The sequence below is a fragment of the Pollicipes pollicipes genome, unplaced genomic scaffold, assembly GCF_011947565.3.
Source record: "Pollicipes pollicipes isolate AB1234 unplaced genomic scaffold, Ppol_2.1 Scaffold_7261;HRSCAF=8764_pilon_pilon_pilon, whole genome shotgun sequence".
Taxonomy (NCBI): domain Eukaryota; kingdom Metazoa; phylum Arthropoda; class Thecostraca; order Pollicipedomorpha; family Pollicipedidae; genus Pollicipes; species Pollicipes pollicipes.
This window is the reverse complement of record NW_023597054.1, coordinates 57,641,609-57,712,061: the sequence shown is the minus strand read 5'-3', so window position 1 is coordinate 57,712,061 and position 70,453 is coordinate 57,641,609. Positions and strand designations below refer to the sequence as shown.

General features: G+C 54.6%; 3 protein-coding genes across 3 annotated transcripts in view; 2 read left to right on the top strand and 1 right to left on the bottom strand.

The window, feature by feature from the left end:
* Positions 1-710, top strand: part of LOC119111663 (dedicator of cytokinesis protein 4-like) — a gene marked incomplete at its 5' end in the record, with an annotated part of 63,709 nt that extends 62,999 nt beyond the window's left edge. Inside the window, 1 exon segment of the mRNA XM_037235472.1 lies at positions 432-710. Coding sequence (XP_037091367.1) covers positions 432-710 — 279 coding nt within the window.
* A 10,703-nt stretch (positions 711-11,413) lies between these two features.
* LOC119113068 (uncharacterized) lies at positions 11,414-50,523 on the top strand. Its single transcript, XM_037237390.1, has 6 exons — positions 11,414-11,486; positions 28,735-28,792; positions 47,636-47,825; positions 49,018-49,174; positions 49,965-50,039; positions 50,365-50,523. Exons 2-6 carry the CDS (start codon positions 28,744-28,746, stop codon positions 50,368-50,370), a joined length of 477 nt encoding a protein of 158 aa, XP_037093285.1. The 5' UTR covers positions 11,414-11,486; positions 28,735-28,743; the 3' UTR covers positions 50,371-50,523.
* A 980-nt stretch (positions 50,524-51,503) lies between these two features.
* Positions 51,504-63,669, bottom strand: LOC119113070 (solute carrier family 35 member E3). The gene is made up of 6 exons (XM_037237391.1): positions 63,621-63,669; positions 58,121-58,535; positions 57,572-57,682; positions 56,263-56,415; positions 52,424-52,645; positions 51,504-52,030 (listed from the first exon to the last, which is right to left on the bottom strand). The coding sequence occupies exons 2-6, from the start codon at positions 58,526-58,528 to the stop codon at positions 51,965-51,967; spliced, it is 960 nt and encodes a 319-aa protein (XP_037093286.1). The 5' UTR covers positions 58,529-58,535; positions 63,621-63,669; the 3' UTR covers positions 51,504-51,964.
* Positions 63,670-70,453: the final 6,784 nt, after the last annotated feature.

Genomic DNA, 70,453 nt, shown 5'->3' with positions numbered 1-70,453 from the left:
CGCCAGACGTCGCTGTTGACTGTGAGTTCTCTCTTTTCTGTCTGCATTTCATTAACGCCGCTCATCGTCTTCTACTGTATCCCATATTCCCGTCCGCCAGTTTGACCCTACCTCTGTTTTGCATCTGCCCTCCGTCTGTCTGACCGGCGTTTTTCCCGTGTGCTGGGTTTCACGTCTCTGTCTGCCTCTCTACCTGCCGGGCGGAGGGCCTCTCATCTGTTTCTGCGTCCACCTGACTGGCTTCCTCCCTCTGTCTGCTGTGCCCTTCTCTCTCCCTTTCCGTCCGGCTGGCGCTGTGCCTGACGCTGGGCCACTCGCCGCAGATGTCGTCGCCGGCGCTGGGTCACTGGGCGTCGGCGGAGCGCGGCGCGGCCGGCACGCCGCCGCCGCTGCCGCCCAAGGTGCCCGCCTCGCCGGCCGCCTCGGTCAAGACGCGCACGCCCTCGCCGGCCACGCTCTCGCTGCCGAGCGACCGCGGCAGCCTGCCCGACTGCGACAGCCCGCCCAACTTCGAGCCGCCGCCGCCGCCGACGCAGGGCGCTGTCACGCGTGTGGAGCTCAACGGTGACGACGACATGGACACATACAAGGTGCTGGACTCGGCCGAGCTGCGTGGCTACCGCGAGGAGGCCAACTACAAGTTCTTCGTGTCGCCGGGTCGCATCTGCACCGATATAGTCGGCCTCGGCGAGAAGAGGCCCGAGTCGTGAGCGCGCGCGCAGCGTCCGAGTGTGCTTGTGCGAGTGCTACGTTATGTATACCAAAGAGGTGCGCGCTCGCACGTCGGCGTGTGCCGCGCTACCCGGCCGCCGGAGGCCGCGCCACCGTGGTCCGGACCCGAACTAGTCATCGAGTCGCCGAGCGGGCCGCGGCGGCTGACCGCGAGTGACCTAGCAATAGAGCGGCGGCGCCCCCTGTGATACGGCCGGCGTCGGACCGCGCCGCGCGCCGCCCGGGCGCCGCCGCTGCCTCATACCCCGCCGCCCTCATATCTCCCTCATTCGTGTGCCGGCGCGCGCCGCTGCCCGCCTTCGTTGTGCGTCTTCCCGCTGAGTGGGCGTGGGGAGGGATGGTGCTAGTCGAGAGCGGTGGGGCGCGCGCGCTCGAATGCCAGCGCTATGCTTAAAACGTGTGTTATATCGAAGCCAATAACATGGAGATTTGTAAACGGGGTTTTGCTGGTGATGGCCGGTGGCAGCAGAAACGGATCGGGAGATGGCGAGGAAGGGATTGGACGGTAATCTCAACTCAGATGAAATATTTCTCGATTTTAGAAGTTAGTACCACACAATTATTGGTACTTGGGTGTCAGGCTTACCTTGCCCACCTTTACCAGCTAAAGGCTTTTTACTTTGGTGGCAGTTGTTTCATTTTCACAGCAGAATGCTTCAACAGTTTCCATGCGGTGAAAAAGATGTCCATGTGTCAGCCTGCGTCAGGTTTAGAAGTGTTGACAAGTGAACGGACTATTTTTCTGACGAAGGGCGTCATGGCGAATGGTAAAAGTGCCGGACTTCCACGGGGGCCCGGGTTCGAATCCCTGATGCGCCATGGCCTCCCGGCGCTAACATGGACAATGCAGTCGCTGACCTTACATGAAAAGGTGTGGCGACGTGCGTCGCGCGCCCCTAAAAAAGTTTATGACGCGTATTGATGATAATATTGTTGAAGAATTGCGCTAACCATGGGAAATTTGTTGACTTGAAGAGTGTGGAGTGAAGATGTGGTATAAAGGAGACTCCGAGAAAGAAGGTTGAGTAATATGCTATGAACAAAACAACTTCAAGGAGTAAATCAAAACGTAACTTACCTTCAACGTAAAACCAAAATATAGTGTACAAAATGTGTTAACATGCGCCCGGGCGGCCGGTTGCTTCCTTCGATTGGGCGAGTGGTCAATTTGACCCCCTCCCCCCTTGAGATCTCAGGAACTAAGTAAGCTAGAAACACCAAATTAACAGGGTGCATTGGGCTGTGTGGTTCCTAGGCCTTGACTTTTAGACCAAATAAGGTTAAACAAGGCCAAACTCTAAGTTGGTCTCCAAAGTGCCCCCAGAACCTAAATGCGTTTTCTAAGCAAAAGGTGACATGCTCACTTAAAGTCAGTTACCTTGGTTGATCTTTTGAACGTCATGGCGACCAAAATGGTGCAAAACTGGTTTGTGTTTTGCATTCAAATAAGCGACAAAGATTGCGCTGGGCAGTATGCTCCTAAGAACAAAATGTTGACCTGGGTCCTTTGAGGTCAGTCACCTATTCTGACCTTTAAGAAGAGCATGGAAGATGCATAATACGGTTTCTGTTACCAATAAATTCGACATAACCATTAGAAACTATCCCATACAGCAAGCTCTCGAGTAATAAAACAGATTGGTTTTGACCTTGGTCTGACCTTCATGCTCGACCCCAGGTCAATTAAATCTGTTTATTCAGTTGTGTTGTCTAAGAGAGTATATCAGAGATGCATGGCTTCATTTAAATATCCGCTGTTGCATCAGACTGAACTATTCCCCTAGAAATTGACCTCGCTGAATCTATGGCCTGACTTTGACCTGCCGTGGGTCAGCGACCTTACAAGGCGCGCTTAAATTTGCGAAAGCAAGCGATTCACTATTTAATTGCATACAGTCATGCAAAATTTTGCGAGGCTTCGCCGCGCCGTTCCGAAATTATTCCGAAAAAAACCTTCGGAGGAGGTTAATTTGATCCCTCACCCGAGCGCGTGTTTAAGAAGTGTGCTAGTAATGGGCCGTCTCGCAATGAATGCACATGCGCCGATTATTACTTTTACATAATAATCGACGCGTGAAGGAAGCTATGAGTTTGTTCGCCGTAGCTCATACTTGTGGCGTAGAATGCTCTGGCATTAGTTGAAAGCTGAAAATAAAGTTAGTGGAAGTTCTGTGGAAAATAATACCACAAGTCTTACTGGCAGCATGTGATAAGTAGTTCTGGCCGAAGTTCAGATGTTCAGCGTGTTTATCAGTGTTCATTGTGAACAATACGGAGCCCCGGCAGGCTACCTCCTGACCGCGGCGCTCATTCGGGAAACAAAAGATTTGGCCACGCTTAAGCCGTTTCCCAAGAATGTAGCAGGAAAATACAGCGTGTAGTCTTAGGAGATTTGGTCTGCGGACACGTATTCCACGCAAACTATCGGGTATGGTGGAAATGACGCGTAGAAAATCTGAGGCCGAATGGAACTCAACCTTATTATAATGACAGCATGATTCCCTGCACATCAGAAAACCCTGATTATTTTAATCTGAGTGATTCCGTCCAGACTACAAATGTGGTCGGCTCATTCTGGCACTGATCGTCGTCGTCACCTCCGGGTCAACTTGGAAGTACTGAGGCACCTGGCTGAGGCTGGGGCGCTTTTGAGCATGTTTGGTGTCGGACCGGAAGTCACGGGTGGATCATCTGTCCGGAGCATGCCTTTGTCTAGTGTGTTAGTATGTGGTGTTATATGGGTGTGCATGCTAACATATCAGACGAAGGCGATATTTCAAACAATTATTTCATCCGTGTCACCTCCAAAGCGTTCTAATCCTTCCTTATAGAGAATGCTTCACACCTGAAGGTTCCGAAGCAGGCACCAAATATGATGGAAGAGACTCGTTTATAACTATTGGTGTACTTCTGATTTGAAAAGACTCCTCAAAACGCCACAATTTCTCTGTTTAGCAAATAAGCTCCTCGATACGTCACTGTTTTATTGTGTCATTGTACCTTGTACGAAAAAGACTGAGAGCCAATTGACGGCGGTTTTATTTGGGAATAATGCTCACAAATGCCAGATATGAACGATTCAACCATTATATTTTCCTCAGCCTTGATCGCGCATGGTATATGAAATGGTTATTATGACGTCATGAATGCCAAGGTGACCTTGAAATACTCCCTACTTTCGCAGGCGTGTAGCTTAGGAACTAAAGGGGCTTAGATCTTAAGAAGGTTAGGACTGTGAACTACACTGAACGATCTTCAAAATGTGTTTTTCAGTTCAAAACCCCATATAAATGCGGAACACTACCTTTAAACCTTCGGCCAGAAGATGGCCACTAACGAAAGACAATGGCATAACCCACCTGCATGGTTGCATTCGTCACTGAGACAATGTTCACCATAGCGAAGGCCTGGTTATGCAACACACAGCTCGGCCCACACGGCGGACAAGCTTTCCCATCAGACGCAGCACTCCGAAGTTACAAAACGACCAATGATAATGCAGGTGGCATGCAAGCGTTTGTCAGCGAGTCGCATCGTCAAGCGTCAAGCGCTTCTTATCACGTGTTCAGTTCGGCGAGTGAGTTTCAAGAGGACTTCATTGAATTGATTGAGTGGGACGACGGACGGATGGACGAAAGTATGATGCATATATTTCTGAGCGGATGCATCGATGAAATGAGACGGATATGGAATCGACAGAAGCGGAGTAAACTGATGCGTTTTGGACGGTTTGCACGACAAAGCCTTCTTCAGAAAAGTCCATTTAGAAGCCAAATGCTCGCTTTCATAATGTGAAAGGAGTACACTTAACTGATGCATAACTATGCACGCTGGCAAAAAAGGGTGCGAAAATTTCAAGGCGTGACTCCACCAAAGCCCAAAAACGGTCTCGGAACTAGGAATCCGAAATATGACAGATGTACCGGCTGTAGGAGCAACGTATTACGAACAAGTGGACCGCTCTCCCTCTGTACCCACATCAGTGAACCTATTGGTTTTAACATGAAACATGCCTGTCACAGTCTAAACTGCCATCTTTTCACTGTTGATACCTCACCGTAGGCGCTTTGTGGTTAGCGGCTGTCAGTAGCACCCACCTGCACCCGATATTTTGGTGCCTTCTTGCGAGACAGTCTCCCGCGCTCCTGCCTATTGACGGGATGCCCATCGTTGAACGTAGCTCGCGACGGTTCTTTCCCGATATATGGGACTCGGTGAACAGATGACTGCTCCAGTGGCACAGAGCGAGGCCGCGCCACCATGGTGGGTCACCGGACCGAAGAATCTACTTACAGACACACCATGACCACAGCCAGACTGCCGCGTCTGCGCTGGTCGGCGCAGAGCTTCCCTGTGACGTAGCGATCCCCAGCAACCGCTGTCATGCTCTGGGTGGGAAGGAGCCAGTCGAGGGAAGATCCTCCAGGGTCAGGCTCGGACCAAACACATTCCACCTACGTTTGTACGCACATTGACCATCTGCGCCACCAATGTGTCAACTAACCACGACGGACAGTACATAGGATCCGCGCCGACCACTGGCGCTGACCGCACTGTACGTGATCTCTTCATAGGATCCGCGCCAGCCACTGGCGCTGACCGCACTGCACGTGACTTCTCGGCGCCGGCTATCCACCGCTCGGGGCAGCGTCGGCTGGCGACGACACGGGATGCACACCTGGCTGGCCGCACACAGCAGGGTGACGGGCCTTCTGGAGCCAGGTGTCGGCGCCTCCTCACGGCCGCCGCCGTGCCCACGCCCACGCCGCCTCCCCGCACTCTGAAGCCTGGCACCGGAGCTGTGAACACGAATGCCGACGCCGCGGTGGAGCCGGCGAAACCATTCGGTCATGTGTAGAAGCACGCGGCGTCTGTGACTCATCCATATTGGCGTTTTACCGTTATTTGTGCGTGACTCGAAATTGCTCATAGCTGTGCGAGAACGGCTGGATCTTATCCTACGATACCTCGCTGCAAGTCATAGTAACGACGGACGCAGAACCCGAGTTTGAATCAGCGCAGACGCATTAGAGCTCCGGCCCCTGCTGCGGGCCACACCCGGTTGGGGTTCGGGCTGGACGGCGACGCGACAGCTGCGCCCTATGACGCTGGCGAAACGAGGCTACCATTGGGACTGACCACGAACGGTTAGCTCTGGGTTAGCTGTCACTCAAAAAGAGAGGTGGAAACGGCCTCGTCGCGGAGCAGCCGAAGGCATGGCGTGGAGCGGTAGCATGCAGTCCCTCTGCTGTTGCGGTGTGGGACCGCAGCCCAGGGAATGGCACTACCTCGACACGAGTAAGTGGCCCTGGAGCGCTCGTTTCTTCAAGTGGTGTCATCGCTCGTTTCTGTAAGCAGCGTACGGGTATTATACACAAAGACGCTGCCTCATGCTGCGAGCTATTGTGGTTATTCGGCGAGGCGCGATGATGACCCGCGTCGTGGACGGCCGGCGCCGACGCTCTGGTTTCGTTTCTGATCTCGCGGTGACCGTTCAGCGCCGGCCGTGGCGTTCCGGAGTGAGATAAGGACCAGATAGCGACGCGTAATTGGACCGAGCCGGCCGCCGGGCGCTGCGGCGACGGACGCGCGTCGATACAGAGCAGCTCACAATGGACGGCGCGACCACACGACCGACTTCGCGGCGGTGGCGGCGCTCGCAGCCCCGGTGGCGTCGTCTGTCACGTTCGCACGATGACGCGGCCCCGTCGACAGCCGCGGGGTTCGGGCCGGGGCCGGTGACGCGGCCCCGTCGACAGCCGCGGGGTTCGGGCCGGGGCCAGTGACGAGGCCCTGCCGACAGCCGCGGGGTTCGGGCCGGGGCCAGTGACGCGGCCCTGTCGACAACCGCGGGGTTCGGGAGCGGGGGCCGGTGACGCGGTTCTGTCGACAGCCGCGGGGTTCGGTCCGGGGCCAGTGACGCGCGTGTGGCGACAGTAACCGCGGCGGCCCCGAGACCGCCCGGCTGCTGGCCGGCAGACCAGACTGACCAAGGGTGGGGCCGGAGGCCATCGCGAAGGTGCTAATCATCAGGCAAACCAAGGCACATCGACGACTTTACCTCGCGACAATGTAAAGGGGTCCTAATTGCTCAAATTCGGGTAACCGGGCCTCCCCATTACAGTTTTGATGGCTTTCATTTTCCTGGTCAACTTTACATGGGAAGACGCTGATTTTTGTTTGTGTCTGCATTTTAAGTGGTCTTTGAACCCTGGCAGGATTTTTTGTTGACCCATTTCAGGGTTCCGGATGCGACGATCACCGGGCGAAGAACAGTGCACGTGCGTCACAGACCCGGTCTTCCTTACCTGTATTACTTGAAACAACCGGTGAATAAAAGAAAGGAGGCATGTCAGTCACAGTGTTTACTCGTGATCTAGTGCTGGAGGGCCTCTTGGTACGTCGTAAAGAAGGTGCACGATTATTTTGGTCTCAAGTGAGTGCAGCAAAGGCTCTGCAAAGGATTGCACGAGACGTCAGTAAGCGGCATTAGGTTTTAAAGTGCTATTGCTCTAACCTATGTTAACGAGGTGCCTGTTGAAAAGGAACGCTGCCTTCCAAGCACCAGGACGAAAGTGGGCTCTAAATATTCGCGCCTACTTGGATCTCAAAGTGACCATCTCCATACTTTGCGAGTGAGAGACGCAGTCGATATGTTTACCAGCCTGACGCGAGGACACGACTTTTAGTATATATGGGAAGAGTTGGCTGTGCGGTGTCATGTTAATAAGCATCAGTGCCATTTACCCTAAATCTTTGCGACGCATAACAGCCTGGCTTTACTCAGCTGGCGCAAAGCAGCGCCCTCTGCATTTTGGTACACTTCTGGCAGTGTACGTGAACGGGTGTTGGTGTGAACGTCGTAAATATGTTTCCGCATCTCGTTTAAAGCGATAGAGACCTGTGGAAACGTATGTTTAAGGCTTCACGTTATAACGAAACTAATTTAAATGTCATGCCGATCGTTGGGAAAGAACATGCGCCGCATATGGTGAAAAAGTTGGCGTTTGCGAACCAAGGATTGCGGGGTGGCGCGAACATTTTTCCAAGATGTCGGGTGGTACAAATTGTATTGGCTATGCATGGGGCATGTTGCATTGGTGCTGCAATTTGCCGATAGTTATGTAATTAACTGATTGGCTCTCACTGTTTGACCGACATAATTGTTGTACATGGCTCATTGTCATCGAGACAATAAGTCGACATTTACACTGCGTATATATGCTCATAATTCCTACCGGAGCAGCTAGCACCGAGCTGACAACAGTTGTGAAACAAACGCTGACTGATTAAAACGGGCAGAAATTGTTCCATGCCGCAATCACAATGAATAAATTGCGGAAAATTATGTACAAGCGTATTTTGTGTACAAATCGAAATGTAATCAGTATACCTACGGTGAAGTCTACTTCACGTAACAAAAAAAAAACTCTTTCCACCCCGTAATACAATTTGCCCTAGGGCAGGGCAAATTGCGTCATTTGAAAAGGGTTCATTCAGAAGTCCTTGACGTAAAAACAAACGTGCTCTTCAAACCTTTACCATTGCATACCTATGTGGCTAAAGGTTATAGCTGTATGCAGATATAAGAATATTAACACTATCTTCCGTAGTTCATACAAACAACCTCACAAAATTTTAAGCAGAGTCCTGCTTACGGCACCTATTTTACCTAATCTATGTTGAACCAGTGACATTCACGCACAAAGTGAGTTTAACTCCCGCGGGTTCCGTGGACATCCCGTGGGTTTAGTGTCCGCAGGTTCCGTGGTCATCCCGTGGGTTTAGTACCCACGGCCGCCAAATCGTGCCATCTGCGAAAAGCAGCCGGCGAGTGGGCAGCCGTCTAATGGGCTAGGCTAATTGACATTCTGGGCACCAGGTGGCGGGATATGTGGCCGCGAGGAGCACAGACGAGAGGTCGCGCGGGCAGCCTGTCGGTAGGGCGACTGCTGTCGGCCGATTTGGGCGTGGTGAAGCGATTTGAGGAGAGGTGGGGCGGCGGTGGGGGTGAGAGAGGGAGGGGAGTCGGCTGAGACGTGTTGCCACCCTTGCTGTGGTTGGATAATTGCTGATAGCGATACTTTTGAGATGAACGAAAAAATGACAAGCATAGGTTTAAATGATGTTTCTTGACATCCAATTGCAATTTACGCTCTAATTTGTCCATTGGTCACTGCCTTTCACCCGAATGTGACTTCCTCCTTTAGGAACGCCATACCGTAGTATCAATCACATCTGAGAACTGTTCGTTAACGCAGGGTCCAGCCCCCATATCGTGCGTCGCAAGAAACGTCAACGGAAAAATGTCGGATTAATGTGCAGAAGTTTCGCACACGGCTGTCCCCTCAAATTCCCCACAGAACTTTGCCAGCTTGCTTCCGGATCAAGGAAACGAACACAACGCTGATATTCAATCTCGGATGTTTTAGTTTTGTTTGGAAGAGCAATTGCAGCCAGTAATGACCATATCATAGTTTTGGGATGAATGAGAGTGATGAACGATGGGAAAAACCGCTTGCACCTGGGGATGCATCCGCTGTGACTTGCTGTTCTGCTTCTTGCAATTTTACGTGATGCTCTATGCCTTCAATAAAGGCAACGTCCGTCACAGCCAGCAATTTAGACCTCGTTCCTGTCAGCCAAATGCATCTTACTCGCTTTCCTCACCTTCCCGCAGTCAAGCAATAAATAACTCCAACTCGGCACAAGTATTTGACTTCCACACTGGTGAGGAGACTGCACTGACGGTGCACACTTTTCAACATGGGATGCGCTAACGGGATGCTGGTTACCTGTTGTTTTATTAGGTGAAAAGGACAAAGTTAAGGTTTTACTTGGTGTAATGAAACACATAGTACCCGGAGAATACTGCCCGCTGAATCTTTAAAAGCCTTGTAGTTATCGAAAGGAGGCTGGGTTTGAATCAGCTGGGCGCAAAATCCTTACCTCTACTGTCACCTGCCACTGCTTGGTCTTTCCTTGGGCGAGCAAAAACAAATCCAAAGTCATCTTTGCGTAACAAGGCCCAAGCACACCTCAACTTGTGTCTGCTTATGTCGAGTCCACCATGTGTCTACTCGGTTTTATACAAGCATGCCACGGACGCGAGAATGACAAGTTTGGATTTGTAAAACAAATCCTAACCACGTCATGCACTTGATATAAAAATGGACTCGGATTCTTCCAGACTGAAACCGACCTAAACCCAGCCAGGTTCAACCGCGGCCAGACCACCTTGCTGGCTGGGACGGTCACAGCACGAGAACGAGCAGTCCTTGACGAAGTCTGAAGTTTTCCTTGTTCGCCTCTCGGTCACGGTTGTCCCAGCCCACGTCGTCACTGTTTGCAGCTGTTCGCGAGTCGACTTCACGTTCCTCGTGCCCTGCTATCTGTCCCCCTTCCTCGTGCCACGCCAGCTGTGCTGTACCTCATGACATTCTCTCCTTAGCTGCTCTCTGTGCTCCACCCCCGGTCGCTGTTCTTCGTGCGCCGCTCCACCTCCGCTTCTCGCGCACATCTCCCTGTCGCGGTTCTTCGAGCCCCGCTCCACCTCCGCTTCTCGCGCACATCTCCCTGTCGCGGTTCTTCGAGCCCCTCTCCACCTCCGCTTCTCGCGCACATCTCTCTGTCGCGGTTCTTCGAGCCCCGCTCCACCTCCGCTTCTCGCGCACATCTCCCTGTCGCGGTTCTTCGAGCCCGCTCCCCTTTCTCGTGCATCCTGTCCGGTTCTGTCCTGTTTGTAGTACCCGGCCCCCTGTCTCTGTTCCTTGTTCCTCGCTTTCAATTTTCGGTCTGTATGTCGCACTCTTCGTATCCGTTCCTTGTCATCCTCCTATCCGTCTCTTTGTACTTCGTGTCTAGCTCTGTCCCTTTCTGCGTGCCCCTTTCTGCCTTCCTTTCTCCTGTACCGCTCTCTTGTACCCCTCTGTCCTCTCTGTTCCTTGTGTCCCGTTCTCTGTCCCTGTTCCTCGTATCCCGCTCTCTGTCCCCGTTCCCCGTGTCCGGCTCTCTGTCCCTGTTCCCCGTGCCCCGCTCTCTTTCCTTGTTCCTCGTGCCCGGCTCTCTGTCCCTGTTGCTTGTGCCCGGCTATCTGTCCCTGTTCCTCGTGCCCGGCCCCCTGTCCCTGTTCCTCGTGCCCAGCTCTCTGTCCCCGTTCCCCGTGTCCGGCTCTCTGTCCCTGTTCCCCGTGCCCCGCTCTCTTTCCTTGTTCTTCGTGCCTGGTTCCCTGTCCCTGTTCCTCATGCCCGTCTCTCTGTCCCTGTTCCTCGTGTCCGGCTCTCTGCCCCTGTTCCTCGTGCCCGGCTCTCTTTCCCTGTTCCTCGTGCCCGACTCTCTGTCCCTGTTCCCCGTGCCCGGCTCTCTGTCCCTGTTCCTCGCACCCGGCTCTCTGTCCCTGTTGCTTGTGCCCGGCTCTCTATCCCTGTTGCTTGTGCCGGGCTCTCTGTCCCTGTTCCTCGTGCCCGGCTATCTGTCCCTGTTCCCCGTGCCCGGTTCTCTGTCCCTGTTCCTCATGCCTGGCTCTCTGTCCCTGTTCCCCGTGCCCGGCTCTCTTTCCCTGTTCCTCGTGCCCGGCTCTCTGTCCCTGTTCCCCGTGCCCCGCTGTCGGCTCGGTCACGCCTCAGCGCGCCGGCCCCGGCCGCGCCGCGCGCCGCCAGCTCTCCTGCCATTCGCTGTCTGGCGCTGCCCGCGAGTGTGCGCCGGCTGCGCGGCTCATCGGACCGGATACCCTGCACTCGATCGGACAGAGAGAGGTGAGTCGGCTGACACCTGCCGGGGACACGGCTCAAAGGCCGCCAGTCCGGCCCTCTCCCCGGAAACGAGCAGTGGGTCACAGGCTAACCGCCACTTCCTTCTTCCCGTGTTCCGCCAGGACGACTGTTTAAGGTGACGACGCTCAGTGTTGCGCGTTACAAATCTTTGGATGTCAGTGCCTACTGCGTGACTTGGAGAAGGTGGACAAAGGACATACGCGGTTCGGTCGCGATTTCTGCGTCACGCCGCGCCGGGTGGTGGACGTTCCACTTGCGTGCGGTGCGATTGGGGTCACTCGTGACCTTATTGGTGCAGCCGCCGTGCAGCTGCGAAACAGCGTGTGACGGCCCAGTCTGCTGGTTTGTGTACGTCTGAGCTCCGCTTGCTTGGAGAAATCGCCGAGGTTGACACGTCGAGCGCCCTGTGCCAGTTGCTTCCGACGTGCGAATGAGAAATGCAATCTGCAGGACAGCAGGCTGCCGATGAGATACCTTACAATACATGCAGGTTTGATGTTGCATCTGATGCACCCACGCACTCATTCGCACGGTTTACGGACATTAACGAGACTTCGTTGCATTACAGTGTGAATGACATTGTCCGTGCACGTTCCACATCGGTGATCAAGTGAAAACATCGAGCATAGAAAAGTACAATATAGTACAAAACGCTTTACAGGATTGTCCATTCTGAAAGAGTGGCAGAGCTACAAAATACCAGGTGGAGCACCATCCATGCGTGAAATTTTCCCAGCCCGTCCCAACTGCGCACAAATGGCCGCACGCCTCTGGCGATAAGCCGATAGTGCTTCGATCGCTTCCGCCTCAAAGAGCGCCCCGTTTTCACAGTGCGGCAACGTTCCCCCCCCCCCCCCCCCCACCGACCACGCGACCTTAACACAATGAAACGGGGCGCCGCGCACATTACCGCGCCGCCCTGCCGGCCGTCGGCGCTGACAGCAGTCCCCGAACAGGCGGCGGTGGCCGCGCCCAGCTCGTTCGGCGGGTCTCGGCGCCTCCCGCCAACCCGCACCGTTAGCAAGATGCCTGGCGGCCGATCAACACGTCGCAGGCGGCGCCGGCCAGGCGTTGACCCGCGCGGAGCGTGAGGAGCCGCGGCGCGTTCCCAGGGGTGCCGTGAGAGCCGCCGGCCGCAGCCGGGCGGCTCCCACCCCAGCCGGCAGCCGCAGCCGCGGCAGACGCGGCTCAGACGGCGGCCGGCCGTGCTGCGAGGGCGGAGGCCGGAGCTGGGCTGAGGCTGGGGCGGCGGCCGGCGCTGGGCTGAGGCTGGGGCGGCGGCCGGCGCTGGGCTCAGGTCGGGGCGGAGGCCGGCGCTGGGCTCAGGTTGGGATGGCGACCGACGCTGGGCCGACGGGGCGGCGGGGTGGAGGCGGCGAGGAACGCGTGTCATGCGGAAGAAGTTATCTGAATGGTGCATAGCTGGCGTGATAAGCGTATTTGCAGCATCTGTCATGATCATAGGCAGGGTTGAAGGCTTTGTTTTGTGCTATAATCGTTACCGTTCTTGTATCACTTCCATGTACATCGCGTTAGACGGATTCTGGCGGCGTCCACCCGCAAACGCGCAAAGACGTTGTCTTCGCCGCTCAAGCCGTGATCTCGAGCGCGAACAGCTGCAATCTCCCTGGCTCTATTTCTGTATGCGTTGGTTTAAGTGCTGAAAAACTGGTCTGACGGGAATGATTCCTGGTTCCCTGTTGTCCATGCTTGGATGCCGATAGGTGTGACATGGACTGCTAAAGCTTGACTACTCCCGCGTTAACACAGGATTACGGCTGCTTTCGTAACAGTGACAGGCTTGATAATTCTGCGAAGTAAATCCCCTTCGACTGTTTTACGACGCACGGGTCTGCTATGGTCATAAATGTTACGATGTCTTGCGTGGATTGTAACAGTAATCCAAAAGGGCCTGAAGTGTACGCCTCGAGCACTGTTTGATTTTCACCGGTTCATGCTTCTTCCATGACCTGCCGTAGTTGTAGCTGCTTGCCTACCAGTCACCTCATTGCAGATGCCTACTTTCTTAATTGCACTACTCATGCCATCATTCACATTATGGTTCAACGTTCGTGCCATGACACCGAGGATGTTGGTTTGACGTTCATTGTATTGTCGACTTTTGGACTCCCATTGAACTTCTGCAGAAATAGACGAATCTTCAGCTCGGCACTATCCACGATCGTAACACCTGTGTCGCCGGACAGGCGACGGAGTGGCATTGTTGAAAGCCATCGCCATGTAACCACGTCAGTCTTTTTAATTTCGGCGTCATATAGGGCAGACTCACGTCCCCAGACGATACTTTCGAGCTCGGCGGCTCACAGCACCACGCTGTCCTCGCACCACTGCACGACCTCGCCCTGGTCCGTAAACCGACAGTCATCAGAAGCCCAGCCCAGCCGGTGGCACCCGTCACGTTCAGCGTCGGCACCGCCCAGCTCGTGGCTCCACCGACAGCCGGCGAGTGTCGTTCTCCGCCGCATCCCGCCCGCTTCGGCCGGGCCGGGACGGCCACGGTGCGAATTTCTCCCGGAAGCGTGCTGTTTGCTCGTGTGTGGGGCGGGGTCGTGCCGCTCTGTGGCTGGCGATGGGCCCGCTGTTGGGTGCGGCCGCCCGCCCGCCATGGGCCACTGCCGCCCAGCGCGCCGGCACAGCCCCGTCGCTGGTCACTTTCTCTGTGGGGACGCCATGGTATGCTCAGAGATCATGGGAAAGCTCCGCCCGGATTCCCAAGGGGCCCGTGACGGGACGTATGAGTGTTTGGCTTTCTCGGTAAATCAAGAGAAATCCGTTCCACCAACAGAGTTTAGTAACTGCCCGACGGATCGCCCGCCCCTCTGTGTACCGTTGGCGTCAGCAATTCTGACGACAATGTCCATGGCGGCTGGCTGCATCGTCAGTTAACGCAAGTATAATTATTTCATTTCATTGAACATATCGTCGTCAATAACAGGATATGACGCTGAGCGTTCGACGGCTCCAGGTCCCAAGCGTTTCGATAGCTTTTGTTTAGCTCTCGTCCAGACCAGACCGTTCCGACCTTACCTCTCAAGACCAACAGCCTCTGTGCAGCTCCAGTTCAGGCCGTTCGGACAATACATCTTAAGACAAAGCCTGAAATGAATCGCTCTTGAAGATCGCTGCCTGGCTCGTAAGCTTCACATCCTTTGCGCAGCAGCGTTGATGCTCACGAAACGAAATGAAGGAAATATTTCGTAGACAGCAGACGCATTGCTGTGTTATATATATATATATATATATATATATATATCCATATGTCCGATTCGTTGTACCAATGGTATCGGTCCATCCTTTCCGTTGTGAATGCACAACAGTCCAAAGACACACTTAATCGCAGGACGCTGCACTTAGTCCCAAAAATATGCGGCTGTTTGCTCGTTCACGGCCGGTGAGTCGTTTGTGACTCGCCATATAAATGTGATAGAAGACGGGTGAGAAAGAAAAAATCCTGTTATTTCTGCGGACCAGAAATAAAAAAGTGGTGACATTGCATACTGCCCTCCTTCTGATAGTTGTAGCGTTAACAACATGTTTCTGAGCGCACTGCATGGCGCGGAGGCGTTCGGCTATTTCCACCATGTACCACTTGTAAATTAAATGTGTCCCCGAATTGCCTTAAGCCCACCATAATTGTCCCGCACAATTGGACCAAGGAACAATGGTAGCTTTAAAAAATTAATAACGGCCAGGCTATGCAGATTTTTTTATATGGGTATGTTCACACTTATAACGTGCACACCCTCCCATCCAGAATGACACGTGCCGTACATTCTGATTGGTGCGTGACGTGTGTGACCAGACCCAGGGTCAAGCGGATAGTTTCTTTTGATGACGTAAAGCTCGCCTGCTTTTCCCTATGGTCTTCGGTTGAATCATTCGTCGTGAGCGCTCCTTGTAATACACTGCGCAAGGGATTGCTCACTCTCACCTCCTTTCACCAGCGCTTTTTCTCATCTCGGAAGCGTTGGTCCTCTTGATTACGCGTACGCAGCGTCTCGCTTGGGTAGATGGCGGCTGTACCTTTCCTTTTCTGTGCCGACTTAATCGCCGATGAAACCCAAATTGTGGTGGGTGTGCTCTTCTGAATAATCGATGCGTTCGAAACCCTCAAATGATGGTAATTGGAACTCCAACACAGAATAAATGTTGTACGGGAGCTTTCCATAGGGAGTTCAATTGAAGTCGCTGAAGGCAGACACGGTCGGTAAGCAGATCAGTGGCGTTGAATTCTCCATGACGATGCTTCGACAAACAAGGACGGGCGCACACAGTAGCCCCCGGGTGCACGTGTCCCCCCCCCCCCCTCCTCTTCCAAATGTGCGGCACGTGTTATACGTAGGCGCTTAGTGTTGGCGGTTCAATATTCCAAAACACATAAAATAAGAGGCTCGAGGACATGCGACCTTGCCTTACGACACTCAAAAAATTTGTGCGTGCCTGAAGCACGCTAAACTCGGCTTTTAGCGAGTTTTGTTTACTTTGTGCCTTCTCCTTCCCTTCCCCTCCCGTTGTGGAATTTTGCATACGCCTCTGTTTTTGAAATAATCAAATTCATTTGGTAAGCAATGTATCATGTTACAAAAGTGATAAAGCGCCCGAAAGGAGTCGGTGAAAAAAAATGTTATACGTAGAAATGCGTAGTCGTTACGTATACGTAGTTATACGTAGAAAATTGCGGCTTGCGCTCATCACTGATTCGGCACTTCTCGGTTCGTCTGCTATTCATCTCCCATGCGACAATATGCCTGGAGCTGGAATTGAAGGTAGGTTCTGAAGGGAGAGCAGTGCACCGAGGTGGCACCAACAGCACGGGACTACTCCAGGTTATACGTTACAGTGTTATAAATCGAAGAAATTTGTAACCACCGATGCCGGAAACAAATTCAATGTCACTCTTTTGGAGAATGGCAGTGCTTTCACTGTCCCGAGTTTACTGGTACTGAGCAGCTGTTCTTTTTTTTAGATTTTAACAGCGGTACTGTGCCGGTCATTGTCGCCAGCATCAGCTGCACCACTATCAGCTGATTCGACACGCTGCCAGACCACGCTTGCAACCGGCCGATGCAGTATCCGGTCACTGCTGTTCCCACGACATCTGGGAGCTGGCCTCAGCTGTGCTGACGCGCCCCGGTCCGCGGTCGGTCCGCTCCACTGTCGGCACCGTCCCCGACGCCCGGCCGTCCCCGGCCGTCAGGAGCAGCCAGGTCAGCGGCGCCCAGCCTGACCCACCGTCGACTGAAGGAGGCCAGCGCCGGCGCTCGTGACGCGCCGGGCTCCGGCGCGCCATAGTTGTGACGCTGCACGTCTCCAGCGCGCCACAGTTGTGACGCCGGACGTGTCGGCGTGACCGGTGGGGCGCGCAGTCGGCGGGCTCCGCCGCCGCGCTTTGTCTCGGGGCCGCGCGGCCGGGCTGCAGGCAGCGAGGACAGGGAAGGGTACGGCCGGGCTGCAGGCAGCGAGGACAGGGAGGTGTGCGGCCGGGCTGCAGGCAGCGAGGACAGGACGGTGTACGGCCGGGCTGCAGACAGCGAGGACAGACAGGTATCGGTGACTTCCTCACCCCACCGGTCGCTAACAGCCGCTGCGCCTCCTCTGTCAACGGCTTGTGGTTTGGAGCTTAGGCACGGGATGTGGATCCCTTTGCTTGACCTGCCACAAATTGGACGGCATGTTTAGGTGACCGCCTGGTCGTTTCCGACACCAGGCAGCCGCATGCTCGAAACGTGGTACCAACGCATGGAAAACAGCGCTGCCATTGGAGCTCCTTTCAATAATAACTCCTGGAGACGCCGCCAACACGTCGACGATTTTGAGCATAGATAAGGAATATAGAAATGTGGAGAGAGAGACGTGGGTGCCAATTTCAGATGCTTATCATGGGAAAATAACAGCGTTGTGCTGACCTAAATGGGTCTGATGTGAACGCCGATATATCGGCCACATATTCCGTAATCTTCGCCCACAACTGTATCTGGTCCTGGCCGATGCTCGGTTCATCACACCTCGTTGTTATGTCAGCTGGCCGCCAAGGGCGGATCCAGGGGTAGCCAAAGGGGCGATGCCCCTCCCCAGGGGTCGTAAAACCATGATTCCCTCCCTCTCCAAAAAATGCGGTCGGGCGTATGCTGTTGCTCTGTCATGCACCGTCATGTCTACAACCATGAATTATGTGGGTTTCCCGTTTTGATACTGTTGAGGCGGTCAGTTGTGTCAACAGTCAATGGATACCCGCAGCTTAACTAGCGAGTCTAACATGAATAGTTCATTGCTGGTGGATGGTTAACCAGTTATCACTCATCTCGACATTTCGAGAAGTTGCTAATCCCGCTATTCTGTTGACTGGGTCCCTAGTGACCCGTTAACTTCATCACCACACCCAGCCTACCGGTCACAGATTGTTCTGCCCTCCGTACACAGCCGTTCCACGTGCGACACAGTGACCTGGGCCCAAGCCACCACCACGGGGTCGTGTCTTATGGAGAGAGAGAGAGAGAGAGAGAGAGAGAGAGAGAGAGAGAGAGAGAGGGTGGAGAGAGAGAGATAGAGAGAGAGAGAGAGAGAGGGAGAGAGAGAGGAGAGAGAGAGAGAGTGAGAGATAGAGAGAGTGAGTGAGTGAGTGATTAGTGAGTCATTCAGTCAGTCTCGTCAGTCAGAGTCAGTGATAGGAGAGAGAGAGAGAGAGAGAGGAGAGAGAGCGGGAGAGAGAGGAGAGAGAGGGAGAAGAGAGAGAGAGAGAGGAGAGAGAGAGAGAGAGAGAGAGGGAGGAGAGAGAAGAGAGGGAGGAGAGAGAGCAGCGTGGTGAGTGCGTCAGTGAGTGAAGTGAGTGAGTCAGTGAGTCAGTCAGTCAGTCAGTCAGTCAGTCAGTCAGTCAGTCAGTCAGGTCAGGTCAGAGAGGGAGAGAGAGAGAGAGAGAGGGAGAGAGAGCGGGGGGGGAGAGAGAGAGGAGAGAGAGAGAGGGAGAGAGAGAGAGGAGAAGAGAGAGAGAGGAGAAGAGAGAAGAGGAGAGAGAGAGAGAGAGAGAGAGAGATATATATATATATATATATATATATATATATGTATGTATATATATATGTATATATGTATATATATATATATATATATATATATATATACGGCCCTATATTTCTGCATAAATACAAAATAGCATGTCTGTCTGTGTGTGTGTGACAGAGAGTCACTTAAATAACACTCTACCAGAGCGGTTTGTCCATTCCCCCAAACCCAAAGTCTAGATCCGCCTCTGCTGGCCGCGAGCCGGTGCGGTTGTGCAGGCGGAGAGGCAGCTGCGTCTCGCTCTGGCTGACCGTTTCCGGCTGCGGCCGGTTTCACCCGCTCAGTGAGAGATCAGGACGAGGCTAATGGGCACCTGCCCGCACATTGTACGCCGTGTGATATCCGACCGCGTCCGTCGGCTGGAAGAGGAACAAAGCCACGAAATCGTCCTCACGGGACACGCCTCGCCTTATGGTGGGAAGCGGTTTGTTCGCCCACGCCGAGGCTTATTATCGCGATTTCCTGGCGAGCCGTTGGCCAGGCAGTCGGGATGCGCAACACTCCTGGTCCGTCTATAGAGTGTTTGTGAGTGAGAATGGGAAATTAGCCCCATTGCATGTCCATCAATGTGGATTTTTTGTCCCATTTAACTCCGGCTGGAAGGCTGGAGAGTTGCCGGAGTGCAAGAGTCTTGCATTCGTCTGGAGCCGTTTTGAATCTCGATGAATGCAGCCAGAGTCATGTGTCTTCCGTTTCTGGCATGTCCAACACTCCAGAGACATAAGCTCTGATTTTAGGGACCGCCTTTCGCCGGCAAATTTGTGAGGGCAGCGAGACACCATTTCGTCCTATTGCATCGCCATTCAGCAGTTCCAGGACCTGTCCTTACCGCCGCCCGCCCCTCGCATCCTTCGGGTCACTCTGCTGGTCATGTGTTGGCATCGCTCGTGGCGGTGGTGTTTCGCCTCGCCGCGGCGGTGGTGTGTCGCCTCGCCGCAGCGGTGGTGTGTCGCCTCACCGCGGCGGTGGTGTGTCGCCTCGCCGCGGCGGTGGAGGTGTGTCGCCTCGACGCGGCGTTGGGTGTCGTCTCGCCCCAGCGGTGGGGTGTCGTCTCGCCGTAGCGGTGGTGTGTCGCCTCGCCGCGGCGGTGGTGTGTCGCCTCGCCGCGGCGGTGGTGTGTCGCCTCGCCGCGGCGGCGGGGTGTCGCCTCGCCGCGGCGGTGGTGTGTCGCCTCGCCGCGGCGGTGGTGAGCCGCCTCGCCGCGACGGTGGGGTGTCGTCTTACCGCGGCGCTGGGACGACCGCGAGCGGTCGGTTGCGCCGCCGAGCGCTGAGCGTGCTGGTGGCCGGCACTGCCTCCTCCTGCCGGGAGACGGCAGGTGGCCAGCTGCAGCACCTGCCCGCCGTCGCCCGCTAGCCCAGTTCCCGGCCCACCTCCCCTGAAATGGGTCAGGTCGCATCATCCCGGCCGCTGCAGATGGCAGCACTGCGCGGCGGCCAGGGGTCGCACTGGTTTCGTCAGTCACCGGGGCTAGGTTAATTGGGCCGGCCGGTCGGTCCAATAACGCGGACGAGGTGTGAACAGGTGCTCCGGTCTGCTGGGCGGCGAGGCGGCGTCGCGGCCGCGCTACTTTTCTCACCTGGGCCCGGGCGCGTCCCGTCCCCACCGGAGGTGCGGACTGGAGAGGTGACCGGAGTTGGCGGTGCTGGCGGGACCTGCCGGCAACGCTCGCACTGGAGACCTCGCGCAGTCAGTCGTCTTGAGGATTGGACCCGCTATAGCGTCAGCTATTTAATCTGCGCTCAACTTTGTTTTCATGTGTGACATCGATGTCAGCTTTATTTCCGATCATCGTCGATCCAGATAGCTGTGACATCTCACCGCGAAGAAAGCGAGCAACTCTTGCGTCGGGTGAATTTGGTAGGCGGCATAACGATTCGCGGAGGCATGCGCTACAGCCAGTCATGCTGACTCGAGCAATCTGGGCGTTTGCATAAGCTGCGGAACACCACTGGCTCCGTCGCATATCACTTGTCCCTTTCACTGGGTACGCACGGCTGCGCGCGCAGTATACGCCCCGGAGCTGCGCGGACCCTGTCACGTACGTCCGACTGCATCGTTCACGAGAGCAGTGCGCGGCACTGCGACTGCACTGCCTCCTTGTGATCTGTACGACCTCATACAGCCCCACGGTCGGAGCAATGAACAGTGCGACGCGAGCTCACACGCAGACGAGCGACCGTAGAGAACGCCATGGTGAGGGCTGGCAATGGCCGAGGCGGCTGACGGGGCGACAGGACTGAGGATGCCGGTAGCGGCTGACGGAGTGACAGGACTGGCGATGTCTGGCATGCATGACAGCACAAGTTTGTCTTCTTTACACAGAAATGTGAAACCCAAGAATAAGCCGAGTTGCCTGTACCGCCGTCACATGCCATGGCGCCAGCTAGGAAGTAAAAATTAAATAGACTGCGCTTTCGAATCTGTTGTCGATGTTCGATCTGGAAGTGTGCCCGAAGTTCTTCTTTAATACAGCAATCCGATCAAGCAATTTTTGGAAGTGTTATCGACACACGACATACAAGCCTGTTCGGCCTCAAGCCTGCAAGGCGTCCGAATCTGAGCAGAAGGAACGCGGTAGAGCTCAACTGTAGCGCACCCCATTCCTCGCGACCATCAGTCCTCACCGCGCGGCGTATTTGTCACAGAGCGCGGTAGCACTCCAATGTAGCGCACCCCACTCCTCGCGACCATCAGTCCTCACCGCGCGGCGTATTTGTCACAGAGCGCGCCGCGCCCGGCCGCCCATTTCACGGCCTCGTGTACGCGGCTAAACGCTCATCTTCCGTCCGCCGACCCGCACCTGGGCGGTGCGCCACTGAACTCAAATCGCGCCGCGGCCGAGCGTGAGCGGCGCCGCCCCGGTGCTCCGGTGGTCCGCCACCGCCGCCGCCGCCGCGCTCCAGCACCAGCCGTCAGCCACCTGGCCACTGACATTAATGCGCCGCGACACCGCTTCGACGGCCGTGGCCGCGCCCAGTAATTATTAACTGATCGGAGGGCGTCGGCGTTTAAGATGACGGTGAACTAGACAGAAGAATGCGGCTGGCTGCCGAGCTGACAGAGCGTGGGGTGTGTAGAGGAATGTCCTCGCCGCGCTGCGATGACAACGTCACGCGGCTCAGCCAATCATCGTTGCAGCCTATGTCGTCAGACAAGAGAAGTGCGCCTGCAAGACAAATGTGAAGGCGTTAGCGGAGGGAAATTCGGTCCTAATCTTTCCATTCCGCCAGTCATGCGCTGTGATGACGCGCCGGCTGGCACCTCGCCGTGTTCGGCGACGAGCACAGGTTGTGAAGGCGCGACCGTCGGAGACTGGGCCGCGCAGCCGGCGGGCTGGGATCCGCCTGCTATGGAGGCTACGCTCAGCCGTGGTCATCCACGCACAGTAGGACGAGACCGCGCCCGCCCCAGGGCCGGCCTCCCTCCGCCGAGCCGTCAGCACGGCTGGCTTCCCTCCGCTGAGCCGTCTGCACAGCCGACCTCCCTCCGCCGAGCCGTCTGCACAACCGACCTCCCTCCGCCGAGCCGTCAGCACGGCTGGCTTCCCTCCGCCGAGCCGTCTGCACAGCCGGCCTCCCTCCGCCGAGCCGTCAGCACAGCCGGCTTCCCTCCGCCGAGCCGTCTGCACAGCCGGCCTCCCTCCGCCGAGCCGTCTACACAGCCGGCCTCCCTCCGCCGAGCCGTCAGCACAGCCGGCTTCCCTCCGCCGAGCCGTCTGCACAGCCGGCCTCCCTCCGCCGAGCCGTCTGCACAGCAGGCCTCCCTCCGCCGAGCCGTCTGCACAGGATCGCCGTGGTCCTGCCGCGGCCTGCACGTGGCACGTGCCGTCACGTGCGGCCGGCCGGTACCGAGGTCTGGCCGACAGCGTCTGGTCTGGGCGGAGAGGTTCAGCTCTCGACGGCAGGACAGCTCGCGGTCTGCGGCGAGCGGCCGACACAAGCAGGTCTGGGGGGGGGGGGGGACTGAGACTGCATGGGCGGGGAGGGCCCGGGGCTGACCGGCACGTGGCGCTCGGCTTTGGCGGGGATTTCCTCCAGCCGACGGTTACGCCAGGCGAGGAGGGAGGTCAGCGAGCAACGAAACAATTCCCGTTTCAATGGTGTGTGTCTTGATGCATTATTTTGGAGTGCACGTAAGCAAGGACCATGTGCGCCTCATGCATCATGTTAATGCCTCTTGGCTTAAACATTGCGCGGCAAATTTGTAAACATTGCTGCGGAAGCCAAGCCAGGAGAGTTGTACTGTTATGACATTACTTTTATTTCCGCCAGGTTAATCATGAGGCTTTGCGTTATTTATATGTTATTTATTTGCATCGATGCATGCACAGAGAGAGAGAGAGAGAGAGAGAGAGAGAGAGAGAGAGAGAGAGAGAGAGAGAGGAGAGAGAGAGAGGAGAGAGAGAGATATATATATATATATATGATTATATATTATATATATATATATATATATATATATATATATATATATATTTATGTGTATATATATATATGCTATATATGTGTGTGTGCATATATGTATATGTATATTCCTGTATTAATTTGAGTCCAGTACAAAAGCATAGGCCCCTTGTAAAGCGGTCATGTGGCCTCAAAACGAGCTCGTTTGTCCTAAACTGCGAGTAAAAAATCTGTCTAAGTTGTGAGGTGATTCTGAATGTGTTCCTAAATACATGGCAGTCCAAGCCACGACGTTACTTGTGCTTCCACTTCACTCGGCACTTAACTTTATCTATTCTTCCCGGCTGCCTCACCTAATTGTGAGGCCGATATAAGTTTGGATTATAAACGAAGGTAGTTTAAGCCATCACCCCGTCTGATCGTTGGCAAAACTTCGGCTGGCTCTAGCCGCGACCTCCATCCCACCGCACCCTTCTGCCAGCCAATCCAAACCGTTGACACAGTTGGCACAGTGTGTGCCCAGGCAGCCGGAGGTGCCAAGTTCGCGGATCAATGTTGAGCTCACGGGCGCCGGCGCTCCGACTCAGCTATCTGCTGTCCTCCTTCGTGAGTGTGTTCGTTCGGCAAAGAAAGCATCTAAAGCCTGCGGTCGTCATCAGCGCATTGTTGTCAAGATTTTGATGAGCACAGGCGCTTACCACATGGACTTCGCCTTCACTGTTGTCCTCGTATCAAGAGCACGGCCACACAGTGCGAAAGCACGCCTGAGCCGAGCTTTACTGACGAGCGCTGCTCGACTCTAAGTGCATGTGATCTGTGGAATGTTTTGACCCACCGTTGCACGCTTTCTCGGCCCACTTCAAGCGCGCATTTCCACACGGAGCATGGTGAGAATGGCGCCCTGTGCGACGTGCCGGCACATTGCCATACGATCCACAGATTCCAAGTGACCGCTAGATAGCGATGGATGGAGATCATCTGGACGGCTGATGCCAACTGACAGAATCAATCAATACCACCGCACTGCGCTTATTCGTCCGGTCTGAGATGTGAGACACAATGCTCTGACTTCACTGCGCTGCATTACAGCGCATCCGTTGTTGCTGAGTTAAATGCTTGCGGGAGATTTGCAGGCATACGGAGACGCACAAGACGTGTGCTAATGGCAAGTCTTGAACGACGACGCCACAGTCTTTAAGGCACCGTTAGCTGACAGCAAGATAGATCCAGCGGCCGCCGAAAATAACCTTGTACCCATTCGTCTCTGTCGCCGAGCACATTAATACCGTCGTTGGCCGGTGTATGCAGGCCACGACTGATGACGACGTCACGATTAAATAAATATCCTGCACATGACAAGTTCTCAGGCAGCCAGGCTAAGGCGATCATAGCCAGATTATAGACTGTCACCTTCATAAGGTGACTTACGTCATACGTTTGCCTCAGCCGGTCACGGCTGTCCGGAGTGAGGGAGATATCACATCCACCGTCTCCGTTCAGTTTCCAGTAAACACCCTCCTAACGATCCGGAAAGCCACTCGGCTTATCAGCTAAACGCTTCTGTGGCGCCAGTCGGCCAACGTCACCGCCGCCGCTTCTGCCGACAAATCCGCCGACCCGAGGCGCCGCCGGCGGGACGAAACACAAACGGTCACCCGTCGCCGGAGGCGCCGCCGGCGGGATGAAACACAAACGGTCACCCGTCGCCCGAGGCGCCGCCGGCGGGACGAGACACAAACGGTCACCCGTCGCCCGAGGCGCCGCCGGCGGGATGAAACACAAACGGTCACCCGTCGCTCGAGGCGCCGCCGGCGGGATGAAACACAAACGGTCACCCGTCGCCCGAGGCGCCGCCGGCGGGATGAAACACAAACGGTCATCCGTCGCCCGAGGCGCCGCCGGCGGGACGAAACACAAACGGTCACCCGTCGCCCGAGGCTGATGAGGCAACGCGCACCAAATATGGTGCGGTCGGCGACCGGACGATCTCTTCGCCAGCTGGCTCCTGCTGTCGGCCTGCAAACTCGGGGGAAGTGGCCGACTGCCGCGGCTGCACGCCCTCAGAAGGGTGCTGCAGCTATCGGTGTTGGGCGTTCGTCCCGCTCACGACAGAGCATGGGACAGACCACCGAGCCTGGCATCCACCGTGCGACTCGTCCGTGCAGTTTGTTTGCTGCCCTTTGGAAGATCACGAGAAAGATCGTGGCTCGGAGTTGCAGGACACCTGGCGTGCGTAATCTAGCAGGGCTATGACCGCTGAGGATGCCGGCATTCTATGTTTCGAGTGAGTTTTTAGGTGATGAAGTCGTATTCGTGGTGCTGCTGCGTGACCTTGGGTTGAAAAGAGACGCAAAGCGGGTGCAGATGGGATCAAGACGAACCCTTGACCTCCGATTTCGTTTAAGGCAGGCAACTTATCGCTGATGTCAAAGGGAACATATCGCCAGAGAGACAGTAATCCCCTGTTCACGACTATCGCTGCGCATTATCTGGCACACTCCTTTGACACGAATGCGTCGTGCTACGTCTGATTTGCCCCACCGGGCAGGACCCGTGGCAGCCGCCGTCCCGTTCGTCTTCCAAAGCTGTGTCTGCGGTTGTTCTAGTCCAGGCATAAAGCAAAAATTTTCTTCGGGGTACGCCAAAGCGTCTCTGAAATCCTGCGAATTTGGACCAATGTTCTACGAAATCACCCATTATCTAGTGTGGGCCTTTTGGCTCGGTATGGTCTCCGTGGCCCTGCGCTTGGCTACGTCCCTGTGCTGGTCTTGGGACGGAGGTCGTCCTAACTAAAAAACAATGTGATTAGATGAGATGCAGCCAGAAAACTCGCTGCTGTCCCCTACGATCACCTGAACTTTCCGTCTCCCTCTCCCGCCTTCTTTACCCCTCTCTCCCGAGTACCTCCTTCCTCTCTTTACCTGTTTTTTTTCTCTCTCTCTCACTTTCCGCCTTTTCCTTCCCGCTTCGTTTCGTCTCAGAAGTTAATCTATTTCAGTCCCAGATAACAAAATCTACCGCCAACTCTTGGTAGACCTATAGCTGTCATCAACGATGAGAAATCCCACATATGAAAACCTACAACAGGCACTTACCAACAGCGACGGACGGCCGCGCGCTCCGAGTCCGCAGCCCCCGGGGGGTGGCTTCAGGCCCGGCCAGAGCGCCGGCCGCAGCCAGTGAGGAGCTTCAGGCCCGGCCAGAGCGCCGGCCGCAGCCAATGAGAGGCTTCAGGCCCGGCCAGAGCGCCGGCCGCAGCCAGTGAGGGGCTTCAGGCCCGGCCGGAGCGCCGGCCGCAGCCACCAGGCCGCTCGGCGCCGCGTCCTATCACGGAAGCGGCCACCGAAGGCGACCAACTTCCGGCCGGCGCCGGGCGCGCTGCCGGCTGCTCACCGGTGCGCCGACGCCGGCCGTCACGGCGGCTAGTCACGTGACGCGGGCTCGCGCCGGCCGACTCGGCCGGTGACACGGCTCATTGCCAGCTGCCGGCCGGCCCGTTAGCTAAGCGGCCGGCGGGCGGTGTCGGAGCGGCGCCGCCGTCGCGCCTGGCCGGACGGCGCGCCTGATCGGATCAGGCCCGCCCCGGGACGCTGCGCGGTCCTGACCTCGCCCGGCCGCGCGCCAGCCATTGCGGGCTGGCCGCAGGGTGAGCCGCTGTGCTCCCGCACGACCACGCGCAGTACCATGTCAGTGCAGGTGTGTATTCCCTGCGCCTCGCTTGTTACGGGTAATGTTGTCTTATAGTCATGTTTGTGAAGTTACTTTCAAGGTCAGTGAACTGTGAGAACCAAATGGTAGGTTTATATCGTAACTTGATAACTTTTATTAAAGTAGCGACAGCCGTGCATGTTTCACAAGGGTTGTGCAGCAGTGATGGTGGTTTGACCAGTCAGCACTTGAGAAACAACACACAGAACACTGCAGCAGAACTGATCCGACCACAGATGCAAGGATGATTTCATTGAGCAAGCGCGCCTGGAGGCTTGTCTCACAGTAATTGTGCGTTTCTAGACCACTGTCGCCTCTTGTCGGTAGTAATTTGCTATGATGGAGGTCACTGTGCGACGCTCTTGGCATTTTGTGAGCGTCTTCAACACGAACGTAGTGATACTGGCACCACAGGCATGCGCACTCTACCCCGCGCACCGCCTTCTCTTCCTCGTAAGAACAAGGCGACTGCTGAGGCGTTACGACTTGCGCAACGCCTCCGAGCGGGCCCGACGAGAACGTTCTCAGCTGCTCGCGCTGGCTGAGAGCAGCCTGTGAGAGATGTGACGGCCCGTGACGGCCCGTGACGGTTCGGTGCATTCCGAGCGGGGCACGTGTGAAGGAGCCGGCGGGCGTGGGCTGGTGTGGCGCGTGCAGGAGTGGCCGGTGACGCCATGCCTGGCTGGATCAGCCGGGCTTGGCCGGCACGCACTGACCGGGCGGCTTCGGTTGGGCTCGACTGTTTCGGAACCCCCGGCCACGCTCAGCTCGGCTCAGCCGCACGCGTCAGGGTCGCCCCGGCACGCGCTCATCCCGACGCGACCGGGCTCGGCTGAGGTACGCTGCCTCTGTGCCGTGTGGCCCTGAGAATCGTTGCCTCTGTACCGTGTGGTTCTGAGATCCACTGCCTCTGTGCCGTGTGGCTCTGAGAAACGCTGTCTCTGTACCGTGTGGCTCTGAGAACCGCTGCCTCTGTATCGTGTGGCTCTGAGGTCCACTGCCTCTGTACCGTGTGGCCCTGAGAACCGCTGCCTCTGTGCCGTGTGGCCCTGAGGTCCACTGCCTCTGTGCCGTGTGGCTCTGAGAACCGCTGCCTCTGTACCGTGTGGCTCTGAGGTCCACTGCCTCTGTGCCGTGTGGCTCTGAGAATCGTTGCCTCTGTACCGTGTGGTTCTGAGATCCACTGCCTCTGTGCCGTGTGGCTCTGAGAAACGCTGTCTCTGTACCGTGTGGCTCTGAGAACCGCTGCCTCTGTACCGTGTGGCTCTGAGGTCCACTGCCTCTGTGCCGTGTGGCTCTGAGAACCGCTGCTTCTGTACCGTGTGGCTCTGAGGTCCACTGCCTCTGTGCCGTGTGGCTCTGAGAACCGCTGCCTCTGTACCGTCTGGCTCTGAGATCCACTGTCTCTGCACCGTGTGGCTCTGAGAACCGCTGCCTCTGTACCGTGTGGCTCTGAGGTCCACTGTCTCTGCACCGTGTGCCTCCTCTCAGCCCCTGCCCTGTCCCGCCCCGTCTCCACGTTGCCCGTCTCTGTCTGCTGTCGGTCCGCTCCCGTCTCCACGCTGTCCCTCTCCGTCTGCTCCCTGTCCGCTCCCGTCTCCACGCTGGCCGCCTCTGTCTGCTCTCGGTCCGCTCCCGTCTCCTCCCCGTCCGTTTTCGTCCCGGGCGACTGGACGAAGCAGCGGCGAGAGCCTCCATCTGGCGGGTGTGCGTGAGCGGTCGGCGGGGTGTCGGCGCAGCTGCGCGAGCCCAGTTTCCCCGTGCACGCACATGCGCGACAGGTGCCGCAGGGTGTGGCTCGCGCCGGTCTGCGCGCGGCTCGTGACAAGGAGGAGGGCCGACTGACCCAGTGCTCTGGCGGTGAGACCCGCGTGGACGGTAAATGTGGGCCGCTTTCTTGTGGTCTGCTGAACTGCACGTATTGTATTGGTCACCACGCAGAGGAGCCGTGACATGCGGGAGATCGTTCCTGACGGAGGGACCACGTCAAGGCTCGCTCTGTCCTGCTCCTCACTAATCTCTGCTCTCGTTTCCAGATCGGCGCCATGCGAACCGTCGCTGAGATTCCGCACATGCACATTTACCAGAACCCAGGTAAGCTGTTGCGGGGACTGGCTACTGGTTGAATGGCACAGCTTCTAGTTTTGGGAAACAATCGATCAACGTACTTTGTTTACTCTGGGTCTTCTTATCCGCTTCGGATGGCAGCACGGCTGAGATCGTCAGCCTTATCTGCTTCGGTCTGCAGTGCGACTGACATCGTCAGCCTTATCCGCTTCGGTCTGCAGTTGAGATCGCCAGCCTCCATGTCTGAGACATTGTGACATTGAGACATTTATGGTTTCCCTCTTACACAGAAGTCATCATTATCCCCAGCAGTAGCGTAATTTCCTATTCAGTTTGGGGGGGGGGGGTCAGTCCCCTCTCCCATCACTTGGGTTCAAGCCTTCCCTAACTTTAAGAAGAAAGTGGGCCAAATCCGGAGAGAAACCCTTTGCGAGCGTCACTTGCGGGTAGATTTCGGCATTTTTTACTATTCAGCGTTGGCTTTAACTTATATGGTGGAATTGCATCCCTGGTCATGGTTAACAGAAAAATATTGCGACACTAAGAGTTTTGCTGGTAAAGCCTTTTGGATAGTTAAGAAGAATCAAAAGTACGATCTTGGACATAATTTGGCCACTGATCAGATTTCGGCGTTATCAGCCCTAGAGACTGATAAATGATGATGGTCCGGGGCAGCATTCTCGCAGTGCTGCCAGCCAACACAACGCCATCTGACGTGACGTAATAATGGCGTCATTTCCTAACAACGCCAAATGGACGGCTTGTGGCTGCAGCTGCGGTGAGTGGCGGTCCTAGGCCCCGGGGCTCCCTCGCCGTCTGGTGCAAGCGCAGCGGTGGGGAGAGGGCGGACTGTGACGGGCCGGGGGGGGGGGGGGAGGGGGGAGCTCAAAAGGACTCAGCCTCCGCGCCGGTGCGAGTTGCGACGCACCGTCTGCTGACCTGCAGCCGATGCTCAGTCGCACCGTCTGCCGACCCTCAGCCCCACCGTCTGCCATCCCTCAGCCCACCGTCTGCCGTCCCTCAGCCCACCGTCTGCCGACCCTCAGCTCCACCGTCTGCCGACCCTCAGCCGCACCGCGTACCTCGCACTGCTCACGATAAGCGTGTTTTTATTTGCACCATGCGAGGCATTATGACTTGCATGCTGTAGAGGCTTGTACGGCCATAAATCAATTGCACCAATGAGGGGCATCCTAGTACCCGGCGGCCGACGTCAGCAAGATGTTTTGACCGGGAAGATCGTGTAATTTATTACCTCGTGGCTCTGCGTAGTCTAAGCAGAGCCTGCTGCCGGAGTTATCCATCGCAGAAGCTGTAACTCGTGGATAAGCATCGTATCATGGCAGAAGGCAACACAAAAAGAGACAGGCATGTCGGTTTGACATTTAGGACTTTGGGTGATAACGGTGCTGCCAACAGTATTATGAACCGTTACCGTTGAGCTTATGCCACTGGGAAGGGGATGTCAACCTTCGGGAATAAAATCAGATGTACACGCACCTTAAAATGTGAAATTGAAGTTTAAGTTTCGATTGCTTTTCCCTGATAGCTTAGACATGCCATTTGAAGTAGCTATGTTTGCAAGTTATGCCACCTGACTCATTTTTTAACACCGAAAAACTGTCTTTAAAATACTTCAAATGTTAGCCACAGTGGGCCGAAGAAGCTGTTCGTTCGGCTTGATAGCTAATTTTCTTCTGCCATGTGTGGCACGAGAGCTTAAGATGCACCGCTTCGACAACAATGTGCTCTTCAAAACATCCCAATTCGGCGAACCCTGTGCGGCTTAGGCTTTGGAGCGTCAGATCCGGCCAGTAGCCATTAGGCAGCCCCAGAGTAGCCAGTCCGCAGTGCCAGAGCCTCGCCGCCACCCACGCGACGAACCTGGTGGCTCGTTTAAACCGATTGGCTGGTCAAAGAGAGACATAAAATTTAATTCCAGGATGCTATTTCGCCGCCATCCTAGACGTTCAATAATCATTTTGCATGATGCAAATGGCAGCGCTGCTTACTTCTTTGGCCTGTTCCTTTGTACTTAAATTTTGTCCACAATGAATTATTTATTGCATGCTTGGGATGAATCAGATGCGCCCTTTAAGGTAACATGTTAGGCGGTAAACTAACCCATTCATTACACCACCACTGATATGATAACCTCTACATGTGGCATTTCACTTTTAAGTTCGTCCAATCGTTTTCTGAATGTTCGGATTGTTGCGTGGGTTATGTTGTCTCCCGGTCACATGGCTATAAGCTACATAATTACAATTTAAATTGGAATCCAAAGTCACGCAGGTGTAGTGATGTTGCTCATTTAATATCCAGCTCATTTCTAACGCAAGAAATATTAACACGGCTAGCAGCGACTCTCTTGGCGTAGTGTTCCGCTGGAAATGCGCTCCAGCTTCGCTGGGGGCTCGCTGCTACCGCTGCTGCCACTGCTGCCGCTGCTGCCGCTGCTGCCGCTGCTGCTGCTGCTGCCGCGCTGCGCCGCTGTCGTGGATGCTGATGTGGCGACCGTGGATGTTGATGTGGTGTCTGTGGATGCTGATGTGGTGTCCGTGGATGCTGATGTGGTGTCCGTGGATGCTGATGTGGTGCCGTGGATGCTGATGTGGTGCCCGTGGATGCTGATGTGGTGCCCGTGGATGCTGATGTGGTGCCCGTGGGTGCTGCTGAAGTGTTCGTGGATGTTGATGTGGTGTCCGTGGATGCTGCTGTGGTGTCCTTGGATGCTGATGTGATGTGGATGCTGATGTGCCGTCTGGACCAGCGGGCCGCGGCGTCGGGCGCTGGCACCGGAGGGGGGGGGGGGGGGGGGGTGCGGCGGAAGTCCAGGATAATGGCGTTCATTAGAATGCTATTGTTGCTGCCACGTTAAAAGACGAGCACCTACAAGGCGAACAGCATATCGATGACGTGCCTCCCTGATGGCGTGCAAATTGTTGAAATGCTAATTAACCGCAAAATCAATTAGGTGGAATGTTAACTAGCCGAATGTCAGTGCACTGAAGCGGGATTACGCGATGACAAATCGACGAATCGAAGATCACCCAACAGTCAATTAACAAAATGTCTTGTTGTCGAAAGGTGAGTTTGACGAAAGGCAATTCGACGAATGGAAAATCACCGAATAAACAATTAACTGAATACCTTTTGTCGTGATGAGAAGTTGACGAACGGCAATTAAGGCGAATACAAATCGTCGAATGATCGATTAGCCGTATTTATATTCTCGGAATGTGAACTGGGTGACTGAAGATTATCGTAAAGGGAGCATTTTACATTTATATGGGACTTGAAGAGAAATAGCTATCTTGAAGATCATTCGGTGCAGTTCACAGCCCTGCCCTTCTTATTGCCTACACTTCTCTATTTTCTGAGTTACACGTCCGCGAAGACGTGCAGACTTTTTCGAGGAGACTATTTCAAGGTCACCCAGGCGTCCATGACGCTATAATGACATCATTTAAATCCCGTCATTCCATTAGCCCTGCGGCGACCAAGACCGAGCAAAGTATAACTGCCAGTCGTTCACATCTGGCGTTCGTGTGCATAACTTCCAGATATAACTGCGGTCAACTGGCTCTCAATCCATGCTGTGAGGGGTATGATGACTTACTCAAACAGTGACGCATTGATAAGCATATTGTCTAAACAGATAAATTGTGTTATTTAAAGCAATCTTTTTACTTAAAAGTATACAAAAAGTTATCAGTGAACTTTTTTCAACATACCTGATGCTTGCTTTCATACCTTAAAATTTAGAACATACCTTTAAGAGATTACGCCACAGACCGTAACTCGCTGTCCATGAATAACTACGCTTCGCATTGATAGCATTATTGGTGGAGCGTAACCACTGCCGCTAAGGACAAGAGGTATGTCTGACAGCTGACTGGCAAGAGGATAGTCTGGTTTGGACTTATTTGCTTCTAGATATAGCTTAACGAGCCAGCGGAGCAATAGCCTTCACCCCTCTGACCTGATGTTACACTTACATGTTACATCCTTCTGCGTCCGCTGAAGCCCGACCGACAGAGATTATCATGGGCTATTCGACGTCGCTTTTTGAACTGTCATAGCATGCTTAGTTCTCCCGAAACAAGAGGGTGGATCTGGTTTAACCTGTCAAAAGTCACATTCGCCACTGTTCAGCCACACCTACCTGATACAGCTTTCTGAGAGCTTGCCACGGCCGTTTTCCCGTGGCTTGGCAACCTCTCTTGCTCAAGCTCCCCTTAAGATCTCAAAGCTTGTTTGCTTTGAGATCTTAAGGAGAACTGCTGAGGCCGCCTCGTTGGGGGACTGTGAAAAAAGGCCTGTAGTGGATGGCTGCGTCTGCAGCCATCAACATGTGGACGCATAAGCATTTAACTAAACAACACTCAGCCAATAAGCATCGGTAAGAGAGCATTTCGGTAACTTAGCATTCGGTCAAACCACATTTCGGTAGTGATCATTCGACTACAGAGCGTTTCGACTGATTACCATCGGACTAAAGAATGTTTTGGCTGATTAGCATCGGATTAAATAATATTTTGATTTATTAGCGTTAAACTTGCGAGCATTTTGCCAAAGCAGCATTCGACTAGAGGACTTGGACAATAAGCATTTCACTGACGAGCATCCCACAAAGTGGCGTTCGACTAAAGAGCATTCCAGAAAATTGGCATTCGGTAAATATGCGTTTCGGCTTATCGACAGTCAGTTAAAAGCATTCGGCGAGAGGACATTCGGCTGAACAGATTTCGATTGTTTGCCCTAGTAACGCGGCGGTGGCGGCTGGCTGGTGCGCTCGGCCCGGCGGCGCGGGCTGCGCGCTCGGCTGAGAGTGGGCGGGCGCTCAGGTCCTGATAGGTCCGGACTCCGAGGGTCGTGAGATCACCGGGCGCCGACCGGGTTATCTGCCCCGCAGCTTCCGCTGGGGAGCGGGGCTGAAGGCGCAGCTGTATGTCATCGCCCTGATGCAGGGGCTGCGGGGTTGAGAAAGGACACCACATGGACAAAGAAGATGAAATATTCAAATTTTGGAATAATTTTTTCTTCATTATTTTCACCCTGTTGTGCAAGCTCCAAAACACTGCGTGGCCGACACCAGACGAGACAGATGGAAGAGTTTTGTGTTTGACAGCTACACATGGCACGCGCAGTGCTCCAATGGCGACGCATCTGCAAAGATTGCTTATTTTCCCGTCATTTAGCTGATCGCAGACTCGTTTGCCATTTGCTTTGATTGTTAGATTCACGGATGACTGATTGTGCCCCAGTGTACTCTTTTGGAACGGACAATGCCCTTACTTGCCCTGGTAACAGCGCAGTCAGTTGCGCTTCTGATGACACTGGGCTAAGGCGCTATTTCTTCCGAGCGTGTTGGAAAATGTTCTCGACGTCAAATAGATGGTGGGATCTGCGCTGTTGCGTAAACCCTGATTAGTTAAATTCACACAGCCGTGAATGCAACAAATGCCATTTCTAGACTCAACTATTGCCACATGATTATTTCCGTGTCATATCTGGTCAAGCAAGTTCGCTTTTAGCTGTGAATTGCGTTGGTACCTTCGCCTTAGGACCTACTGGGCGTGTCGACCGCAAAGGGTCATGCAGCTATCTTTGCCTTAGGCATACACCCTTATCTGCATGCGTCACCCCGTCTGATACGGACTATATTCGTGCACACAATGCCATGCCAAACTTGTCAGGGCGCTGTGACACGCGACTCCGCTCTGCCTGACAGAAACATTATTTGGTGGGGACTGGCATAAGAATTGTCAATATATACCATACAGAATTAGAAAATTTCAATAATTTTACCCATTGTTCAACTAGGCACTTTCTGGGCAGCTTCTTGCTACAGCTGAATGGGCAAAGAAGTTTGAAGTCACGACACAATGCTAACGCTTCCTTTCAGTATTGCATTAAAGGAAGTGTTTCACATTTGTATGGGGTTTTGAACCGAAGTAGCCATTTTATAATTTAGTGCGGTTCACCGTCTGGTCTTCGTAAGACCTAAACCTCTCTAGTTTCTGAACTTTACACCCATGAGGATGTGCAGGCTATTTCGGCGAGACTATCTCAAGGTCACCCAGGCATGCATGACGCCATAACATCATTCAAATTCTTAGCCATGTGGCGATCAAGGCCAATCAGATATAATGGTCGAGTCGTTCATACCTGGCGTTTCGTGGGCACCATTTCCCGATATAACGGCCGTCAATTGGCTCTTAATCAATGCTATGCAAGGTATCATAACATGATCAAAGAATGGCATATTGAAGAGCAGATTTACTAAAGATAGAAACTGGGTCGTCGAGAGCAGTCTTTTCCACTTAAAAGTATACAAATAGTTATAAGTCATCATGTCTGATGTTGTCTTCACTACCTTCAAATGCGGAGCATTCCCTCTGAGCCTGCAGTAGGAAAGTGGTGTGTTGCACCTTACACATAATTGTAAACAACCAACAATGCGTGCATGTAAATATGTCCAAGGTCAGTTGCAGGATGATACACGCCGTTTTGACAAAGATTTTTGGTGTTGGTAAAGAAACTTCATGAAATACCAAGAACAAAAATTTCAGGTTAATTACGTTGATTAGCTTCCATTCCAAGTCTACTGCTGCATTAAATGAAATGCAACACTTATCGTCTTAAGATAGACAAATGGACTGTAATTCGCCGCGATTAAGTCATGCACGCCCAACATCAACGTGCTCGACCTCGATTTGGCTTGCATCACCTGCGGCTACCCGGGGCACCCGTTCTGGGCGGTGTCCGGGCCCCGTCTCCCAATCAGGCTGTACCCTGATCTCACTTGTTCGGCGCTGATCACATAAACACGGCGGCGATGACGGAGGGCGGCGACGGCCGCGCGTGATGCCGCCGCCCGCAAGCCTCCAGGGCATTCTCGGCACCGGCCCTCGGCGGCCGCGATCGCAGCTGAGGCCGGGCGCGGCGGCGCCGGCACCGACTCGCGTGGGGTCGGCAGGTTAAATTTACGGCCGGGCCTCCGCGTGGGGCACGTCGCTTGCAGAGCAGCGGAAATTCCGGTCAGCCCACCTCCGGCGGGCGTTGAAAGGCATTCCAACCGCGACGCACGCAGTGAATGGGCGTGCCTCGGCAAGTTGGGGTTTCAGGCGCAGTCGTCTTGAGAAGACGAGGTCTACAAACATTGATTTGACGCGTTCACCAACGAATGCGTTCGTCGGTGCCTTATTTCCATGGATCGACTGTTGATGCCGATTCACGATTTCGATAGGTGAACATCGACACCGAGTGGCGCGTTTCAAGATGATTGGGCCGGGCACCATCTGGTCTTTAACAGCATTCTTAGACTCTTTGGGTGCACCCCCCCCCCCCCCCCTTCCTCAGACTGCCTCAGGCTTTATGTAAAACAAACCATTGAGGACCCAGCTCACTAAGAGCATACAAGGTGAAACAACTGCCCGATATATCGCGTACCGACGGCTAGATATCGACCGAGTGACGCTCAGCTCGCGGTGGGCACACAATGCAATCTCTCTGCAATGTCGGGCTATCGGTGGCGCGGACCTCATGTGACCGCATTCCGGCGAAAATCCGACCCAGCAATCAGCAGCATACCAGAGGCCAACCCCATCGCTCGGCGGGGCCAAGTCCGGCCTGGGTCTGCCGTCTTGCGGGGACGCTCGTGCGGCGGCTCCACGCCACCTGACGCGGCCGCCGCTTGTTGGTGTGTTTGGTATTTAACGACGCAGGTCGGTCTTGGTCGTCAGCGCCGAGTTGTGTCACGCCTCGTTGACGACACTTCGACCAAGGTGCCGCGGGCAGGGTGACTCGCGCCATATGGCCGTTCACACGCGCTCCTTGGCGGTGGGAGGGGCAGTCATAAAGCGGAGGTGTTATCTCGAGCGATAAAGTGTGGGGCCGGGGGGCCAGTACGTGTGGCAGCTGGCCGCAGTCCCGGCCCGGCCGCGGCGGGGCGGCAGTGGGCGGCGATGTCCGGCGGTGTTCGGCGCCGAGAGACGCCTGAGTCACCGGCTCGTGTTTGATGACATCAGCGCCATCTCACACCACCGCTGGGCGCTGGCCGCCCGTGGCTGGCCGCTGGCCGCTCGTGCCTCACCCCGCTCCGTCATCGCTGGGGAACACCGCGCGGTCTGGGACGGTAGCCCCCCCCCCCCCCCCCCAGCTCTGGGGATAGTGGCAAGCGACAGCGGTGCAGTGGTGACGGCAGAACACGTAAGGCAGTCATCGGGCGTGTCCTGGCTTCCACGTAATTACCGCGTGGTAATGAGCAAAAACGTCACTGAATTGGATTGCAAAGCACCCGGCTAGATGCCGAGGAAGGAAGGTGTTAGCAGTATGGAAGGTGAGAGTGGGCAACTTGCCGCGAAGGGCACAATGGCACTGTTGCAGTGCGCTTGTATATAGCCAGACAGCATAAGGAAAGCTGTGCCATCGCAGCCTTGCAAAACATGCGATGGTGGCATGTCTTGCCGGCCTAGCTGAAACGTTTTTACGTGAGGAAGGTATGCTTGATAACTGACAATGAGCGAGTTTTTATCCTCACGTCCTTTTAGAGTGTTTCTGTGTCGCGTGCATGTTCTTTGACAGCTGTAAGCCCCTTAGCTAGCATGCAATCTTGGAGGGGGGGGGGGGGGGGGAGGGGAGGGGAGCAAGGTAATGTCATTTATTTAACCAAAAGACTGAGCGATCTGACGTAAACGATCCTGCGCCCACGTTCATTATTTATGAATTGGAACACGTTGTGTTGAAGGCTGTTCTTCGCGGAAACGTGCTGCTGAGGGTCGGTATTAGTCTGTCCGAAGGAGTAATTTCGCACCGGGCGTCGTGTCTTCAGCCTGAAAACTCGACTATGTCGCTGGGATGCGATGCGTTGGCATTTCACGCGGTGAGTTCGCTAATGAAATTAAGTTGAGCAGTCCAATGTTGAAACATTCCTGCGACGCACCGTGCGTTGAGGAGCGTGCTTGAGAGAGCGCCCAGGTGGAGAACGAAATTCACGCGATCACGAGATCGCCGTGGCCGGCCTGCACCCGAGCTCGCCGCCGGTAGCAGCCCCGTGACCGGCTGGCCTAATAGCGGTGTCTCGGCTCGCGCTCGGGACGGGCCGTGTCACGCGCGGTCGGCGTGACGTCCCGTCTGCCCCGCTCACGCCGTCACGCCGTCACGCCGGCTGAGCCCGCGTGACGGTAGCGGCGCCCCGCGGGCCGAGCCGGTGCCGGCCCGACGCGGCCGCCGACACCGAGACGGGCGCGCTGATAGGGCGGGGCGGCGACCGCCCGGCGTCACGGGACACGCGTGACGCATCGTGACGTCACAGGCCGGAAGTGCGCACTTCCGGGGTCGTGCGTCACAGGCCGGCGTGATCTCAATGTGTGTAGAGGCTGTACGGCTTGCCCTTCGAGATCGCTGACTCACGTCGCTTTCCGAGGTACGGTGGTTCGAAACATCCCGCTTTCCTGTGAAGGGGCTGCTGCCCAACTGACGTCCCGATCTGTGTCATTATGGGCGTTTTTACGCAGCACTCAAAAGTTGAGCGGATCCAATATTGGCCAACGTCTCCAGACCACTTCAGTTTATCTGACTTTGTACCGAAGAAGCAAGGAAGCAGCGTAGTACATTCCCGTCATCCATGCGCAATTATTATATCGATGCCGCCCAGTTACGCTAACGCGTAGAAGCCCACACTGTCGCACGCACGCATACGCATGCATGTACCCAAACGTGTAAGCTTCGCGCTTGCCTGCACAAATCACCCTATACCCCGGCTGGAAAAACGGTGTCGATTGTAGACACCATGTGCTGGTATTGTCATGCTGTCCCGTGCGATGTGGGCGCCGCACACGCCCCACTCGCACCTGACGCCGACAGTCGACACTGGAGGCCAGGCTGGCGGGCGGCCGGCTTCTCAGAGGAGGCGGTGCCACCGTGAACGAGCTGTCCCGATGCTGGAGCACGATCGCACGGAGCGGACGCTAAAACAACGAGCGGTGAGCTCTGCCCCGGGGTCACGTGGTCATGTTGGGACGGGCCGGTGGTTCCAGACTGCATGCCCGAGTTACAGGCTGCTTGGGCTTGGTTCCGGGCTGCCTAGGTTGGCTTTCGGTTTGACTGGACTGACTTCCGGCCAGACTGAACTGAATGCTCGTTGAACTGCGCTCAGTTTTCACCGGTATCACCCACACTTCCCCGACGGCTGAACGGAGAGGATCACCATGCCCGGATGGCGTCCAAGTATTCGTTGTCGCTCATTGTATGTGGACCCTCAGGGGCTCTCTGAAGCCGCCCAGACTACGGCTGCGTGTTTAGTAACATTCTTCTCGTGACTGGCTGGTGTAAGCCCCCAAGAATAAATATGCGTGATGGATGTTCACAAAAGCTACACTCAACGCTCTGATCGGCCAATGGTCGGATTATGGTCCAGCACCAGCTGACATCAGCCAGCAAGCGGTCCGACATCCCTCCATCAGTGGGTTCGACAATCAGTTCGACGTATTTCGACATCCTCATTCTCACATCCGTCCAACAGCTCGACCTGTTTCCGTATGACGATGGTCCCGACGGCATCGAGACGGGCAGGTCAAGGTCGGCGCGTTGGCTGTGCGTGCGCGGCTTCCAATTTAGGCGTCCGCTGTCGTTCGTCGTCCTGCCGTGCGTGCGTGCCGACGGCCGCGAGCGTGCCCTTTGACCCTGTCGTCGTGCGCCTGCGCTGGAGCCCTACGTGTCAACCCTACTCAGTGTACAAGGCAAACGGGCCGCTGCTCTGACGCGTCCGGTCACGCTCGCTGACAATAAACCGGTTGAGGCCGGAGTTTTTGGCTGCGGTTGTGCGTTATCCTCGGATTCGACTGGATTTTGTAGCGTAAGTGTATTGTCCTTAACGCGATCAGCTTTGTTCAGTCATGTGCACAGACGTGGGCACAAACGGCTCCTTAAATGGTTGCGAAGTGGCTGTTGTATTGGGTGACTCTCAGGTGTTCAGAGCATTTCTGTTAACCAGCCTTCGACAGAGCTGGTGAAAGGAAATGTCAGTTGACCAGGCACCCAGAAAAGAAAAGCCAGTTCATTAGACACCCAACGAGGTCTTCACCCAGAGCATGCCGTCGCGTCTGTTCAGCGAGCAGTAGTCTCACCCAGAGCGTGCCGTCGCGTCCGTTCAGCGAGCAGCAGTCTCACCCAGAGGCATGCCGTCGCGTCCGTTCAGCGAGCAGTAGTCTCACCCAGAGGCATGCCGTCGCGTCCGTTCAGCGAGCAGTAGTCTCACCCAGAGGCATGCCGTCGCGTCCGTTCAGCGGGCGGTGGTCTCACGCAAAGCATGCCGGCAGGCTCATCGCCGTCCCACCAGTCAGCTATAGTCACGTGAATAGCCCGCGGTACGGCCGGAGGAACTTTTTAATTCGGCTCAACGTAAGGCGAATCCGCAAACCATAGATATATTCCGCTCTCCCTAGAAGGCATCTGCGGTAATGAGTGAGGTTCGTTTGTCGTGTCAGGAGAACCGGATGTCGGACGTCGACAGCATTATCTACAAGGGAAAGGAATGCCATGCTGTTATGATGTAACTAAATTTCCAACACTTAGCGGCTGCTTCATATGGACAGAAAGGTACAAAGATCGGGGATAAAGACGTGCGAGTCAGAGGCGGCCCTCATGCTGTTTTAGTTCAACGGTAATTGTCCCACGGGGGAGGTGGTACGAATTTTGAGTGGGGAGCAGGATTTTCTAGGATGCCTCCTGAATAAAATGGGTCCTCCTCACAGGAAAACCAAAGAAGTATTGTATGAGGGTTTTCTGATTATCCAGCAAAGGGATTCGCTATCCTAACAGTAGGGCTACCTGTTCCAGAAAAGGGCCCCTAATTCATAGAGTGGACTTTTAACCTAGAACAGGATGCTTCCAATCCACGGAGAAGAATTCAAATCTAGCCAAGGGCCTCGTTATCACAAAACAGGACATATTGGTCCTAAACTGCGTCCATCTCATGGATAAAATGGGCCTCCAGTTCCAGAAATAAGGCCGCCTGAATATAGAGGGTGCCTCCGTACTCAGAACAGGGACACCCCAGTTCGTGACGGGGGGGGGGGGGGCGGCCTCCCGAGGCAGCAAAGGGGCCTCTTGAACCTTGAACTAATTTAGAGCATGGGCAGCTTATTCATAAAGATAGCCTCATGGTCCAGAAAATGGATCTCGCGATGTGGAAAGGATCTTCCGAGCCTGATTTGTTAGTCTCTAGTTCAGTTATGAGGGTCTCCTTGCCCTACATTTTGATAATCTATGGGTAAGTACAGTGTTTTTAGTTGAGAAAAGTGAAGTCCCATAAAAATTAAGGGCAAAAACATACTCTTGATCTCCCTGCCGGCAGGCGGGGGAGGGGGCGCGCCGCCCCTGGTCCTACGCAATAGCGCGGTTACTCCCTGGCCCCATGTAGAGCGCGGTTTTCGTCAGCTATCATCTGCCCAAAGGCGTAGTATATTTAGTTTTGTGCGGACGCGTGACGCACTGAGCAGCAATCGGAAATAATTTCCTGTGAGTTTCGCCCGTAAGTGCGGCAAATGGCTGGCATTTGATGCGGCCTTGGTCCCGGTCACGAGCGCAGCTCATCACGGAAGCGTGCGTGTTTTTATCGCCTTTGGAGAGCGACCGCGTGCGGTCGTGCCCGCCCGCGCCACAGGCATGCGCCGTAGACGGTTCGTGGCCGGCTCGTGAGCGGCACAGCCGCCGCTGGCGTCTGCTGCTGATCACCAGAACCCCGCACGTCCCGGCTGCACGCCATCCCATGTCCAGCCATCTTCGACGGCGCCCGGCAGACGAGGCTGGATGAGCGAGCGAGGGGAGAGTAGGGAGGGGGGGGGAGGGGGGGGGGGGCAGTCACGCTGGCCGCTGAGCGCGGCAGCAGCGCCGGCTTTCCGCAGCGGGCTCCCGTCACAGCAACACTGACACTGATCCGACATTAGTTTTGAATAACACCCATTTGGTAAACACCTCGTCATTCAGATCCGCGTCTCTTAGGAGTCACGTCAGGATAAGGGAGAAAGGAAAGGCAGGGAAACAATGCTGCAGTCCACCTCAAATCCGCTCATAGCGATGAACGGGGATTCCGAACCCCATAGTGCTGTCAGAAGTGATTGCTTACAAGCGTTACATTAGATTCCTTCGGACATAAATGCCGTTGTCGGAATTCAGCCAGCCTAAAGTGAAACAACAGCAAACATAATTGTCCTGGTACGTGCCGTATATGCAACTCTTAAATCGCCGGACATTGTTCTGGTTTTTAATAAAAGACTGTGTTTACTGCTGACTTTTTGCAGCCCATGGAATGGTTAGATTCTAAACGGTGTCAACAGATTCGACTCCAACGTAATCAGTTCTAAGACCGAGCAACACTTATTGGATCGGAATAGCACTTGCAAAACTGGGTTGCGGCGTTTTGGAGTCGAATCGGAATCAGTCAAATGCTTTCTGCGTCGCAGCCGGGATCGATTCCGCCGGAGCGGATTCGAGCAAAAGTGCGTATTCATAAGCGGAACTTTTCAATTAAGTTGAGGGTGTAAGTGTTTTTTTACTTCATTGTACCCATGCAACATCGTGGATAAAATGAAGTAAGATACAGCTGTATTCTTACATTCATTCTGAAACGCCAGAATACAGCTGCATCCCCCTGAAATCAGTCATGTTCCACCCGTGTATACATTTCTGACCTTCACCTCGCCGGGTCTGTGTTGTGCCGTTTAGCGTGCATTCCCTGAGCTGCGTTGCGCCGATGGCGCATGGCAGCTGCCGGCGGTCGCCACCGGCCGTGGGCGGGCTCCATTCCCTGAGCTGCGTTGCGCCGATGGCGCATGACAGCTGCCGGCGGTCGCGACCGGCCGTGGGCGGGCTCCATTCCCTGAGCTGCGTTGCGCTGATGGCGCATGACAGCTGCCGGCGGTCGCCACCGGCCGTGGGCGGGCTCTAGCGGCTGCAGCGGCGGCGCGCCGCGTCATAATCGTCATCGGCGGCGGCGTTTTGTCGTCGTTTTCACTTTCTATGGCACGATTGATTACGCGGCGCCCGATGGAACCGGCTCGGCTTTCTCCGTGGCTGCTAGGCGCCTGCTCTCGGCGGCGACTGTTGGTGAGCGGCTTAGAGGCAATAACTCGGGAACCGCCCACAGTGCGTCGAGAGCCGCTCGCAGTAATTTGGAAACCACTGGACGTTGGTCGTCCCGACCCGTTGTTTCGTTATTTATGATGTTTATCTTTCGGCCCGCGACGCAGAGTCAGCTGAAATTGAATGCTCAGCGTTATCGTTCTTCTTTGTTATCTGTTCTGCTCATGGCCAGTGGAAGAAACGCAACTCAAACGTCTGACGTAGGGGTGTAGTCTCCTATTGAACTGGGGCTCCCCCCCCCCCCCAACTTGAGCTCCTGCCCCTCCCGCACCTTTGCAAAGAGAGCGGGCCAAAGTCGAGGGAAACCCTTTTGGTGGAGTATTTTTTGGGTAAGTTGTGTTATATTTTCCTCGCCTCCCTCTTCCCCAGCTCATTTTGTGAATTTACGCCCCTGTACCGGCTTACAACATTATTTCATCCATGACCAGTTCCGCACTGTCGCTACGTGCGATGGCGCTTGCCTACCCGGAGGACCACCCACCTCTATTTCGAATAGGACGCGCGTACAAAAACGACCCGTCCGGCGGGCGGCATCCCGCCGTTGCGCACCGCAGGCGGCGGGCCGGTCCGGCCGCGCGGCGGGAGGGGAGGGATCGGCCGCGGCCCGGGCGGCAGTCGGGGCTCGGTGGCGGCGCGAGGAGGGTGCGGGAGGGGACGCTCGGACGCTCGGAGGCTCGGACGCCGGCCGCTCGAACTGGGAACGAACAGCGGTCGGACGGCAGTCGGACAGGTCAGAGGCGGGTCACAGGCGGACCAACTGAGACCCATTGATGCAGCGCTTCGTTTTTTAAAGAAACTCGTTCTGCTTAGGTGACGCCGGCCCCAGAACCCAGGCTAAATAGAGCTTGTTGCTTGTACACTGAGCTCACCACCACCCACGTATTGCTACTCCGGGCTAGTTGACGTGCTTCGGTGCTAATCTGGGAGCAGAAGCAGTGGTGCATTTGCGACTCTGTCCTTAGGCACCGAACGCCGGGGATTTTCGTGAGATAGACAACAGTGTTCGTTATCCTCCGACAATGCGTGCGCCTGCCGGGGCGGGCGCGGCGCACCGCTCTGCCCAGCCGACATAAGGTCAAAAGTCAGCTCGCAAGCGAGCCAAAGGGGTCACCCCTGTCTCGGGCGAGCGTTTTCGGGCTACTGTGCGGCATGTGTAATCCTCGATGGTCCTGGCAGGCAGGCTACAGACAGCCTTATCCCATGAACTGGATCGGCCTACTCTGGGTGATGGGTTCAGGGAGTACGCAGCAATGGCACGATGAACTGAACCGGCGCTCTCTGGACGATGGGTTCAGGGAGCACGCAGCAATGGCCGCTTAACAAGCGCACTGACACACGAAACCATTAATGCAAAACATTGGAAGTAGACTTTGTTCTTCAAGATAACCTCTGAGTTGTGGGACAGCGAGACAATTCCTAGGTGGCGAGGGAGCAGTGGAACTGCGGGGGGCAGAGGGACCAAGTCAGGGGGTTATACGGGTTGCGTAGTGGGCGGGAGGAGCATAGTTGGGTGGTAAGGTCCGGCGGAATGTGAAACTACGTCACACATTCTCGATTTTCTTATTTTTTCTTGAAACCTGAAATTTTGAACCTGTCACGTTTTCGTCACGTGCATGTTAATAAACGCCATAAATTTGGTAAAGGAGGGGCACGTGCCCGTTGGTTATTATGTGCGCACACTGATACCGCTGTTAAACTCTACTACACTGCTACCACACTGATGCTTCACCCTCCACCAACGCGGTTCATTGTCCGAGATGTTCATTGTTCATAGTCCAGATGGTGTGAGCGTTAATGAGTGAGGCTGCAAGTTAGTGGGAATGCGGGCAACGTTGCAAGGATGATACGTGCGTCAACAGAGGTGGTTACCGTGGTGGACGCTCTAGTAAAATCGATGATAGATATTTTGTTTCCAGTCTTTTCGTCAGCAATTTAGCTTAAGAATATTTTTTTAAGTATTCCATTTCACACATCGCATGGTGATCACTGAATCAAGTTATGAAGAATATATGTTTCACACAGTACCGACCAAGCCAAAGGTACAACTTTATCCATATTCATTTATATACATCGTGAGGCAAGTCCATGCAGCGCGGCCATTTTGATCCTCGGGTCAGGGAAAAATAAAATAGTGAGACGAAAACTTTTGACTTCGGCTAGAAAAGAAAATGATGCATACACTCACTCATACACGATATAAGATAAGCGAAGTATTTTTTCGCGTTGTTAATACCCGGTTGACTCCTAACCACGTGGTTTTGCTTTCGCGCCTCGACCTTGAAGCGTGTTGCAGACCAGCGCACGGATGGCGGGGGACAAATCATTGAAAGCAGCCTTAAACCTCCGCCTTCCAGACTCGGATTGTATCGGACCTGGAATATCACCACTGGATATCCTGATCGCAATGCCATCAGGATATCCAGTTGTGCGTTGGTGAATATTATGCCTGGGAACAGGGTCGCGCTCGAGTAATGGGTTCTAATGTCAAAATTGTCTTAAGAACAACGAGGCCGTGATACAGGCAGATGTTCGTAGTTGATAGTCACCCAACTTCCCGCAGGCTATCACTGATGGCCAGAATTCCTTTGCCCAGAAGTAACGCTCGTTGCGGAGACGAGGAGCTTCTGCTGTCGGCCTAGTGGTGTGTTGTTGCTCGCTCCATTCGCAGTTATGCTGTTTAGCCCCTCTTTATTTAAAGTGAAGTGTAGAGTTTGGGATAATCACTTTCCCTTCTTTAGACTTGGTTAGACAATACGGAGACAATAGTCACACTATGGTCAATTGTCAGACAATTGTCTAACCAAAGCTGAAGAAGGGATAGCGATTATCTTCAAATACTCTCGTTTAGTACAAACAAGCTGGTTTAAATCTCAGCTTTTTTACATTTACGACTTCCCGGCTCAATAATATTTTGATACAGATCATGCCGAATGTTCTGGTGATTTAATTGACAATATATTAACATATATGCACGTATACATTCAACATTGTATGTTTCGCATATCAGCCTTCCTCATGAAGAATGAGATGGAGATCCTTAAATAGTGCTTGGTCGATCGGTGCAACATCTTGCGTGAGGCCCACCGCCATGCGGATGGGGTTAGAAGGCATGCATCTGATTGCTCAGCATCGTAGAGGTCAGCTGCGGCTCGGCGCGGTCCGTATCGGCTCCCGTATCGCTGCAGCACCCTGATTTATTGCCCCGTGGGCAGGTTTTCCTCGCCTGGGGCCGGCTTATCGCGCGGGGCAGGATCGAATGATCGGAACAGTCAGCGAGATCTTTCACGCCGCGATGGGGAGTGCTTTGAGCTGCGTAGATGCGAGCCCGCTCCGAGAGCATGGAGAGAAAGTGGACACGTTCAGTGTCAGGATAGCCGTGAGCGTTGCACAGCAGCGATGATGCATCAGTCCCTTGCCAGCATACCACCTACGTGTTACGTACGTCGAGACATCGTTGCCGCACCAGGTGAACTGTGCCTTCTTGCTACGCCACGCGGGGGATTTAGTGACGAATGGCCCAATGGAATAGTTTGAAATCGGGCAGTTCTTGTATGAAATACAATTATTTCTTTTGATTTTAAAGCGTGTTTAATTTTGTTCATTGACCTTCTCATCGGATGTTTGTTGATTCCGCTTCCCCGGGTTTAAGTTTCTTATTCAGCTGGGGAAGGGGATCTCTCCTGCCAACAGTTTTAGGAAGTGGACCAAATACGGAAACAACTTTGTTTCATATTTTGTAGTAGGTGTGGCTATTTTCAACTACTTCGAACGTCCAAGCTTATTTTCGGGAATTTCGCCCATGGCTGCCTTACCGCTGCACTCCAGTCAGCGCTGCTTGCCTGGAACTCTCCAGGGAAGACAGCATAAAACTCGAACCAACGCGCGTCCATTGCTCCGTTCAAGATGGTGTCAAATGATGCCATGTCAGTGGGCCATGAACAGTTCCAAATGCTACCTGGCTACTACATCATATCCAACAAACATGCATTTAGGTAATCTTCATGCATGCCATTGCGGTGTTCCTGGCCCACAACGCGATGACGTCTGTTTTAGATCGGGGGCTTTTCTACGCCGTCCGCCGTGACCGGCAGACCTGTCGGTCGGGATCTCTGAGTGTCTTAGCTCAGCTGACCTTATCTGTCGGCCGTGATCCCTGAGTGCCAAAGGTCGTCTGACCCTGTATGTCGGCCGTGATCTCCGAGTGTCTAAGCTCGTCTGACCCCGTCTGTCGGCCATGATCCCTGAGTGTCTTAGCTCGCCTGACCTTATCTGTCGCTCGTAATCCCCGGGTGTCTAAGCTCGTCTGACCCCGTCTGTCTGCCGTGATTCCTGAGTGTCTAAGCTCGTCCGACCCCGTCTGTCAGTCGTGATTCCGGATTGTCTAAGCTCGTCTGACCCCGTCTGTCGGCCGTGATCCCTGAGTGTCTAAGCTCGTCTGACGCCGTCTGTCGGCCGTGATCCCCGAGTGTCTTAGCTGGTCTGACTCCGTCTGTCGGCCGTGATCCCTGAGCAAGCTCGTCTGACTCTGCCTGTTGGCCGCGATCCCGGAGTGTCCTAACTTGTCTGACCCCGGCTGTCTACCGCGATTCCGGAGTGCCTTAGCTGATCTGAATTCGCCTGTCGGCCGTGATCCCTGAATGCCTTAGCTCATCTGACCTGGCCTGCCTGCCGTGATCCCAGAGTGTCTTCAGCTGTCTGACTCCGCCTGTCCGCCGGCAGACCTGTCTGCCGTGATTCCGGAGCCGGACTACTCGGACTCGGAGGAGGAGAGTCGGCCGGCCCGGTCCAGCTTCAGTGGCGGCATGGCCTCGGACGGAGCGCTGGTGCCGCGCCGGCTGTCGGCGCCGCTCCCGCCGGCCGCCGACCGCCAGCAGAAGCTGCACAGGGAGCTCGCCTTTAACCAGAAAATGTAAGTACGAGCAAGCAGGGGTGCACGGCCTGGTGGGAGATGGAGGCCTCGCCACCGGTACAGTCGGTATGTGGGCGGACACAGTTTTCCCGCCCATTGATGGACATCAGCCGTCGTCAGCGACCCTGGAGAGGGCCGAAAGTTGGACGGAGGCTATCAGACTGCCTCTTTGGGCATAGCTTGCCATACATCGCCACAGGGCTAGCGTTAAAGTCTTCAAAAGCTGAGGACCTCCGTCCTCCATCCCTCTCTTTCCACGAAGTGGAGCCTTTGTCCATCTCCGTTCACCTCGGCCCAAACGATCGCTGGAACGGAGCATAGCTAGCGCCCTCGCGCCTCCAATAAACAGCGAACGTTGGTTGTACCCAGTTCCCTACAAGTCAATAATGACTCAAGGTCGGCGTCGAAATAAAACGACCCGTTTAACCTACATCCTTCGCCGCGTCTGCGCCTAATCCACATGGCACGGCGCCGGCGGCGCGTCCGAGCCGAGCCGAGGCCACGCTGTGACTGGGTCGGTCGGCCACGGGCGCCGCGCCGGACGGCACTGGCCATCAGCGCCGCCCCACATCCGGTCCGCGACGGGCGGGCGCGGGCGGGCGCACCGGGCCGCGACAGAGGGCTGTAGGGGGGGGGGGGAGGGGGGCGCCCCGGGCCGCGACAGAGGGCCGTAGGGGGGGGGGGGCACCCCGGGCCGCGACAGAGGGCCGTAGGGATGGGGGCGGACCGCTGCGACACATCGCCGTCGTGCGGCGGACAGTGGAGAGGCTCCGCCACTGCCCGCAGCCGAAGCGCCGGGTGGTCTGTGCCGAGCTGGTGCCGACGCAGGGCGGGTCTTGACGGGGAAGGGTGGGATGCAGGGCAAGGCGAGGTGAAGCGAAGTGGCTCCAAACGCGTGGAACTGGCGTCCCGAAGTTAGAAACGATAACCCCTGTTTTCGTGGTATGCATCGTAAAGTTGGGTGGCGAGATTAGGTGTTAATCGGTGTTGTGGCTTCCTTTAAGTCTGGGAGCGTCAACCAGTAAACCTGAAAGCCTGACATCCCGCTTAAACCCCCTAAGATCCCCTAGCCGGCCAGAGGAGTCATGTAAACGAGCAGGAGGGCAACCCGTATCGAATCCAACCGTCGCCCAAAGTTCCAAACCGCCGTCTACACCTCCGATATCACCAAGTATTCGCGTGTACTCCTCAGCGGTAAGAACCTGTTGGGGCAGAAGAGCGAGCTGCAGCGAGCCATGGAGCGCCACCGCGAGCAGCGGGAGCGGCGCCAGCTGCAGGACCAGCTGCGAGACAACCGGACCAGCTTCGAGATCGCGCTGGAGGAGCGCATGTCACGCGCAGAGCCAAAGGCCAGTGTTTGCCACCCGGCCACCGCCGTGTGTTTGAGTCGCGTTTGCCCCATGTGATTCGGCTGACGGAGTCATCCACCAGCATAGATGGTCACGCCGCCAATACGGGCTGGGTCCATGGGAGGGCATGAGCCGGTGATGACACGGGGCACACTCGAACGTTCTGGGACGAGGGCACCGGGCGGCCCGAGAAAGAGAGCCGGAATTTCTGACACGAGTCTCGGCGCCGTCCGTCCCGCTCGGTCCGGCCGGCGCCGCCAGCAGCAGCGCCCGCTGGGGTCGCGCGGGGCGGCCGGCGCCACCCGGACCCGTGACGGCGCCGCTCCGGGCCGTCACGACAAGCCGTGACGCCGGGCGGCGTCCGTCGTCACCGCCGGGCGCGTGCCACGGCGGCGACACGGCGGCCGCCGCTTGTCGGGACGCTGACATAATCTGTGTACGAACGGGGCGTGTCGGGCCATGTGGCTTGGGGTCGTCCGGCCTCCGCCGCCGCCGGCGGTCCGTCGGGCCCGCCTCCAGGGAGCCGGGCTCCGCCGGCGCCCGGCGCTGGCCGGTTTGGACAGAGCCGCTGGCAAGCCTTACAGGGAGTCGAAATCTGCGGAAAGAGTGGGACACGCCGGAAACTGCGTCTCCGGTTTGTTGAATGCATCTCCTGGACATGGGCCGCCTCGAGGCTGGGCAGAGCTCCGCCGCTGACTTCAGTCGGGGATGTCGGCTCAGCTGATAACGAGTCTCCCCGTGCTTCCCCATGCGCCCGGAAGCTTGCTGACACGTCGTTTCTCGTCTCCAGGCGCAGGACGCGGCGCCACCCTCTGCTGACGTCACGCCCGAGTTCCTCCGCGTGCACGCGCGCATGCGGTCCAAGGTGAACGCGCCCTCCTGAATCCGGCGACAGGGCGGCCAGGTGTTGTGTCGTGTCATAGACTCGCGTCGCCGACCAGCGGCGATCCGACGAGGTCATCGGAGGTTCCGTGCACCAGCGGGCGGACCCCGCCAGCGACTGAGGGACCTGAAGCGCCCGAGGCGGAGCGGCGTTGCACGTGCACAGTCCAGTCACTGAGCCAGTCGTCTCGTGCCGGTCTGAGCAGACCGTCAGATGTGTATCGCGATCATCCGGCGCGTTGTAGGTGGTCAGGCCTGTTCTATGATTAAGCGGTAAATACTGTTTTATGAAGTGTTCTTTATTTCAGGATTGAGGACACGATGCCGATCCGCGCAATGCGGGGCGATCTTGGAGTATTGAGCGTATAGAAGGCACAGGTCGTAGAAACCCGTACTGCATTATCCGCACCTGAGTTTTATGTAAGATATGTACAAAGGTTCTATCAATAAACTGTTTTGTAAATAGACAAGGCATGCGAGACGGAGTGACGTAGCTTACCGCGCGACAAAAACTGGGAGCACGAGCTCATCGGAAGCACAATGATGCAAGGCATCCAAGGCAAGGCAAGGCAAGGCACCGCGTGCAAGTGTTCAACACCATCCGCATCTTGCGGAAGACCTGTGCATTTTACAGCCCCAAAGCTCTGTGCGTAAATACACCTCTCCCGTATGCATTTGGCGCTGGTGCATTTGGTGCGCGCCTGGCCTATCACACGATCACTGCCCGCCCGCTGAGCCCGCCGGGTGCGTCGCTCCAACGCTAAGCTACAGAACCGGCCATGGTCGTGACTCGAGAATGGCCAGGTTTGCGACCCACGACCGCCACGCCCTGGCCGCCCGAGCGGGTAGCACACAAGCACGCAGATACGGTCGCAGCCGGGCTGACAGGAGCACACGGCATCAGCCACCGGACCGCGGCCTGAAGGGATCGAAATGCTCTTCAGTCGTGCGTGGTGTGTGAGTTAGCGCACAATCCCCGCGGGGTCGGTGCGGGGTCAAGTCCTCCGTTCGTGAGACATGCATGTAGATCGTACCGCACATACGCGCGCCTCTCGAGGTTTGATAACTCCTGCCACCTGACGCAGCAATCCACCGCACCGCCCGACTGACGCACACTCGGACCCGTCCAGTCCAGTTCAGGCCGTCGAGGGATCCAGGCGAGCAGGGATTCGGGTGAGGAAGGGATCCAGACCCCACGAGAACGCTTCTTCGCCAGTTCTGCCGCCCTATCGCCAAGCAGTCGGAGCGCCCTATAATTCAAAGCACCTTTCTGAGTTCGTGAAAAAGACAGTGGGTCCTGTTATCCAAGGCAAAGCAATGGTGGCGACCAGCAGTTCCGCGCAAACGGCCACACGGCGGGATGAGCTCCTTACCTACCCTCCGTGATGGTATACGGCCAGGCGCAGGCCGCTGTCTTCGACATAATGTCCTGACCCCCCCCCCCCCCTGCCAGTATGACATAAAAAGCGAGACAAACACCACGGGTGACGTTTGCGAGCCCGCTCGCTCGTTAAGAATCTGCCACGCCAGCGTCACGACGATCCACCTTCCATCCTAAGCGAACTGTGGTAAACGATGCCTGTAGTGGCACGCGACGAAACGTTTAGCATGTCACAAGAAACAAAAGCGCATCATTTCAACATGCTGATAATAACACAAATGATCTCACAGTAGAACGACTGGCCGCTTACGCAAGCGATTTTCACACAGGTGTATCGGTGCCACTGGTTACCGTCCCAATTCCTTTCCCAACACTGCCACATCTCCGGCTCGGCTCTCTTTGGCGACTGCTGGTGTCGTCCCCTCCCCTCTCCTTCTGGACACCTCCCGGGACTCTCGGCCCACGTAGTGACGCCCGGCCGAGGTCAGCCGGGCGCCACGCGGCGGCGGACGGCCGGCCTGCCGCGCCTACATCAGCGACCGTTTGAGGGCACCGTTGACAGTCGGCAAACGCACCGACGCCGACTGCTTCATCTGGAACAGGGGCGTCCCGCGTCATCGGCACGCCGCAGCCCTGTGAACGATGGGAAAATACGGACCGGGGCCAAATGTGGTCAAAAGACTAGGACTCAACAAGCCACGGCATTGTCAGGAAACATGAATCGGCTGGGCGATCCGCTTGTGGAGCATCGGGCGGCGACTGTTCGTTGCCAGCAACGTTAACGCAGAAGAATTCAACGAAAGTACGCTCACGAACAACATAAAGCAAGGTCATCCGAGTTTTGCAATTCTGAATGATACAGTCTTCCCGCTTCGGCGAGTTTTGGCGACACCGCCCCTCCCCATCCGCCGCACTTTGTCGTCAGCTGCCTCAGCGCAGCCGGTGGTCGGTGCTGACAGCTGGAGCCGCCACTGAGCGCGCCGCACCTTCAGGTGGCTGTAGACGATGATGCCGAGCATGGTGAGACTGATGCCCATGATCTGGTTCAGCTGGAGGGGGTCGTGGAACACGATAAAGCCGGCCGCCACCGTCAGGCAGAACTTGGAGTGGCCGATCATGTTGTACGTGAGGGGGGACGTGTTGCCGATCAGCCAGTAGATACTCAGATTGATGACGAACGCCATGACGCACGAGCACACCACCAGCGCCTGGCGACAGGGTGCGGTGCGCAGGTGACTGGTCCTGGCGATGCCACGGAGGGGTCCTTCGCAGAGGGGAAGCAAAACGAAATGGTCATGTGGGACGCGGAGCCTGATTTGTCAGTGCATTTACGTGCATGCAGCCTCATCATTGTGATGGACAGACGGTGCCATGGTTTACAAGCAGGCACACAGTCGACACACACAGAGACGCACTAGACTCCTGAAAAGGTTCACTGCGGTCTCTCGCTGCGGTTTGTTCGCCATTCTCACCTTCATCTCAGACGCATGGCATCTGGGATGAAGGTGCCTCGTCTTAAATTATTGTATTTATCTAGGCCCGTTAAGTTATACGAGAGGCCTTCCTGTCTCGAAGGCCTCTCGTGTATGTAACTGTAGTATCGTCCGCTCTCACAGCCCGACCAAACACTAAGTCAGGTGTTACCGTGAGTATTCTCCCAATACCTCGGTAATAACAACAAAGCAATAATATAACGTCCGAGGCGTCCGAACACGTCGCGCCCCCGCCACGCGCCACCTTCTCAAGCCCAACTCTCTCGCGCAACTGCCACTTGCCTGGCGCGTAGGCGCCCTGCCGTACACCAACTGCCGTACACCACAGTAACGCCGGGCGCAAGACGTCGCCTTCCCACCCCACGCAAGGTAAAGCAATGCCGGCAGCCACAGACCGCAGACTTGATCGCCGCAGAAAGCCAGCCACAATGCTGCCCATAGCAAACCGAAACAAGCGCACGGCACTCGCCTCTACACAGCAAAATCAATGACGAATCGATCATGACGCAGCCGCAATCAGCTTATGCACACATACGTGATTTCCTCGGGGAGTGTAATCCGTTACACAGCACTATCTACATGTAGGAGTCCCCCCCCCCCCCCCCCCCTGTCCTCCGAGCCGTGCCATGCTAGCACACACCGTCGCCTGTTGATAAACGTGGCGCCATGCTCCGGCGCCGGCGGGTAAGCACTCGCTCGCCACGAAACTCACTGACAGAGCATACACACTCCGGAACGATAAGTCGCAGGTCCTATCCCACCTAATGACCGCAACGAATACACACACCGGACGGTGCGGGACCCCATTAACAGTCGAAACCAAACAACGACTCCGAAGACGTGACGGCCACCAGGGACGCGGTCGAGAGGGAGCTTTTTGGACATGCCACTCTCCCCCCAATCCCATATCCCACCCCGACCTCCCACCCCCAGCACAACCCCCAAAGGTAGCCAGGCCCCTCTGGGGTGCAAGGGCCTGGTACTTTGGGCAGCTTCGGACGCCTGTTTGCCTCCTAAAACATAAAAACTAGGTGTCCAAGGCAGGAAAATTGGACCCCAGCTTAAAATTAGGCCCTAGCCATAGGTAATTGGCCTTTCGTAATTTTCCTGCCAATAGCATTGAAAATAACAATCTACGCAAGGGTCACAGACCTCGGCCCCCTTTTACGCGCCTTTGGGAAGACACGGGCCGTAGCATTTCTCGCGAAAGTGACGCGCAAATCCTGTAACAGCATCAATCAGTCAGCACGATCTCCAGCTCCAGTTGCGTGCTGGCGTGCGCGCCCGACAGCCGGCTAACCCCCGGCACGGCGCTTGCGCGGCCCCCGCCCCTTGCACGGCAGCCGCAGGTCACGTGACACGCCTGGGTGGGATGGCGCCGCGGGCGGGCTAGATGTCGCTGCGTGTGTGCGTGCGTGTGTATAGCGTTGCAACATAGTCAGGCCCGAACTCACCGGTCAACTGCGACTTCCTTTTGGGTTTGGGGTTTTCTGTCGATTCTGCACGCAATAAATACGGCGAAGAAAACAAACTTAAAATGTTTTGTTCAAGGCGAAAGCCATGACAGATGCGCGACACCGCTACAGCCTGACGGAAATGGGGGATGGAACGGATCTCCTGAAGTGTTGGCCACGGATGTCGTCCTGCATTACGATGTGTGCGTATGGTATAAAGCACAATGCTGTGAAATACTAGATGCCGAAAACGATTCGACCAGGGTAAGAACAGACTGCACTCCGAGACAGGGCGTATTGAGCAATGGTCGACGGCGGGCTACGTGGATGGCTGCTCCCAACGGCAGTTTCAATCACCACTCGTTTACGCCGCGAAAGAGGCTGCCGCGAAAAAACGAGTGTCATCATTGAAGACCCACGATAATAATTAGGAACGGTCATAAAAAAGGTCGGACTATGCTTTCGCAATCGATGACAGTCATAGTCCAACTTTACTGCAATTACGCAATGCAGCAGCGCCCGTTTCGCAATGCAAACGATGCACATTACAAGGGAAGATCTTAACGTGAAATGACGAGCATGCAACATAATCAGCTTAGCTTAGCTCCGCTCGCTTAGAGACAGTGAGCGTCCGAACCTGGACGATATATGAGCAGCAACAGAGGGATTCGTCAATCAACGAATCGCTCACATGTTTACGGTAGGCCCAATCACTGACATCATCAGTATCGCTACATCCCACGTCCATTCTGCAAAACCGATGGAATGAAATCCGAGCCGCAGTCAATAAACTCCGACTCGGTGAGCGAATTATCGTTCGAGATGACCAATGGTAGTACACATCATCATTCTAGCAGCCACACCACTTTCACCCAACAAGCACAAAAAACGCCGCAAATCGATATTATAGCACAGTCAACAAAACCAAAGGAAGTTGCATGTTCTGCACAAACATTAAAAAACACATCATGCGGCAGCCGTTTCCAAGACGTGAATTGTATGAAGATAACCAGGTCCATAGACGTCTTGCTCGACATGGGGGTTTTCACTGCAGGCCTCCATTGTGACGAACCATTTGTTTCCTCGTGCGTGCGTGCGTGCGTGCGTGCGTGCGTGCGTGCGTGCGTGTGTGTGTGTGTGTGTGCATGTCTGTGTGTGAGTGCGTGTGTGTGCATGTGTGTGTGTGAGTGCGTGTGTGAGTGTGTGTGTGTGCGTGTGTTTGCGTGTGAGTGTACGCCGTCTTGACTCCACCTTGTTTTAGTCGCTCAACAAGAGCCAGTACATGATGCATGATGCAGCATTATACAGTATAAAACACAGCATAACATGATATGGTAAAAAGAACATCATAGACATAGTGTAGTACCCACCTCGTGTCTAAAATGCGCTCGTGTGCAACAAATAGGTATATACATAAGGGGGAGCATGGCCTAAAGTGGTGTGGATCTATGTGGCAGACGTCTAGACCCCTGCCCATCCGTTTCTTGACGAGAATACCCAAGTGGTGTCATCTGGTTCAGCATGCCAAGCAGGGCTAGCACCCAGTGGACGCCATCTTAGAATGGAACATGGACATGTCCCAGGAGATGGTTTATACCCTCAGCCCGGTATCACCACGTCAAGAAGCGCATTCATTATTCATGGTTATGTTTGGCGAATCACTAACTGGTGCATTTCCAACGACGCACTCCTCTCGTTCGTTTGTACTATTCTACACGACTGCCCCTGGCTAGATGTTCATTAGCAATAGCCTCAGCTTGTCATGAGCCCAGCGCACCCTGGTGCAACACCTCCGCTACGCCCCAAGTCCAGAGTGTGTGTGTACATTTCCGTCGCTCCCGAGCCCCACCACATCCGTCGTGCGGAGCCGGTACGTACAGTCTGCTGCGGCGTCAGCGGACGGGAGAGGGTCTCGGAGACGGACTCAAACAACGGCGCCACGCACAGCAGCAGGCCGGCCGACAGCGGCGCCTGGTACAGGAGCAGCTGCAGGCCGTTCAGCCGGTGCTCGGTCTGAACGCGGCCCACCCACTGCAATAACAGGCAGAGACATCTAGCGACCAGCGGGCCAACGTCAGGTTTACACAGCATCCGTTAATGGCGCTAGAAGTGTGCTCATGGCGGTGGTGCGCTAGTGATCGTAAAACGCGTGGTACTCAATGAAGCACTGACAGCGCCGACATCACGAAACCTGTGGTGTGACGATGACACTGGAAGTTATTGCATTCCTGCTGATTTCCGCGGCTGGAGCTCTTACTCTAACAAAAGCAAGTAGCACTATTGCAATCCAAAGTTGTCGTTGACACAGTCGTTGTCATTGTCGGTACATCTACACACGAGCATTTGCAGTAGGATGCCGATCAACCCGAATTTTCATAGAAGTACAACCCGAATGTCCATGGAAGTACAACCCGAATCCTCATAAACGTACAATCAGACTTTTCATAGAATGACAGACATCCACAGTGAACATTCAAAGCTACTAATTTTGCAAGTCAACAATACGTATATATATATATATATATATATATATATATATATATATATATATATGTATAGCAATACATCACTTCTTAGAGGGAATGAAAGAGCGAGACCATTGACTCGCATATTAGGTTCAGAAGAATATTCTGAATGCTTTCCTTGAGATTAAGAAAGTACTCAAGCCCTTGATCCTTTCGAGTCTGTTTCATTTTTCCCGATCAAAGTTGACGAATCAGTCCAAGGCCTCGTACTTCTCCATTTCGAAACACGGACTGCCTTGTACCATTCTGGGGTCCATTTTGGGCCTCAAGACGCATTCAAGGGTTATTCTTCATACGTAATACTATGGCCGTATATGACGTCATATGCCTATGACCGTATGACGTTGGCAGACCTGCTCCCGTAAGGTCATGTATCATGACCTGCTCCGGTCATGGCACATGAAAGTTCACCACGAACCCCACAGAGGCCTCTCTTCAGCTCTCACGGCATTCCCTCACCGCCACGGGCCTTTCACGGTCGAAGTCCCCCACCCCCCTTCAATGTTCATAGGATGTGTTGGGCATGCAAGTCTATTGTGGGGATAAGCATCCACGTCGCTAGGTTAGACGCTGAGGTTTGGACGGCCCACACCGTCCTGAGCAGAGCCGTTCGTATCAGCTGCCCCAAACAAATTGGTACGACAAAAACACTAGTTACTTACCACTTGGTAAAATGAAGTGACGACTACTCCGGCACATGCCATGAAGAACCCAATGACATTAAACTTCAGGTCAAAACAGAAGTTTAATATCACTCCGACGGTGATCGGAATCTGCCAACGGGGCAGAGACCGTTAACGCGGAGAACAAAACAGAAGTTCAATATCACTCCGACGGATTCCGAAACCGGAACCTGCCAACAGGGCGGAGACCGTTAACGCGGAGAACAAAGCATGCATGAAATGCGGCTTCCCCGCGTCCCAGAGCATATCCTCCTAACACTGTGCATGGGTAAGCACAGACAACCACAGGTAAGTAGGAGGACGCACCTTAGCAGCAGATGTTATTTCGTCAGAAGTGAAAAATGGCACAAAGCCACACCGCTGCGACAGTAGAACGGTGTCTGCACCAGTCCTCCAACGCATGCCCGCAGCCCACCATCACCGACTCGACTCGGAATACCCCGCTAATCAATGGCTGCTGGTATTTCGTTCCGCGCCGGCTACAAAAGGCCGTCGTCCTTCGCATCGAGACCACGCCGTCCCACTCACCGTGCACAGCTTCACGCCGAAGGTGAAGCTCCTGCCGTACAGGCAGGCGCCGATGGCGATGACGCCCGGCGTCGTCATCACCTTGGCCACCTGGTAGGTGCCGACCGTGTTGTACTGCAGGCTGAGGTTAGTCAGCACGACGAAGCCGCAGAAGGCGGCCGCCAGCGGCAGCATGTCCAGCAGTGGCACCCGCTTGGCCGCGAACAGGCCGGCGCGCAGGCTCAGCGCGCACAGCGCGAACGACGTCACGAAGTGCAGCAGCGTCAGCGTCATGTTTGGGAAGCCGACGTGCGTGTAGACCCACTTGTTGAGCAGCACCAGCGTGATGGAGAGCGCGACGTTGGCGCAGCAGTGGGCGGCGACCAGCGTGCGCGACGGAGGCGCCGCCGGCGCGGCGGCCGCCGACATGGCCGCCCTGCCGGCAGGCGTACCCACCGTCAGCTTCGGACGCTGCCCAGCTGACCTCCCACGCTGGCGTGTTCGTGGGCTGGGGCGCTGCCGAGGGAGCCTGCCCAGCGATGCAGGGGCGGAAGGACGGGGGGGGGGGGGGGGTTGATGTCACTGTCTTCTGTTCCTTTCAATGCGACGACATAAGCTTAATGCCGCATGTTACCTTACGTTGGTGGATAGGGGCCCTTACCCCGCAGCTAACACTTAAGCCTTCGCGCCGACGGGGTGAGCGGTGACCATCTCCGAAGTCTGATATCAGCAGCCATCAGACTAACGGGTGAAAGCCTGAAGAAGCGACCCACTACGGATCAAACAAGCCAGAGAATACTGAGCTTAACTGAAAAGAAATTAATAAAAGTTTAGTGACATGTTAGCCACATGTGGTGCGCAGCATTAATTTCCAAGGGACACTGCAGTATATCGTTTCATGTATGGCGTCCCCAGCCTTCCACGAGTGCAGATTTCATTTATTGTGTTCTTTGTGTGTTGTCTTCACCTGCGACACCAACAGCAACGGAAACGGGGGGGGGGGAGGCGGCGGCGGGGGGGGGGCAATAATCAAGGACATCAAAGGGCATAACTGGTTCTGGATGTACCTATATGTTCCCATGCCGCAGCGGCGATGCCATCGCTATCATATGCTCCCTCAATCGTTGCCTGCTGGTGCCCATGCTCCCCGCAAATTGCCTCAGCGGAGCATTCGGCGTTTCAGAGACTTCTGTGGAAGGCTGCAATTGCTTTTTAAGACAATGCACTACCTACAACATTTACAGCGCGATTCCTTTGTAACGCACATATGTTCGTTCTTATATCCTGCGACCAAGCGTGTGATTTTGCGAGTGAAAAGCAACTTCTCAACCTAACATCCTCACACGTGTTTGCTGTTCATTTCATTGGATTCGAATGCGGTTCGGTATCCGTGCTCAAAGGCGGGCCAATTCTCTGACCACGCTTGCGTGTTTATCATGCAATCCCGCTCGTCTTGGGGCCTCAAACGGCACGCGCCAAGATTACTTTCTGTTGCCGAGGAAAGGGCAATCCGTTTACCGGAGTACAATTCAAGCCCGATTAAATGTTTTAGACCTCCGGCGCACCGCATCAGCCACCCGGGTGCCGGCACCGCAGACATGAGCTCTGAACGCATGTCATGTGGCCCGCTTCAGGCCATGCCAGCTGTTGCCAGTTCGAAAATCTCGACGTTCCGGCTGTGCCCTTGCCATCTCTAATGCGCCGAAAAACACAGCATTTCGTACCGATAATTTAGTTCGGGTCGTTGCGCGAAATTAGTTTTCGCGAAAAACTTATTTTGTAGCTTCATGGGTTGACTCTGGAATGGTCAGTGAATGACAAAAGCCCCGTCCCTATTCAGATTGCACACTGAGACGGTTATCATGATGGCCAAAAACTGAGCACACCTGACCCATTCAGTTTCAGAAGAAAGGCTAAACATCAGGTAAGAAATCATTCGAAGTTACTCTTCGCAGCTCGCCGTCGCATACAACATGCGCTATTCGGGCAGCTGATAGAACCGAACACCCATATCCTGCATCGCATAAACGCCTCAAGATCGTACATCTAATTCCGTGTCTATTATCGCGTCCTACGGCACTTACTGCGTGGTACAAACCAGCAGTAACAAAGCGCAAGGGCTGCTTAGTGTGCCATTATGCGCCTTCCCTGCACACGCACATGGAGCAGAATGGCCTCCTGGGCCTTCCCTGCACACGCATATGGAGCGGAATGGCCTCCTGGGCCTTCCCTGCACACGCATATGGAGCGGAATGGCCACCTGGGCCTTCCCTGCACACGCATATGGAGCGGAATGGCCACCTGGGCCTTCCCTGCACACTCACATGGAGCGGAATGGCCACCTGGGCCTTCCCTGCACACGCATATGGAGCGGAATGGCCTCCTGAACCTCCCTCGCGCATGCACGTTCGTTTCTATGCGGCATCTGGGCTAGTCTATCCGTGAACAGAGCGTCACAGATTCTTTAAATTTCGTGGACATATGTAGATAAGTCTGAGAAAAGCTGGACAAAAGTACGGAAATAAACCCAGTCCACCAAGGACATGGGATAGGGCCACCAAACGCTGAATGGTATTAATTGCAACGCTTAATAACCATCACGCTCGAAATAAGCGGGGTAGTACTTATTGCTTATAAATGATAACCAATAAGTTGCAGCTTTTTGGAATGCTAGGGACCTATTGAGCTGCTTGATGTAGTTGGTCTCTGGACCAAGAACAACATATTGGTTATGTTCTATACGAGTTATGTGTCGAATGGGTACATTAGCCCGCTGATTTACCATTCACAATGAGGTCAGTCAAAACACAGGGTGTTTGACTCGTACAAAAATATATATCGTTCTGGAGCAAGAACAAATGACTTTAGTAACTATCATCATCTGGTTCCTTTCCGACAAGTTTGCGACCTTACCATGGAGCGGACCAGAACAAACACTTTGTTGTCGATGTGTCGACTCAAATTAATTGCTCAGACAGAAAGCAGGGTCAGCCATGTCGTGGGCAGCCCAACCAACATCAGTAAGAAACTGCTCGTGTCAAGGCTGGTTTTCGGCCGCCGGCTGGCCAGCTGGCCGTCGACTGAACGGCCCGCCGCCTCGGTAAGGATGGAAAGCTGTCTGAAATTATTTATATTGGGCCCATATTCGAACCGTCGATTTGCAATGCACAAACCCGCTCCGTTAACCAGTTGGCAATGAGGCTGTTTCAGACGCAACACTTGGGACTTTTTATGCATGATCAAGGATTTTCCACGTGCTAGTTTTATAGGGAAGCAAGGTGGTAACAGGGTAGCAAGATGGTAACAGGGTAGCAATGTGGTAACAAGGTAGCGATGTGGTAACAGGGTAGCAATGTGGTAACAGGGTAGCAATGTGGGACACGGTAGCGCAGTGGTAAAAGAGCAGCAAAGTGGTAACAGGGGAGCAAGGCGGCAACGGCAGCAAATTGATAACAGGGCAGCAAGTAGTGACAGGGTAGCAAGGTGGTAACATTGTAGCAAGGTCGTACCCAGACGGCCCTCGTCTGCTGCAGCGGGTTGCCAACACATTGTGCCCGGCGTTTTCACGCAAATTGACCAAGATCTTGGCATGTTGTCTTTGTTCTTGAGATCTTGGGATAACCCTTAATGAAGTTCATATTCAAATAGTTGGGAACATATTTTTCACTCCGCACCCAACAGTGAATCTCATTCTGTACCCCACACTAAAGTTACCATTTCATAAGCCATCAGGCGATGACAAAATTTGCCGCCGGCTTGCCGCCGGTTCCGGGTGGGTGGGTAGCCGACCCGAAACCGGTTAGACACAACCCGCCTTGTCCGCACAAAAGCCCTCGACTCGTCAAGTCCAGGTTTTTGTCACAATTAGCCACCAATAGTCACCCATCCGTCCATTGCTGGTTTACAGTGAACTACGTTCAATGCTACTGGAAGGTGCACTACGGCAGTCATTAAGGCCAGGGACCGGGCAAAACCTGAATGCAGCGGACGCTGATCACGGCGCACCGGAAGCCCGTCCAGATGAGCTAGCACACCTGATCGATGCCGCGCCGTCCAGGCATGACCGGCAGTCACCGTGACAGTCCGCCCCGCCCGCCGTCCGGTAGGGTGTGGGCGATGGCACCGGCCGCGAACCGCCGCACCGGCGAACAGCGCCGGCGGGTGACACAAGAGCGCACTTCACCGGGCGGCGCCGCCAGGTCACTGGCCGGCGGCGCCGCCAGGTCACCGGCCGGCGGCGCTGCCAGGTCGCCGGCCGGCGGCGCCGGAGGTCACTGGCGGGGGGCGCTGCCAGGTCACTGGCTGGCGGCGCCGCCAGGTCACCGGCTGGCGGCGCCGGAGGTCACTGGCGGGCGGCGCCGCCAGGTCACTGGCCGGCGGCGCCGGAGGTCACTGGCGGGCGGCGTCGCCAGGTCACCGGCAGGCGGCGTCAGAGGTCACCGGCGGGCGGCGCCGCTCGGCCGCTGTATGACCAGACGAGCGACTGTCTGGCCGTGGGGGTCTGTGACACGACGCCGGCACGCTCGCTAGACAGAACGCAAAAGTACACCGACCGGTCACACGGCAACACGCAGCCACTGCAGTGTGGCGCGGTGCAGTTGCAAGACGGCACCGTCTCGTTCCCGCGCCGGTCCGTTAGCCTGCGGGGCTGCCGCCGGCCGGCTCCATAACAAAGCGATGCGCTGGCACCATCAAGTGGAAGGTCATCCCAGCACCGGCCGTCCCCAGACAACCTTCAACCCGCGGGACCAGTCACTATCGGCCAAAGCCTGTCCCGGCCGCCCTGTGCGGGCGCCTGACACGTGCGCCAGGAAAGCCCCTCCTTCATCGGGCGGAAGAAACGCACAGGACTTGACCAGTGGCGGATGCAAAATTCGGGCACGGGCGGGGCCCGTCCCACACCTGTCGTCAGCCAAACATCAGCCAAACATCCACATCTGTCGTCAGCGCGGACAGCCAAAATGCATTCCGCACACGAATGTACAAATGGGGACAGATCTCTCGTGGCACCATCATAAATGCGCGTCACTTTACGCTATGCAGAGACAGGAGCACAGATAACGTGGACCCGCGGAGGGAGCGATAAGGATTCTTACTGCTGGGCGCGTATCATGTACATGTATGCTCGGGGCGATCCACGGATGTAATCATACGAACGATTTGGGGGCGTAGAAATGTCCTTGCAATCAAAATCAATATGTTAACAAAACTTTACACAAAGTGTCACTACTTTTTCTTCAATGATAACAGCCAGGTAAGTGCGGCCAACAGTGACGAAAACAAGCATAAACAGTACCGTGCTATCCATGAATCACTTAACCCGCACTTGGGGCCCCTCACTGCACCAAATGCACGATGTTACAAAGAAGTACACCCGATCCAGTTGTTACTCATTCCGAATGGGTACCCGTGGGTTTGCCCATCCCCGAAGGACTCCATTGGCTAGTGCAATTATGATTCAAATTTAAGTCCAAAAACCGCGGCACCTTTCCCCAACCGAAGCAAAGGCAATGTCTCCTACCAGTGACGATCGATCTGGCAGCGCCCCTTGCAGCCACTGCTCACCGCCGTCTGTAGCCGCCGGCTGTATGACTCCGTTCGAGCATGGCTGGACGGCCCGCCTCGCGGCTGGTATGCGCCGACGTCAGCGCCTCGTAAGCACTGCCGGCGGCCGCCAGTGCAATGCCCCGCCTCCCATCAACTGGCGCGGCCCCGGCCCCGGCAGCCGTGTCGCGGCGCCGCTCGGCGGGAGCGGCGCCGCCCTATCTCAGCGCCATCTGCCGCCGCTCCGTCACGTCCGGTCCACACGCGCCGCCGTCGCCGCGGCGCCGGTCCGCGCCGCGTCTGCCGCCGGCTGGCAGACTCGGCCGCCTCGTCAGGCGCTGCACCGCAGGCTCGTAGCCCTGAGACGAGGTCCGGGCCAATCGGACAGGGACGCGGAATGGCCGTCGCTGGCGATGCAACCATAACCCCGCCCAAAATCCAACCCAAAATAACCGATATCGGGCTCCCCGCCGGCGCTTCGAATGGTATTACATCGCTGCAAAGCTGTCAGTTCAGAGTGGGCATTCACTCATCTCTAAAAGAAGCCTCAAAGAGCCGATGAGGCGTGGCGGGACGAGGGCAAGCCAAAGCGTAGCTAGTCGTAGTGCTTGATACCAGTTCTACTTCAAAGGGACGCAACGCACGTCATGTCTGTTTATAGACGGGAATTCCACTAGCCGTGAGTGATCAGGGGCCATGGCGTGATAGGGATACGAACCTGCCTTCCCCTCCCCCACGTAGGAGTCCAAGGCACTAACCACAACGGGTGGCGCCACCGAGTTTGACTTAGGGGGAAGGGGGCAGGATTTTCCAGAGGCCTCCCGGACAAAATGACGCACTTCCTCGGGGGAGGCTCATGCGCAGTGTCGTATTCAAGGTTGAGGAGTACTGAAGGCACGTGCCTCCTAAAACTGCCATATGTATTATATCCCAGTAAATAATATATGGCGGTAGTTGAAAATCCAGAAAAAGGGCCTTCTAATTTTCCAGCAAAGGGTCTTGCTGCCCTAGAACAGGCCCTCCTGTTACCACTGGACACCGTGTTCATAAAGGTGACCTCATAATCCAGGAAACGGGCCTCTTGATGTAGGAAAGGCTCTTCTGAGCCTTATTTAGTACCTTCTAGCTCAATTATGGCGGCCTTCCTTATATAAATTTTGGTATTTTACGAGTAGCTACGGTGCCCTGCGAGAAGCTGCGGTACTCAAGCAGCCACAAGGTCTTTATTTGGGCCAAAAGGGCCTCCCAAAGAATTGGTGGGGCGGGGGGATAAAAACACTTCTGCCGCTGCATACCACAAGAGAAGCAATTCCCCGCTCTGCCCCCTTGCTGCGCCGCTTCTGCTGACCAGTTGGCCATTACGTCCCCTCTGCTCGTGTCTACAAATTAGACCACAGTGGACTAAGTGGCCCAATGACACGCATCCAATCTATGTCGCGGGTCCTATCGGCCCCAAAATGCTGGACCCGTCATGCGAAAGATGTAAGATCCAACACGTGTGATACCGTGAGACCAATATGCGCTCTTCCTTCCCTTCCTCCAGAACATGCTCTCCCCCCGCCCCCTGCTAATCCATATTGATTCCAAACCCCATTTCGAACCACGGTCAGCTACACTTCCCGCATCACGTGGACACGATGCCAACCTCACCCTCCGCTGAGGGGGCTTGGTCTAGGCTCCTTCATGTCGCGGGACGTCACGTTGTGTGCGACCCCTGGGGCGGCTTCAGCCACGCCAAGAAGCGCCCGAGGTCGTGCATCGGCACGGGCATTATGATCCAATGTCGAAAACACGTTGTGAACTGAAATTGTGCCATATATCGAAGACCCGACAACCTCGTTCACTTACGTTCCTGGTGTTCTTCAACCAATGAAGAATGCCGTGCACGCTGAACCAGTGAAAAAGACCTCACATAATCGGTGCGAAATTTCGAAGAGTGGGTACACAGGTTTCCCTCAACGCGAAAACGTCTTTGAGTATGTCGATAGGTGTCACCGCGTGCAAACGCCGAGATGTAAGATACAGGTCCGCTTACTTCACCGGCGCCCCGTCGCGAAAGATTACACTGCATACCAGTGACGACCGGTTCTCGCAGGACATGGGGGAGGGGGGACGCGACTCGTACCTCGTTTATTTGCATGTACTTAGGATAAGCGTTGGACCTCTCCAAAAATGGAGAGGGCGGCATCTTTGACTCCAAGTGCAGTAGGTCTACCCCTGTGGTGACTTCAGCTGCAAACCGCTGCACTACGCCATGCAGAGCAGCTTCGCTCAGTCCTCAGAAGGCCTGGCTTCTACAACCATCAGGAGCTCTCAAGCTTGCGCGAGACTTGACGCAGCAGCGTTGCCACGGACGTCCACATCAGAAGCGGAACCGTTGTCGTTATCCAAGCTCACTTACTGACGATTCTGCATAAAAGGACTGTTCCGCATTTAGATGGGGTTTTGGACTGAAAAAGTCATCTTGAAGACCTGTTTGTGCTGTTCACAATCCTGCCTTTTTAATACCTAGCCCTTCTAATTTCTGAGCTACACGCGCGCGAAAATTGGGTAAGGTATCTCGGGGAGAGTACTTCAAACTTCTTGGCTTCTTGGCTTCAAGAGATCATAATGTCACTCAAATCTTGCCATTCCATATGTCACGCGGCGATCAAGGCCAAGAAAAATATAGTAATCGAGGCGTTCATGTCTGGCGTTCGCGAGCGCAATTTCCAGCTACATCCGCCGTCAACTGGCTATCAATGAATGTTGTGCAAGGCACGATTACGTTATGAAACCATGACGCATTGAGGAACTTATTCACTAAACAGAGAATTGTGCTGTCCAGAGGTCTTTCCCTCTTAACAAGCATACTAGTGGTTATAAGTGAGCTTATTTATTCATGTCTGATGTCTCAACATCTTCAAATGTGGAACATTCTCTTTAAATTCGCCGTCTCCCACCGGACCGCTTCTTAATGGCATCCACTGCAAATATTAGCCTCCAGACCACATGCAGAGAAAAGTGACTTAGATTGGTCGAAATCAATATTTTGCAACCCTTTCAGTAAGCGAACACATTCCTCCGCATGTCCCGAATGACTAATATGGAAAACATGGGCATAAGGTTCGGGTAGTGCAGTGGCTACAGGTTCCAGGTAGTGCAGTGGCTTTAGGGTTCCGGTATCGCAGTGGTTGCAGGGTTCCAGTAGTGCAGTGGCTATAAGGTTCCGACAGTGCAGTGGCTACAGCGTTCCGCTTGTGCAGTGGCTATAGGGTTCCGGTAGTGCAGTGGCTAAAGGGCTTCGGTAGTGTAGTGGCTATAGGGTTCCGGTAGTACGGTGGCTACAGGGTTCCGGTGATCCAGTGGCTACAAGGTTCCGGTGATCCGGTGGCTTAGGCTTCCGGTGGTCCAGTGGCTAAAGGGTTGCGGTAGTGCAGTGGCTATACGGTTCCGGTAATGCGGTGGCTGTACGGTTCCGGTAATGCAGTGGCTATAGGGTTCCGGCAGTGCAGGGGCGCAAGGAATTTGATAGTGCGGTGGCTATGGGTCTCCTGTAGTGCAATGGCTATAGGGTACCGATCATCTAGTGGTTACAGGGTTCCGTTGATCAAGTTGTTATAGGGTTCCGGTGATCAAGTGGCTACAGGGTTCCGGAAGTCCAGTGGCTGTAGGGTTCCGGCAGGGCAGTGGCTAAGCGGTACGTCCGCGAAACAAAAAGGGGTTCGATTTCCCGCGGTGACCGCTCTTCTTCTCAGGCTGTAAGCAAGTCGACACCACATATCCTGAGCTGCTGAGTGTGTTGCGAAACCCCAAAGCATGGCCAGTATGGACACTGAGTAGATTACAGATTCTTGAGCCGGCACTTTGTGGCACAAGGCAGCGCTAACATAAGTAAAAGGGGAGGGACTCCGCAGATCGAACTTTATGACCAACGGGCTGTGGCAAATTCGGCCAGCAGTTAAGTGGTTTCCAGGTTGGTTGGTTTCCAGGTAATAATGACTTGTTTAAAAAAGATGCCTACCTAACAAAAACTTCGCCTTTGAGCAATGGCAGCAGAGCCTTATCAGAATGGCGAGGGGTGGAGGTGGAGGCAACATCGTTTATGAATAGGTCATTTCTTTATGTTGAATGACACAGTATTACTACCGCTTCACAGACTGGTGACTGCTGCCATTCTGCACCCATAGGCCGCTATCAATGTTTTTAACATTACCTTTGGACATAACAATTATGAACAGCAATTATGGCATGGTGCCACCAGTAGGGAAGGGGCCGTCCATAAATTATGTTACACATGGGCGGGGGGGGGGGGCGGATTGATGGAGGGTAACACAAGCGCAACAAGGGAGGGAGGGAGCGGCATTTGGACACGAGTGTCACGCTTATGCGTGGTTGCAAATCGTGCTAGAATCTTTCAAAACGCATTAAAACTTTGAAGCCAGATGCTCCTAGCTTTCTCTCTATACAAGGAACACAAACTATATCTCTTTTGGACCTTCAGGTCAGTAAGAGGCAAGCAGACTTTACCTTTTGGGGATGCAATGCTTAACTCAACATTACATAAGTTGTTCAGTGCATTAGCGAGGAACATTATTCACATAGATAAGACAGTAGTATTGGCCTTATTCCCCGGAGAAAAACCAGGGAAATGGAGATAAACTTGGGTTGATATTTTGGCAGCATGCCTGCATCGAAACAATAGCTTAAATGAATTCAAAAACAATTGCAATTGGAATCTGAATTCACTTCAGCTATTGTTTCGATAAAGGCATGTTGCCGAAATATTAATCCAACTATATCTCCCTTCTCCTGGTTTTTCTCCGAGGAATAAGGCTAATACTACTGTATCATCTTCACACGCGCCCGGGTGGCCGGCTAGATACCCTTCGCTCGGGTGGGAGTCAATTTGACCCCGTTGATATCTCGGAAACCAAGAAAGCTAGAGACACCACATTTTCAGGGTGTGTTGAACTGGTCACTCAACACGCTTAGGTCAAGCTTTGAGGTTCCTAGGGCATGACCTTCGAGTCAAATAAGGTCAAAAAAGGTCCAATTCCGCGGTGGCTTCCAAAGTGCCCCAGAGCCTAAATAACTATTTCTAAGCAGAAGGTCATGTGCTCATTTAAGGTCATTGACCTTGTTTGACCTTTTGAAGGTCACGAGGACCAAAATCATACGAGACTGTTCCGAGTTTTGCATTTCAATAAGCGACAAAGATTACGCGGGACAGTATGTTTCTGAAAACAAAATGCTGAACTGGGTCACTTTATGCCAATGACCTATTCTGACCTCTAAGGGTCGGTGGAAGATGTATAATGCGGCTCCTGCTACCAATAAATTCGAAATGAGCACCAGAAACTATCCCATACGATAAGCCCTATAGTAATAAAACAGGATGGTTTTGACCTTGGTCTGACCTTCATGCCTGACCTTAGGTCAACGCAATTTGCTCATTCAGTATTTGTGTTGCCTAAGAAAGTATCTCAGAGATGTATAGCTTCGTCTAACATTCCGTTGTTGCACTAGCTTGGATGATTCCCGAGAAACTGACTTCGCCGAAACCACGGCCTGACTTTGACCTGCCATAGGTCAGCGACCTTACAAGGTACATCAAAATGTTTGACACCAAATGATCTGCTATTCAATTGTCTACAGCTACGCAAAATTTGGCGCGGCTATGCCCCGCCGTTCGGAAACCATTCTGGAAAAAACTTCAGGGGGGGCAATTTGACCCCCCACCCGAGAGCGTGTTAACACAACATAACCATGGGAGGCGGCAAGGTGACTGCCCGGTACAACTAGTGTGTTTCAAGAGGAGGGTTCACGATGTCCAAAAATGTGAAACGTAACATGTGGATAGGCATGATCAGTCTTGACACTCATATGAGCTGCATTAAGAAAGTTGCCAGCAAAATACATCCCTTTCAGTGTTCGAACACACACCGAGTTGAAGCGAGTCCTGACACTGAGTTAGCACAACAACTATTTCTCTCCTGTGAGTTCCTCTGCTGAAACTTAGTGACTTTCAATATATCAGAAGGCAAAGGACACATCAAAGTTTTAAGGTGTGATTGATATACACACACACATATATATATATATATATATATATATATATATATATATATATATATATGTGTGTGTGTGTTGTGTTGTGTGTAAGTTGTGTTGTGTATGTGTGCATAGATAATGAAAACATCTGTTGTTTCCAATGGTGCTAAAGTAAAAGGGTCAGCAAAAAATAGATTAAAAAACCTTGAGTGCATCAAGAACACAAAATGTTTCAAATTAGATCCCAAGGTCTGCAGATACCAAGATGCCAGGATAAATCATCACTCAAGCTCCCATATCTGAACATCCCATACAGGGCACTATGGTAACTGCCAAAAGTTGCTTGAAACACAAATAGCCAAGCAAGTCTTGATGATATTTTGTAATTAAAATGCTCAGAATGTTCTGATCATGGTCATCAGTGAAATATTCTAGGTTTTATATCTGAGCACCAGATATCTACCCACACTATGCCAAATGTTGTTACCTCAATTACAGAGCACTATGTCAACACGTGTTCACAATAACACAATCATTTTCCCAATAAATGATGAGCTTGATGGGCTTTTCACTTGTTTCAAACACTTTTGACCTTGTTTAACATTTCCAAAATGCATTCTAATGGAACTGCAACCTGCACAGACACTCCTTCAGCTCCCCCATTGTCAGCAATTACTTGCAATGCACAGCCATCCAAAGGTGGACTCCGCACCCAATCACACAATCCAATGCCAGGCTAGTTCACCTGTCTACCTACTGTGCTTGCCTAATGCAGGT

What these genes read in the sequence shown, in the direction of transcription:
- LOC119113068 (XM_037237390.1), top strand. Translation starts at nt 28,744, where the DNA reads ATGCGAACCGTCGCTGAGATTCCGCACATGCACATTTACCAGAACCCA. An exon ending in GCACATTTACCAGAACCCAG is followed by an intron (nt 28,793 to 47,635) that starts GTAAGCTGTTGC and finishes GTCCGCCGGCAG; the next exon opens with ACCTGTCTGCCGTGATTCCG. An exon ending in CTCGCCTTTAACCAGAAAAT is followed by an intron (nt 47,826 to 49,017) that starts GTAAGTACGAGC and finishes TGTACTCCTCAG; the next exon opens with CGGTAAGAACCTGTTGGGGC.
- LOC119113070 (XM_037237391.1), bottom strand. Translation starts at nt 58,528, where the DNA reads ATGTCGGCGGCCGCCGCGCCGGCGGCGCCTCCGTCGCGCACGCTGGTC. An exon ending in TCACTTCATTTTACCAAGTG is followed by an intron (nt 56,416 to 57,571) that starts GTAAGTAACTAG and finishes CTGTTATTGCAG; the next exon opens with TGGGTGGGCCGCGTTCAGAC. An exon ending in CGCTGACGCCGCAGCAGACT is followed by an intron (nt 52,646 to 56,262) that starts GTACGTACCGGC and finishes CCCTGTCGCCAG; the next exon opens with GCGCTGGTGGTGTGCTCGTG.